The 72089-nt window shown below is 32.4% G+C and overlaps 2 protein-coding genes across 8 annotated transcripts; both read left to right on the forward strand.

Annotated features, from left to right (window-relative positions):
- The first annotated feature begins 23616 nt into the window (after positions 1–23616).
- LOC107921021 (PTI1-like tyrosine-protein kinase 2) lies at positions 23617–27217 on the forward strand. Of its 3 annotated transcripts, none has more exons than XM_016850870.2 (10): positions 23617–24295; positions 24382–24455; positions 24547–24665; positions 24761–24876; positions 24974–25534; positions 25630–25881; positions 25968–26131; positions 26212–26439; positions 26524–26673; positions 26747–27217. In XM_016850870.2, exons 1-10 carry the CDS (start codon positions 24157–24159, stop codon positions 26996–26998), a joined length of 2055 nt encoding a protein of 684 aa, XP_016706359.2. In that variant the 5' UTR covers positions 23617–24156; the 3' UTR covers positions 26999–27217. The 3 variants fall into 3 exon arrangements, with proteins under 3 accessions (XP_016706359.2, XP_016706360.2, XP_040943392.1); XM_016850871.2 differs by having other exon boundaries at positions 25633–25881; XM_041087458.1 differs by lacking the exons at positions 23617–24295; positions 24382–24455 and having other exon boundaries at positions 24748–24876.
- Positions 27218–27545: 328 nt separating this feature from the next.
- On the forward strand, positions 27546–30808 carry LOC107921093 (basic leucine zipper 19). Of its 5 annotated transcripts, XR_005909535.1 has the most exons (5): positions 27556–27660; positions 27882–27905; positions 28087–28915; positions 29633–29721; positions 30053–30808. XR_005909535.1 is itself a non-coding variant. In XM_041087459.1 (4 exons), exons 3-4 carry the CDS (start codon positions 28156–28158, stop codon positions 29644–29646), a joined length of 786 nt encoding a protein of 261 aa, XP_040943393.1. In that variant the 5' UTR covers positions 27552–27660; positions 27882–27905; positions 28087–28155; the 3' UTR covers positions 29647–29861. The 5 variants fall into 5 exon arrangements, 3 of the variants coding, with proteins under 3 accessions (XP_016706450.1, XP_040943393.1, XP_040943394.1); XR_001690930.2 differs by having other exon boundaries at positions 27546–27905; positions 29621–29721; XM_041087459.1 differs by lacking the exon at positions 30053–30808 and having other exon boundaries at positions 27552–27660; positions 29621–29861.
- The last annotated feature ends 41281 nt before the right edge of the window (positions 30809–72089 follow it).

Consider the following 72089-nt stretch of genomic DNA (forward strand, 5'->3'; position numbering starts at 1 on the left):
TACGACACAAACGCTCAATGTGAGTACCACGCAGGAATCACAGGACACTCGATTGAGAACTGCACTGCTTTCAAAAAGATGGTCGAAAGACTCATTAAAATGAGTATTGTGGAATTTGATGATCCATCTAGTGCAGAAAATCTGTTTCCCAACTATTCTGACAAAGGGGTAAACGCGATAATAGAGAAGGGAGGGAGGAGAATCAAGACAAATGTAGCAGAAGTGAAAACCCCACTGAGGGAGATTTGGAAAAAGATGGTAGAAAAAGGATTAATCACACAAGGTTTAGGGGAGAAACTCAGAGAAGCGAGGAGTTACTGTGAGTTCCACGTTGAAGGAGGCCATCAAATCCAAGAGTGCACTGAATTCAAAGTCTTGGTGCAAAACCTAATGGATAATAAAGAGTTGGAATTCTTTGAAGAAGCCAAAGGCCCGGAAGGAATGTTGGGGAATTCGAATGCTAACATCACACCCGAAGAGGGACCCGGGGAAGAAAATTTATAAGGTATCTGCCCTTACATGCTTGGGAATGTTTTGAAAAATGAGACTATGGAAGAGATCCATATACCTTTTAGAGCTAATTAGAGTAATGTCCAAAACACGCTTATTGCTCTAAGCCTAGGAGCAATAAGAATTCTTTTGTGAGATAGGCTTATGTTCAATCTTTATTTCAATAAAATGCATCTTTGTTTCTCACTTCGAGCAAATATTCTTTTATTGTTTCCATTTCATTCATAATCATATTATACAGATAAATATTCTTAGATTCTTTTATTCTTTGGATCTACTTTCGTCCCTATAATAGGTCTCCAGATATCAATAATATGAGTGACACTGCTATTGACTCAGAGTCTTCTTTTGAGCAGGATATGTGTCTAAATTAAACCCTAGGACTTTGGAGATAACTGAGACTGTAGCTTATCTCCTGATTTGTTAAGGACGAGAGAACAAGAATCTATCTTACAAAGAATCAATGGAAGTCATGGCCTTTCTCTATGTGAGGCACAGATGTCATTGGACCGATCTCGCCTAAGGTTTTTGACGGTTACCTCACTAAGTGGGCAGAAGCTGGTTCATATGCCAATGTCGCAAAGTCAACAGTCTGCAAATTCTTGAAAAATCATATGTCAGTATGAAATGCCAAAAAGGAGCATCTCTGACAATGCATTGAATTTGAACAACCACACGACATCAGAAGTTTGCATTTTGTTTAAGATTAACACCATATCACCCCAAGATGAACGATGTAAAAAAAAACTCTACCGGGGCAACGACTTTTTCCTTGGCTTATTGCAATTTTACCCAGTAAAGTCGAGATTCTTTCTTTTCGAGTATTTTGGATTCGATCCCAATTGAAGAGAAATGCTTAAAGTTATTTGTCACAGTCAAATACACCAAAAGCAAATGATGCGAGCTCACAAAAAAAGATTCGCCCTAGAGAATTCCATGAGTGGGACCTAATATCGAAGAAGATCCTTTCCATACAAAAGGACTTCAGAAGAAAGTAGATGCCAAAATGGAAAGGACCTTATGTGGAAGGCTTTATCTGAAAAAGCGTTGATATTGACCAAGATGGATGGCAAGAATATGTCTAATCTTGAGAATTCTGATTCAAACAATAAATACTTCACTTGAAAAAAGAAATGAAAAGAAAAAGAGAAGAAAAGAAGAACGAAAAAAAAAGGAGAGGCTAAGGTGAAAACCCGCAAAGGGCGCTTTGAGACCAAAAGGGTTTTGAATTGAAAACCTAGGAATGGGCAGTTTAAATTTTGATCGAAGGTGGGGCATGCGGTAGTCTTGTCCTCTCCGAATTAATAAGAAGGAGAAATGCTACATCTTGGGGCATCAACAAAGTCTTTTAGGACTTCTAAACACATATCAAGTTCAAAAGGGTTCTCAAGAAGTTTGGGGTAGAGAAGCTCATGCTACGATATCTGGGGCACCTATTTCCATTTTATTCATTTTTTTTAAAATTTTTGACAAAATACGCCATCTTGATTAATTTATTCTCATTTTGTATTCTAGCAAAATTTGCTATCTTAATTGATTTATTCATTTCGAGCTTTGCTCTCGACAAAATTTCATCTTGTCCATTTTGATAATCTTTTCAAGCATTTTTCATTGAAATAAGGATTACTGGACTGATAATATTCAAGCAAAAGAAGTTTTGCATATTACCCTGGAAGCTTCTAAATAGTACGAGGACCTAAAACAAGGCTATTGTTTAGAACTAACCAACTTAAGGGTTAGAAGAATTGGAGAAAGAATAGTCTAAATTGTGACTATTTCTTTGGTTTTTCTGTCAAAGATACCGACTGAACAAGAAGGCATTAGTGATAGAACCTTGATGAACAGCGAGGAATGACAACCCAAACATTAAAAAGGGATCATTCTTGAAAAATGACACTCTACATTCATGCAAATATCATACATACACATCTAGTTAGGAGCATTTGATTCATTGTGATCATGACATCCTAAACACTAGGCATAAATAGGTCTATGCAATGGATTCTACAGGTCATGTTCCCCAGAGAGTAGATCGACGAAACCACAAATCCTATTTCCCTGGCTTTGCAGTGGAACAGATTAAAGCTAAAAGTAGCGAATCTTGTTTCCTTAGCATTGCAGTGGAAAAAATTAAAGCTGAAGTGGAGTGGATTAAAGCTGAAGGCAGCGAATCCTACATCTTTAGCGTTACAGTGAAACAGATTAAAGCTAAAGGTAGCGAATCTTGTTTTCTTGGAGTTGTAGCGGGGCAAATTAAAGCTGAAGGCAGCGAATCTTATCTCCCTAGCGTTAAGACCGAAGATAACGAGTATTCTTTTCCCTAGTGTTGTAGCGGAGCAGATTAAAGTTGAAGGCAGCGAATCTTATCTCCCTAGCATTAAGATCGAAGAGAACGAGTATTCTTTTCCCTAGCGTTGTAGCGGAGCAGATTAAAGCTGAAGACAGCGAATCTTATCTCCCTGGCATTAAGATCGAAGATAACGAGTCTTCTTTTCCCTGATGTTTTAACGGAGTAGATTAAAACTGAAGGCAGTGAATCTTATCTCCTTAGCGTTAAGACCGAAGACAATGAGTCTTCTTTCCCTGGCGTTGTAGTGGAGCAGATTAAAGCTGAAGGCAGTGAATTTTATCTCCCTGGCGTTAAGACTGAAGACAGCGAGTCTTTTTTCCCTAGCGTTGTAGCGGAGCAGATTAAAGCTGAAAGTAGCGAATCTTATCTCCCTAGCGTTAAGACAGAAGACGTGAAATAAGTTAAAGCTGAAGTAGAGTGAGTTAAAGCTGAAGGCAGCAAATCCTATCTCTTTAGTGTTATAGTGGAATAGATTAAAACTACAACGGCGAATCTTACTTCCCTGGCGGTGTAGTGGAACAGATTGAAGCTACAACAGTGAATCTTACTTCCCTAACATTGCAATTAATTAGATTAAAGCTACAACGGCGAATCTTCCTTCCTTGGCGGTGCAGTAGAGCAGATTGAAGCCACAACGGCAAATCTTACTTCCCTGGCGGTGCAGTGGAACAGCTTGAAGCTACAACGATGAATCTTGCTTCCCCAACATTGCAATTAAAAAGATTGAAGCCACAACGACGAATCTTACTTCCCTGGCGGTGCAGTGGAACAAATTGAAGCTACAACGGTGAATCTTGCTTCCCCAACATTGTAATTAAAAAGATTGAAGCCACAACGGTGAATCTTACTTCTCTGGTGGTACAGTGGAACAGATTGAAGCTACAACAGTGAATCTTGCTTCCCCGACATTGTAGTTAAAAAGGTTGAACCTACAACAACGAATCTTACTTCCCTGACGGTGTAATGGAACAAATTGAAGCTACAATAACGAATCTTACTTTCCTGAAGTTGCAGTGGAGCAGATTGAAGCTATAAATTACTGATTTTATCTCTCTGAAGTTGCAGTAGAGTAGATCTTATCAAACCTTATCTCTCTGAAGTTGTAGTAGAGCAGGTTGAAATCACTAACCTTATCCCCCTGAAGTTGCAGTGGGGCAAGTTGAAGATAGCGAGTCTTATCTCCCTGAAGTTGCAGTGGAGCAGACTGAAGCTACTAATCCTATCTCCCTGAAGTTACAGTGGAGCAGACTGAAGATAGCAAACCTTATCTCTCTGAAGTTGCAGTGGAGCAGATTGAGGATACAAGTCATATCTTTTTGAAGCGCGATGGAACGCATCGAAGTAACAAGACTTAGTGAACTGGAAGGAGGCTACCTAAAGAAGAGAAGCATCAAAGGAAGTCAAGATTCAACAACACCGGGCAAAATTGGTCCCTTTTGATGTCTTTGCTCTGTCCTCGTTACACGACAACGAGCAAAGAGGGGTAGCTGTAAGGCCCAATTTTGGCCTGGGCCTAAGACCAAAAAAAATAAACAAAAAGAGTCCATTTACAATCAAATTTAACCCAAAATACCCTAGCCCAATTTTACAAAACCCTAATGGCCCGAGTGGCCTAAAACTTAAAATTTTTCAAAAAACCCTAGCCTTCAGAGTACCCTAGGGTGCCGCAGCCCTTGCTGCTCTCATGTGCTGTCATACGTCTCCTCTGCCACCGCTTGTAAGCCTTGCACCAAAACGGCCAAGGTTATCCCTCCAACGCTCGTTGACTTTGCCAAAACCTGCAAACAAGGCAAAAATGAGACAGACACAGAAGCAAGACAGTAGATGTAACACCCCTTACCCGTATCCAACACCGGAATAGGGTACGATGCATTACTAAAACACATACACTTGTAAACGTATTTAACCGAGTTATAAAATTTCATCTAAATTAAAACTTTCAAAATAATTAACATGCTTCTATAACTTTTCACAATATATCCTCAAAATATTATAATCATAATAATTAGGGCCTGCGAGACCCGATACATACTCATGTAATTCAATGCTTCATCTCCATTTCATTCAATTCGCAATTTCTCATGCTCACAATTTATCATATCACTAGCAATTTCCATTTAATTCATGTACAATTCAATGACATTAAGTTCAACACTAATACGTATTTACCATTTAACTCAACGTTTATCGATTATACCATTCAATAACACATTTATGAAATTCTCAATTTTGCAATGAAAATATCACTTTAAAATAACAACATCATCCTGGTATAAATACACTGCCACTTATCCATTTACTTTAATTCTTTTGGGCCCATTTGTCACTTACCATCCTTAATCAAATTAGGGAACAGTTACGGAAAATTGAGTACTTCACTTCCACTTTGCCATAGTATAACTATGGTCTTACGTATGATCACTTATCACTTGTCCCTGATTAGATAAGTGTAACTAGGCTACCACTTATCATTTTGTCACTTGATCAGATAAGTGTAGCTAAAGCTACCACTTATCACTTTGTCACTTGATCAGATAAGGGTAGCTAAAGCTATCACTTATCACTTTGTCATTTGTCACTGATCAGAAGTACTCAAATCCGGCGTTCCACTCAATTTGATCATTTATTCAGTTTCCCATTTTTATTTTATTCTTATTTCATCAATAAATATATATTTCATCATACATTATATAATTCATGAAATTAACATTTAATCATTAAATTTCAGCCATATGAACTTACTTTTCATTATCTTTCCACACTCGTTTTCTATGCACATCACACAAGATATAAACATATCATTCAACCATAGTCGCAAGCTAGTGTATTTAAACATAACTCTTTTTGGGGCTAACCACATGATAAACCATTTCAATGCATAACTTATAAATTTAACGTGGCATAGTCTAGCCACTACTTGGCCAAAGCCTAAGCATGTATACCAAATATGTTAGCCAAATACACATATAGCATAAGCATTATAAGCATGGATGAGCACAACATTTATTCATGTATCAGGCTTACCAAAATGTGTTAATTCATAAACCATTCATGACATTATTTCATGCCAAATCATATACCGAATATACCATACACACATACTATGAAACTTCACACATGAGCTTAAACCATGACCAATAATGCACAAATATAAGCATCATTTCTATTTCATCGTTTATCAATTATAATCAAGCATATGACCAATTATACACAAATAATTCATATATTTCCCAATTTTCCTCCACCTCCTCTCCATTCCTCATCTTTAATGTGTATAACACATTTAAACAACATTATTCATGCTTTCACTATTTTCTTGTATGTAAAATTCAAGCTACTCGTCTGAGTCTGAGTCACTAAATTATTTTTATCCAGAGATACAGAGCTCCAAATTAATATCTGTAAATTTTCCCTGAAACTAGACTCACATATATTCTTACTATAAAATTTTTAAAATTTTTGGTTTATCCAATTATTACAGTTTATTCTTTAAAGTTTCCCCCGTTTTGCTATCTGACAGCTCCGACCACCCTTCACTAAAAATGAGTTAGCTAATTGTACAGAATCCCGATGATGTTTTAATTTATTTCTTTTGAAAATAAATTCATTAAGGATTCTAAGCATATAAATTATAACTCATAATTATTTTTATTCAATTTTTTATAATTTTCCAAAGTCAGAACAGGGGAACCCAAAATTATTCTGACATTGTCTCACAAAATTTATTATAGCTCATGATTTACAATTCCATTGCTTACAACATTTCTTCTATGAGAAACTAGACTCAATAAGATTTAATTTAATATTTTATTCACTCTCTAATTCAATTTCCACAATTTTTGGTGATTTTTCAAAGTTATACTACTGTTGCTGTCCAAAACTGCTTTAGTGCAAAATATTGATTTCCATTTTGCCCCAAATTTCACAGTTTATACAATTCGATCCTTTCTCAATTAACCCTTCAATTATTCTAATTTTCTCAATTAATAATTTATCTAGACATTATAAGTTGTTTCACAACTATTGAAATTCAGAATTTCCACATATAACTCTATCTTCAAACTCTTTTACTATTAGGTTCCAAACATTCACTTTCTATTCAATTCTTTCAATAAAATCAGCATATGAACAATTTAAAGCTCTAATTCCATGCTAAATCATCATATACTTCCAGCATGTATTCATAGAAACTTTCAACTTCTTTCGTAGAATCAAAAACTAATGAATACAATAAGTGGGCCTAGTTGTAAAAGTCACAAAAACACAAAATTTTCAAGAAATAATCAAGAATTGAACTTACCTGAAGTAAAAATAGGAAGAACCAGCTTAAGAAAACCCTTCTATGGTGTTTTTGCTGATGAGAATGCAGAAAAATAAAGAGAAATCTAGATAATTCACTTTGGTCCTAACTTTATTAAGTAAATTTTACAATATTCCAATTTTGCCCTTAATTCTCCTTACTTTGTTGCTGATTTCATGCCTTTGCCGTCCAACCCAAATAGACCTTTTAAGCCCTCTTCCTTTTATCATTTAAGCTATTTAATCATTTCCCATAATTTTGCATTTGTTACAATTTAGTCCTTTTTGTTCAATTAATTATCAGAACTTTAAAATTTCTTAACGAAACTTTAATACTAACTTTTTAACCCTACATAAATATTTATAAAAATATTTATGGCTCGATTTAAGATCCCTGAGGTCTCGATACCTCATTTTCGATTCTAATTATTGTAATATTTATTTCTAGTGTACTATTCACTATTTCAAAAATTTTCCTAACTTCACATTTAACTTATACTCACTAAATTAATAATATTTTCTACCTATTTGTCGAATTTAGTGATCTCGAATCACCGTTCCGACACCTTTGAAAATTCAGACCCTTACATTTTTCCTCGTCGAATTTGTGGTCCCAAAACCACTGTTCCGACTAGACCCAAAATCGGGCTGTTACAGTAGAAAATAGTAGTAAAATCGGCTATAAGAGCCGAATGAAATGTAATGAAAAGGGAGAGGTTTTTCGAAATAAAAAAGGAAGAAAATAAAAAAACAACGGTTATTTCAAAAAAACGTTTCGGATCTAAGATTCAAAAGGTGATATTTTTCGCCTTGATTTTATGTTTTTTTCTTTCTCCGAGTTCTATCATACACTTATATACGAAACATAAAAAAGGTTTTTTTTTACTTACCTCGGTCGCTAAAAAGGGGAGAAAACCGAAAGGTTTTCTTATGCTTTGGCTTGACTTTCGCCAAGATCTCGTTGTTTTCGAACCAAAAATAAGGTTCTTCGTAAAAAAAGGGAATAAAAGGTGCCATTTTGGTTTTTCCAACCACCGTGGACGGCGGCGGCATCACTAGCGGCAAGCGGCCGTCACGGTGGCCATCGGTCGGATCCTAGGCCGATGTTCGGAGGGGGTTGAGAGCTAGAGAAGATTTCAGTCTTTTTTTTTTAGAAAGAAGAGAAAAAATGAGCATTTTCTAAAAATTTTCAACTTTTATACTACTAACAAAACGACGTCGTTTCACCCCGGGGGTTTCAGCGCCAAAACGACGCCGTTTTAAGGCGACCCGAGATCTGACCCATGGACCCCAAAGATCGGTGCGTTTTTAGACTGAAGGTCTATTTACCCTTTCAGTCCTTCCGCTTTTGGGCTTTCCTTCAATCTGACCCTGTTTTAGGTTTTTCTTATTTTTTAAATTTACCCTTTTAGTTTATTTCAGATTTCAATTTGATCCACCTTGAAGCTGTGCGTTTTGGTGGGACGGGATTATTGCCCATTTGGTCCCTCCTTGTTATTCGCGCATTCAATGTGGTCCTCCCCTTATATTTATTTTCGAATCCGCCCTATTTTTTCATTTTTATTTCAATTTAGTCCATGTTTTTTAGCTATTTTATTGTTTAATTAATTATTTTAATGTTATTATCATTATTATATTATACCATTAATCTTGTGTTATTATTATTTATTCATTTATACCTTTTAAATTTCAAATTTTGTTATATATATATACATGCATACATTTTATAATATATACATATACGTACATATTTCTTAATTTTTATAACTATATATACACATACTTTTATATATTTTCTCTACTTCATAATTTTATATACATACTTATATTTTTTTACAATTTAAAATATGTATATTTATATATATATTTATTTCTTTTATTCACATACATATATTTTTCTTATATGTACATATATATATTTTATATTTTTTTATCTATTCTCTTTGTTGTTATAATTGCTTCACGTGGTGTTTATTTATTTATATGTCCATTATCATTTTAAAAAAGAAACATTTTAATTTATCTATTTACTTGTTATTTTATATGTAATCGATTTGTCCTTTTTTTCTTTATTTATTATTTTTGTTGTGATTGTTTGTGTTATCTATGTTCACATCGTCGTATTCATTATTGTCATTTATTAATGCGGCATTTATTCATATATCAAATTTAACATTACATCAATTTTTACCCAAATTTGTAAAAAAGAAAATTTTGAAAATAAAGGTAATACTTGGTATTTGGGATCTTCGAGAGGATTGAGCCCTAACGTATTGGGTTCCAATTTTCTTCGTTGAACCTAAATAATCGAGAATACTCTTTAATCAAAAAACATAAATAAAAAGTTCATTATCGGGAATTCGATACGTTGTGTCCTAACGCATTGGATATGACATGTTGTTTTTTCGAGATGAGGATTTTTTTAAAAAATAATAAAGGCAATATTCAATGTTTGAAATTATGAGAAATCGTGCCCTAACGTATTGGACTACAATTTCTTCATTTGACTTAAACAATTGAATATCCTTTTGAATTTTATTGCATGAATTTTTTAAGGACAAGCTCATTTTTGAGGATGTGAAATATCATACCCTAACTCATTGGGTATGACATTTTCTCTCTTTGAAATGAGAGGGTCTTAACATGTAATTTGATTTATATAAATTTTTTATACAAGGATCGTATTTCGAATCTCTTCAAAGTTTCCAATTCTCGACACTAAGACATTCATTAATCAACTAGGTACCAATTTTGGGCGTTACGAGGGTGCTAATCCTTCCTCTTATGTAACCGACTCCCGCACCCGTTTTTCTGAATTTCGTGGACCAAAATCGTTGTTTTAATAAAATTAAATTGTTTATTAAAAACAACTACTTTTCAAGGTAGCACGATCACACCTTATCAAAAAGGATTGGTGGCGACTCCCATATTAGTTTTCATTTTCAAATCCAAGTCGACCCCGTTTTATCAAAAAAATAGTGTCAACAATACAATAATAGAGGTAATGGATAGGGTCAAATAAGTATCGAGTTTTAACTATTGCTTCATTCAAGTTAAATTAATTATATATATACATATACACCATTGGACCTTGTTTTGTATCTATATTATTTATAAATTTTTTAATTGAATTGATATCACAAATTAATCAAACACTAATTTAATTAAGAAGATACTAAAAAAAACTAAATTTTATTATAAAAATATTTATATCTCTCAATAATTTTATATTTATTTAAAATTAAATAACTTAGACTAAAATTTTAAAAGAAATCTCAAAATGAAATAGTAATAAAGTTAGAAGATTTCAATATGGATTGGAGTTAATGTTGATTTTATATTTTTTTTCACTCGCAACCCAAATATTACATAATCTAGAATTTCGATATGAGGTGCGGTGCGCTTAGCTTACTTTTTGTCTTACGCTATGGTATCTAATTTCATCGCCGCCGTTAACACACTGTCCATCTAAACCCACATTAATTCTATTTAAATAATTCAAATAAAATATTGGATAAAAATACTTAAACAAACAAATAATAAAACAATGGAACCAACTAATTAATATAATGAAAAATTATTCGCGTTAGATAAGCTTTTATTCACACTAATTCTTTTTATCAATTAACTAAAATAGCTATCACACTTCGCTTTGAGTTAAATATTTATTTTTTGCTAATTACAGAATAAAAATTTAAAGGTTGCAACATGTTTTAAGTTCTTATACTATTCATATATTTGAAACTTAGTCTTAATATTTTTATTTTCAGGAATTTAGTTCCTCTACTTTTATAATGGGCTTAAATTTAATAGGAAAATTTAATAGTGTTAACAATTTTTAAAAATTCACACCAACATTTTAGTCGGAATAAAGTATTTAGATTAAGTAATGACATTATAAGAGTTTTTTTTTGCTCAGCCAAAATAATAATTTAGTAACATTATAAGAGTTGAGGTATCAAATTATTTCAAAATTGAAGTATAGGGGTTAAATCTCAAATTTAAGTGAAGTATAGGGATCAAAACTAAAAATTAAAAATTAGAATTGGAATTTAACTATGTCAATAAGGAAAAGAAAAAGAAAAGAAAAGAATAATTGATAGGTGTTAAGTATAATCTCGAAAAATAATTAGATGAATTAGACTTGAAATTTAGCAAGGGAAAGAAAAGGTAATAGTAATGAAAAATAAAAAAATTCTACCAATTCCTTCTATCACAAGTAGACCTGTTCATGGGTTAAGCTACACGTTCAAGTTCGAAGAGTCGTCTGAAATTCAGGAGGGTTTGAGTAAAAAAATTAGGCTCGTTTAAAATATGGGTCGGGCTCGGGCTTGAACATTCAAGGCCCGAGCCCGAGCCCGGCTTGACTTGTTTTAAATTTATAATACTTTATATTTTGTTACTTTATATATCATGTAATTTAGAACACATTAAAAACTAAACTTATACTAAATATGTAATACTACTCTAATGTAAACATTAAAAAAAATTTCAAGATGACTATATAAAAATTTTCAATAAATAAAAAATGCATAAAACTATTAAAATGAGATTGAGCTAACCTTTTATGTAAAATTTTAAATACAAACTTCAAATCGAATCAAATATAAACAAGTATAAAATATATTAATATTATATTTAAACTTAATTCGATTTGACCCATAAACAAACTGCATATTCAAATGAATTTTAAAGGATGTTAATCCATTCATTACATCTTTTGATAGTGTTAGTGAAGTTTTAAGCCTGTCATAATCATCAGACTTTTCATTTTATGTTTTCCTTTTTTAGTCTAATATGTGGTAGAAGTTGGTCCATCATTCATTAAAAAAATCAATGGTTCAACCTTATTTAATTTTCATCAACTTAATAATAATATGGTGTGGCAACTACCAAATTGAATGTAATTGTTAAATAATCATACATAACATTTTGATGTTTGCTTCTATATTTGTCATCTCTCATTTTAACCACACGGTTTACCATAGAATCTGTAAGCTGTCTTGTTCTACTAAATTTTTGTGGTGGAGAATTATTAATTTTCGAATGAATTAAAATCTAATTTTATTTTATGAATTTAAGAGTCAAAGTTTTAGGTTAGATCATATTCAAATTTATTTAGAGATTTTCTCCATCACATCCAATCAACTTGTTATGTCTTTCACATCATATTTTATATTTAGATATTTTATAAATTTCTTCCTTAGAAATATAATTTTTATTAATTTTTTCTATCATTTCATCAGAAATTTTTTTTTTCCGATTATATTTCCTAATTTTATATCCTGCTGTTCAGATTTAAGAATTTCTTCTAATTGATTATTAGAACTACTTCCTATATTAAACATAAATATATATTCTTCTTCTGTATCAGAATCTGTTTCTGATAATTTCTTCAGGATTTATTTATTCTTCTGAACATATTTTTAAGTCTTGTTCTTCAAGTGTTTTAATCATTTTTCTTGCATTTTTTTTCCTTTATTAGGACAATTTGGTGCTATATGACCTTCTTCATCACATATAAAACACTTACATATTAATTTTTTAGGTTTTTTAGAAATTTTTCTTCTAACAAATCTTTTCTTTTTATTGTAACCGGTATTTTTCCTATTTCATGGTTTCCATCTAACTAGCTTATATCTTCTATTTTTCTTTTTATATTTTTTTATAAGTAGTAGGACGTACCGGTTTACATCCAAATTCCCATTCATTTTCTAAAATTTGTGTACAATGCTTATTACTTAATTTATGCTTAACTTGTTTGGGAGCTTTACTTTGTAAACAATATAAAGTTATTCTTTCTTTTACAAAATTAATTCTATTTCCTATAGAATCTATATTTTTCTGGTTCTACACCAACTATTTTACTATGCTTTTCTAAATAAGTAACATATTTTTTATACAAATTTCATCCCATGGTGGTGGTAATTTATGAAAATATTGGTTTTTCCAAAATTCTATATTTTCATTTTTTAGCTTTTGACATTCATGAAGAAATTTTTTAGAAAATTCTTCTAAATATCTAATATCACATAATTTAATTTTTGACAATATATAACTAGATATGCTATCCATATTTTTTTATCAAAATATCCACAAAATTTTATTTTTAGAATAAAAGTTAATCCTTTTAAAGGATTTTGGGAGTTCCAATCTGGTTGATTAACTGCTCTTTTTGTTCTTTTCTTTATCAGATTCTTCCCATCTTCTTAGAAATTGTAGAACATCTCCTTAAAATGTTCCAACAAAATAGTTTAAAATTTTTTCTTTTGACCACATATTGTTGTTGTTTACAACAACAGTCATAGATTATGCCCAGTCATCTATGGTTTTTTCATAGTTTGTTATAGGAATATTAGTGAGATCTAAATATGTTCCTCCTTGAGCAACATTTTTTTTATTTAAATCACCAATCCTATGTGGTATAGGTTGAGTAGAGGATTCTCCTAAATTTTCAAATTTTATTTCATTTGTAGCAATATTTTCGATTTGATTACCAAAAATCCTAGTTGTATTTTCAACTTTTTCATAATCTTTATTAAAAGATCTCAAATAACCATCTTTTTGAAGATCTGGTTCTATTTTTCTTTTTTTTATAAGAATCTGTTTGATCAATATCCATAGGTTCTGGTATTTCTATATTTTTTTCTTCATCTGTTGAAGTATTTTCTTCATTAGATTTATAACTTGTAACCTTTAGGTCTTCTAAGTTTATAGAATCATCAAAATTACTAGAACTACTACTGTCTATAGTGTTATAGTTTAACATATAATGATAATTAAATAAGGTAAATAAATCTTCATGTTTTTCATAAAGTTGTTCTATTAATTTTAGATATTTTATTATTTCATTTTGATCAGTTGTCTTAGTAAATTTATTCTTCCAATGTTCTATAAGTTGTTTATAGGATTAGAAATCATATTTTTGTTGATGAGTATATTTTCTTTTCTATTTTTCAGATTTTTTATTTCTTTTATTTGTAGAAGATGATTCTTCGAAGAAATTTCTTTCCTAACTTATCTGAAAAAATAGGTAAGTTATATGAAAAACTAAAAAAGGATAAACCTTTTATCTGGTCTAAAACTGACTCAAAAATTATAAAATTTAAAATATGAAATAAATGATATTCCAAAAGTTTATTTGCCTAAACAATGCGATAAATTAATTTTAGAAACAGATGCCTCACAAAATTATTGGGGTTGTATATTAAAAGCTAAAACAATAAAAAATGAAGAATTAATATGTGGATATAGTTCGGGAAAATTTAAACCAAATGAAATTAATTATGTTATATATGAAAAAGAATTATTAGCAATAAAGATAGGAATAACAAACTTTCTCATATATTTAGCACCTTAAAAATTTATTATAAAACTAATAATCAGACAGTTAAACATTTCCTTACTAATAAAAGTTTAGAAACGGTACCTAGAAGAATTAGGTGGTATAATGAATTATGTACTTTTAATTTTGAAGTCTTATATGTAAAAAGAGCTAACAATAATATTACTGATTATCTTAGCAGGCTATATGGATAGAGGTAAAAAACCTCTAGAAAATGTTGGTGAATGGACTACTGTACATAAAAGATATTATATTCCATACCCAACAAAGGGAAAACAACAAATCTTAACCAAGGATTTATGACGATACCTGCACAACCACCCTTTTGTCCTAATCAAGGATATTATATTTCATATCCAATGGTAATACAACCAGTTGGAACTCATTTATCGTTTACACCAAAAACGGTAAGTCAATTCCCTTGGCCCCAAGATCCAAACTCAGTATACCAAGTCAGTTATGCTGAAATAATAAAAGGAGCAGAAAAGTTTTGTTCATCAGAAAATTTATTGAAACAACAACAAATTTAAGAAATAAAAGATTTTTATAATCCAGGTTTACCACTAGAATTATATAATTTTATTAATGAAATATGGAAAACTCATATTTTTGAACAAAGAACTAATTTCAGAAGAGCTCTTACTAAACTTTCACAATTTTTAGTTGAAAAAACAACTAAAGAGAATGAAGCTCATGATTTATTACTAAAATCTATTTTATATAGAGATTAGGAAGAATTAGAAATTGGTTATTTAGATATTAAGGAGATAAATAATTTTCTTGATATATTTCAGTATTTTATTAATAAAGGAACAAATAGTCCTATTATGAATAAAATGTTTTGGCTATGTTTATATAATAAAGCTAGAAAAATTTTACCAGTGAAAATATTTACAAAAATAAATGGAGCTATTTGCAAACAGCAAGCTCAATTCCAAAATATTTTTTCAGCATATTTTTTACAAACATATGTTTTTACAAATGATTTAAATGAAAATTTTCTTACTCTAAAATTTAGACTTGATCATGAACCATTTGATATAAGCAGTGTTGAATGAGATTTTGTTAAAGAAATAATAGTTCAAAATTTTTCTTTCCATTTATTAAAATATTTTCCTGCATCTATTAAATCTATATTATTACGCATGATATATGAAGATGATTATTATTATTATTATTTTCATCTTGAAATTAGTAGTTTTATTGGTATAGCTGAAAAGAAAAATTTTTATCAGCCATATTAAATTTGAATTCTTCAAAAAATGATTGGAGGACCTAAACTTTCTGCAGCCAGAGAAGAAAAAAGACACTTGACAAAAAATATTGACAAGTGTTATAATAATTCCAGTTATTATCAAATCCAAGCAAGAATAGATTTAATGACCAAAGCCCAATATTTGCTTCAACAGAAAACTTATAAAATTTGGACTGATGGAAGAAGAATATTGGCATACGATACTGGAACTGGAACTATTAAAAATGATAGTTGATATGGAGATTGATGATTTTCCATCACATATAATAGAAGAAATCAAGAACACGTGAGAGACTTGGAACTCACCAAGACTGTCAATGGATTCATTACATCTAGATGAAATAGAAGAAATGAATCTAGATAACATTCAAGAAGGATAAAGCCAAACAAAGAAGCCACGTGGGAAAAGAACATCCAAGAAAGAAACTTGAGAAAACAAATACTCAAGTGCTCAGAAAACTGTGTAGGATTCAAAGAAAAATTAAATAGAATTCAATAATTCTCCTATAAAGGAGGAAGGAAGAAACCTAAGAAGAGGCATCGAAAAAAGTTTAGAAATCTTTCTTTATCCATTTCTCACTTACCATCCTTCTTTCTTTGTAAATTTTTTTTCCTTTACTTCTACTTTTGTAATAATATCATCTACTGTCTTCCGCATCCCCATCAATATTTGTAATTGGTATCAAAATTATTTTATATAAATATTTGAAGAACAAGACTTAGAAATATATTCAGAAGAGGAAATAAATCCTAAAGAAATATTATACAAATTAATATCAGAAACAGATTCTGATACAGATGAAGAAGAATATATATTTATGTTTAATATAGGAAGTAGTTCTAATAATCAATTAGAAGAAATTCCTAAATCTGAACAGCAGAATATAAAATTTGGAAATATAATCGAAGAAGAAAAAGACTTTTCTGATGAAATGATAGAAAAAATTAATAAAAATCATATTTTTAAAGAAGAAATTTATAAAATATCTAAATATAAAATATGGTGTCAAAGACATATAGAAAAAGTGGTAATACAGTAGCTAAAGATACTAGAGGAGGATTAACATAAATCTCATTATTTACTAAAGATAAAATTAAGAGGATTAAAAAGAAATATCCTCAAGTTAGATATATACATTTAGGAATAATAATGATAACTATTAGAGCTTTATTTAGAAAATGTCATGATATACCAATAACAGCGGTTTTGTTAGATAAAAAATTTGAAAATCCAATAAAAGCACTTATTATTGGAGGAACTCAATCAAATTTACATACAAGTATAATAAGATTTAAAGTTAAACCAAATTACTTTATATCTATTACAGATCCTCTAATAGAAGAATGTTTAATTATGTCTAAGAATTCAGACAAAAAATTATGAAATTAATGATTTACCAGAAGATCTAGCAATAAGTTGGACTTCTATTAATGAATATACTAATACAGCAGAAGTAGAGATCAAAGAAACTAATAATAAAATTATTGAGCTCTTTGAACCTAATAAATTTACTACTGAAATACAACCAAAATTATTAGATTTAAGAGATCTATCTATACCAAAGATTAGATGATAGAAAAGATAAGTAGTGCAAGTACTTCTAGAATATATGTCGTCCGGGGATAAATTATATTTTAAAAATACGGCTATAACAAATACAAATGATAATTTAGTTTTACCCTCAAATACTCAAATAGAGGAAGATGAGGAAAATACAAGTAGAAATTCTAGAAACACTAGAATGGGAGAAATACAAACTTCAACAATTATTCAACAAATGAAAATTGGAACAAGTGATGTAATTAAATTTTCAAATTTTCAATCCAGGAAATATTACACATATATTGAAATTACATTTCAATTTAGAGAATATAAAACATATTCTTTGCATGCTTTATTAGATACTGGAGCTACGACTAGTAGTTGCAGAAAGAATGCCATCCTTTTAGAAAAATGGGAACCTATGAAACACCCAATAAAAGCCATAGGAATAGATGATAATGAAACCATAATCCAATATAAAGCTAGAAATGTACCAATCTACATAAATAATGTAAGATTTGTGATACCCGAAATATTGGTAATTGGTAAAAATATTATAATGTAAGATTGATTGTTTTTAAAATTAATCTTATTTTAGATTTTTATCATATTTGTTTTTTTATACAATGCCTACAGTTATTTATAGTCTCTCCCCAATCCTTAAATAGGAGAATAATGTATTTTAGTACACTCGAACCCACGTCCTCTATAATCTTAATATTAGCCCTATAAAAAAAAGACATTGATAGCCTCCGGACGTACTAATGTCTAGAGTATGAATACTACAACTAAAGATATGGAATTGAGGCGGTGTCCGCAAGTATACGAGTCAAGTTGTGATATAGTTTTTACAACCAAGTAAGTGAATACTCCGAGGATCGTACCCAAAGGAGGCGAGTACTAAATTAAAGTTAATCTAAACACAAATAGAATTAATTAGTAATTAAATAAATTATATTACGAGTAAATATAAATAAGAGATTTCTTTTTTGTTTTTATAAATAAAGAATTTAAAAGAACTAAAGTCTAAACTCAATCAAATCTAAAAATAGGGGACTAGCTCACTTCGGTGGTCATAACTAATTCCTATTTAGAGTTTTTATTCAATCAACTAGTCGTTACCCTAACAGGATCTCTCGATCTTCCACTAAATTAATGAGTCGACAATAACTACTTATCTCTTAACCTCACAGTCTAAACCGGTTCGAGGCTAAGGTATTCACAGATAGGCCATACCAAATTTGGGTTAATTCCCTAAGGTCTTCAAGCCTAAGGTTTAAGTTCTTCCTTTCCCAAACAGTTGGTCTGCTAAGAAAACCCTACATAGCAATTAGTTAATCACACCTCCACTCACTAATCCCCCATAAGAAGATTAGCTCCTTGTGGAATCCATAAACATGATGAACTTGATAATAAAGATATGTATGAAAAATAAATTATGAATAAGGTTTAGAGAATCTTGATTGTATTCAATTGATGAAGTGCAGAAATCCTCAAACGTTTAATTGTGTTTACGAACCAAGTTCTCTAAAGAACACAAATGAAAAGAACTGAAAAGAAATTTAAAGCCTAAAATAAAAGAAAATTGAAAACTAAATGACAAGTAAAAACTGAGAATAGAAAAATTGTCCCTAAACAAGTGTTTGAAGAGCCTATTTATAGAGTTAGGGTTGGTTGTCATCCTTAATCGTAAGTTAGTTGACATTTTCGTGTTAATATCTATTATGCAGACCAAAATGCCCATCGCTTGTAATTGTTCTCGTACAGGGCCGGTGTCGCGACACTAAAGGCAGTATGCTTGGTTTAGGTTTGGCTTTAGAGGTATGTCGTGACATCCTATGGCTGTGTTGCGACACCAAAGGCAAACTTGAAATTCTTGTATTCTGCTCCTTATGTTGTGACATTGAACTTCTCGAGTTGCAATACAGTGACCAACCTTGAGTTCCTATGCCTTTGAATGGTATCCTGTACACTCACTAAGCACGTTAGCTCACCCTTAGGCCTCATTCGACATCTAAAGTCATAAAAATACTCAAGATACACTTTTTATTTAATTCAAAGCAAAGATAGAAAATTTAACTAAAACAAAATAAAAATGCGTGTATTCAATCTTTTTAAATATGAAAATTAGTTTAATCTGTTATATCATATTATAGTAGGTGAAACACTTATTGTTCAAACTTTAGAGACGATAACATAAACCATAAAACGAACATAAAAAATATAAAAAAGAGTAGGAGACTTATCCAAATAAATTCACCCGATTTCTGACCAACCCGCCGGCTAAACAACTTTCCCAACACTTAAATTTTATTGTACATTGTCTTCACCTTACGACCCTGGATCTTATATCAACAAAAGTAAACATGAATTAAATAAGCATGGATGAATGTTTACTTTCTGATTTTATAGACATATATGTATTCTTATTTTCTACTTCATTCCTTTCGTCTTCTTCTTTCCATGGAGCCACCATGGTTGTCGGCCATGACTTTTCTCTTTTTTGCATATCATTATTATTATTATTATTATTATTATTACAATATCTTATAAAGATTCCTTGAGGACCGATACCTTGTTCGTGGTCTTCGCTTTCCACCATTGTTAACAAAAATGGTTGTAAAGTCACTTTCTCTCTCAAATGCATCTTAATTTCTATATGTTTTGCTATTCAATTTAGTATTAAGAAATTTGATGTGTCTTAAATAAAGTTTTAAGTTCAGATTTTCTGAATGAAGAAAATAATTTAAAAAGTATTATCCAAAACACAATTCAATTTTAAATTTAATTCAGATACGTATAATAATTTTAGATAAAGAAAAGAAAGAGAAGAAAAAGAACACAAAGCATAAAAAAGGAGCATTTTATTGTAGAACGCTAGCATAGCACCGTCATTCTTTTTCTTCTTAATACAACTTTGCAAATAATTGATTAAATTATTAAACCCAAATAAGATAACCATTCATTATTTTAAAAATGGTGTGATCGAAAAATTAAAAATAATTGCGATTGTGAAAAGTATGAACATGTGAGAATCCACATTTAGACAAAATTTAAAAATTTAACGCAACAAAAATAATATATATATATTTCATATTAATTTAATATTTTAGAGAATAATCCATTACTTTGTGTCATTATTTTTTCGATTAATTTCATTGATATGTAAAATTATTATAAAAGAAAGGGAGCAATAAAAATACTAATCATTAAAATAAAGTCAAGGTGTAACCCTTAAAATGAAAATTTTTCTATTTAAGCTCTTTAAAAATTTTAAAATAATAAAGATAAATTTACACTTTAACCCCCTAAAATAATAAAAAATTAATTTAATCCTTTTAAAATTATAAATATATAGGCTATTAAATAACGAAACTACATTTTTACTATCGTAAAAATTACAATTTAACTTCGATTCAAAGCCCGAATAAATATGTAGCGAAGTAAAGGTATGAATACTAGATTAAAAGTTTAGTTAAATCATATGAAGAAAAATCTAACTCGATCAAAATTTTTAATAAAAATATGAATATCACACATCATTAAACACGAGCACAACCTAATGAATTTGATATAACATCAACAATGCTTTTCTTGAAAGTCTATAAACTCATAAAATTTTACTCAATTAGAAAAGAATAATAGAACAAATGACATGAAACCAATAAAGAATAACATCTACGTATATTATAATTCATGAATTTTCAAATTTATGAATAACCACAAATCATGAATCTAAAAATAATATTTTCATGTTTAAATAGTATATAAATAGTAGTATATAGAGTAAAGTCGATCTTATAGAGATTGAGATATCTAAAATTGTCGTTCGGTTTAATCAGGTTATACGCCTAGGCAATTGTGCTCACAAAATGAGACGGTCCGTGTAAAAAGAAGGAGATTTTAAATCCAATAAAAGTAAAAATACTAGAAATAACTTAAATTGAAATAACAGTAAAAATAAATAGAAACATAACTAAATTGAATAAACTAATGGGATGAAATTCTAGCTTTAGGCTTGATTTTTGCTTCAGTTTCAAATTGATCCTTGATAATGAATCTTTTCCTTCAATCGATGAGTCAGCTATAATGATCGAGGACATCTCATACCAACAATCATTCTGTGTATAAATTAATTACGGGAACGTCCAACAGCTAGCACTTACTGAACGAGCAACCATGAAACACGAGTCCATGATTTAGTTTTCCAGTAGCCTTACGAACTAGAAGGACCCAACTCGAACCAATGGGCTTAAATGCACGGGTCGTTTAAATCTGATTGCTATTTTCCTTAATGGATCCAACCAACCACTTAATTGGACACGCCAATGTGTTCCTCGATAGTTTAAATACAACAGAACTCTTTTTAACCAATACAACTTTATGAAATGACGATATCTAACTTCTAAACTAGAGAAATAACAAATACCAAAATAAAAGGTTTTTAAATGAGATTTCGAACGTCGCAGCTCAGATCTCATTCAAAAACATATGAAAAGCAAGAAAAATAAATATGTTAATTAGTCACATTATCGTTAATTTATGCATTGAAAATATTGATCCCTTAAAAACATTATTCACAGTAAAAGCAATATTAGATTGGATGATTTTTTTTTACTAACATTATCAATTTTTTGAATTTGCTTTTGTTTAAAGGACTTGTTTGTTTATTTTTTAAAAAGTTAAGGACTGCCCAAGTGCTTTTTTACCTTTTAAAAAAATGACTTTTATGTTTTTTTTTATCCAAAATATAACTACTCTTTAAAAGAATTTGTTTCACCTTAACACCATGGATATATAAAATCTTGGTAAAATTTTAATAAAGCAGATTTGTAGACGCATGAACTGGTAAGATAATGTAGACGTGGAAATTTGTAGGGGGTTAGCCGGTGGATCCACACGTGTGATTGAAATGACAGCTGAACTAATAAAAGTTTAGAGGGGGAAAAGGCCAAATGGTATTTTCGAAATCAGGCCAATATGAAAGTAATATTCCAACAAAATAAATTAAATGGATTTTGTTTAATATGCTTATGTACAAAGTGGTTGCCATTATATTTCTTCTTCTTTTTAATTTCCAATTTGCATTTTAGCAAATTCAAATTTTAAATTATTTTTTTTAATTTTTGGTATTAATTTTTTTGACAATTTAAAAAAGCATAAGGGCCAAGAAAATGAAGAATTAAATGGAGAAAAGAACATGTGATTTCACTTCATCTCACCATACTTGTATTGATCACGTTTAAGATGTGAGTTGCCTTACCTTAAGTACAAAAATGGTAAGAGTCAAATCAACATGTTTTACCACTATACCTTTTGTATTTTTTATTTACTATTATAACCTTTAAATAATAAATTAAAATTCATAATAAAGGAGAACCAAATCTGTAATTTACTTTTCTATAACATTTTAAATGTCGTACAAATTTCGCTTTTTTCCTAAATATATTTACTTTCATTTATCATATTTTAATAAATTCACACATCACAGGGATCTCAAGCCCCAAGGTCAAAAACCACTTTCACATTAAATATAAATATTATAAATATTATTTTGAAGATCCGATAAAAAGATGATGAATAATCTTCAACGATCTTGAGAAGCAAAAAGAGCGTAGATGATTGCAATTGTCTATAAAATGTTGATAAACCCACGTGTATTTGATGATTAATGTAAGAAACACAAAAATGAAAAAAATAGTTAAATTAATGAAAATTAATGTAAGATGAATAAGTATATCCAAGAGATGATAAGATATATTTTTGACCCAAGCATGATGAGATTTAATCAAACAGATATTAAACTAAAATTCAAATTTGACCCAGAATCTACTATAATTTACAATTAAAGAAATTTAAACTTCCTTCCTTTAAGCTAACAATTACAAAATTAGCCGTTTGGCTTTAAAAATTTAAAAATCTTTAAAAATAAAAAACTAAAAACTTTAATTAATTTTTTTATCTTTATAAAAAAAATAGAAAAACACGAGTCAATAGGATAAACCAGAGCCCAACAGGGGTAGTACTCGTCAACCCGCAATAGCCGGTAAAAGCTTCGCTTCTGTCACTTCATTTCTCCCACAAAACGACCTGAGACCATGGGTTTCGCGCGAAATTTGCCGGTTCTTTAACGAACTTTATTTTTTTAATTAATTAATTATTTTTATATAACAAAAATGGAGTCCCTATTTTTCCTCTTTTAATTCAGCACTGAAATTCGTTGCCCACTCTTCGCGGGAATTCTTTTTTTTTTTTTTTTTGGTACTTTGCCGACACTTTTATCCCAAGGGTTTCTTCACTCATGAGCCATTTCCTAAAAAAAATTTAAAAAAATAAAAATCACAAATTTTTATTTTAAAAATAAAGTAGATTGAATATCTTTATCATCACCCCAACATTTTTAAAAATTTTTTTTATTGCTCAATAATTTATATACACAAAAGTGTATTGAAACCGGTTGTAGCAGGTAGAGGGGGTGATGTTCTTTGGCGGCAATATAATTTTACAAAAAAAAAACCCGTTTTGGATTAAAAAAAAATATACGTACAAAATTGGCGCACTGAATTCAATTGTCTTCTTCTGTTTATCTTTATTCTTTAATTCAAAGATTTTGGTAGATTTGTTTAGTCTATAAACAATCTGGGTTTCTTTTTTTTTTCTTTGAGTTTGGGTTTTCAAATCCAAATATGGTAATGGGGTTTCATCTATGATCACAAAGAGTTAAGTGCCTAGTGTTGTTGGGGTATTTTTAGATTTCTTTTTAACTAGAATGAAGATGGTGATGGTGGTTTCTACATGGAAGGACTAAATTGAATATTTCAGAAAGCTGGTAAGGTTCTAGATTTTCAGAAAACATGCCTTCTGATAAGAAGAAAAATGTATTGGTTGGGATTCGATTAGATAGTGAAAGCAGGGATTTGCTTAGTTGGGCTCTTGGAAAAGTTGCTGAACCTGGTGATTGTGTTGTAGCAATTCATGTTACCCGGAATTCAGGTAAGGCATTTTTGATTTCTTGACAGCGAACTTTGATGTTTTGTACGAGGAATTTTTTGTGTATTCTAATCTGAATTTCAATGTAGATCATGCTTTGGGACAGAAATTGTTATTAGAGGGTTATTTAGAAGCATATGAAGGCCTGTGTTCTATAAAGAAGGTTGCTTTCATTACTAGTAGTTCTGGCATTTATGAATTTTCACATACCATGAATTAAAAAATTGATATTGATCATTATACATGGCTTGCAGGTTGATCTTAAAGGCCAGATTCATAAAGGAAATTCGATACGAAAGGTTTTAATTCGAGAAGCAATAAACTATGGTGCTGTAGCTCTAGTTGTGGGTATAGACAAGAGGAGTCCTCTTGGGTAAGTCAGCAGTTAGCAGACTCAAAATCATTTTGGTTGTTCAAAATTGGTGTGATTCTTTGTCTGATTACTCAAAAAACAGACATCATTTTCAGGGGTTGGACTTCCACGGCTAGATACTGCACGAAGCGGCTGCCAACAACCACCAATGTTGTGGCCATCAACAAGGGAAAAATCGTTTTCGAAAGGTCCAACAAGAATGAACTATCAGGTTTGGTTCTACCTATCCTAGGAATAATAGAGAACTGGTTTCTGTTTTCTACTATGGTCTTTAGAAGTAATAGATGAAGTATATGGGATTATGTCAGGTCTTAAAGGTGATCCAAGACCGAGTCTTTATCTGACCGAAAAGCTTGGTGCCAGAGAATGCCAATCAGAATATGGTGATTCTGAAGTAGGGTCTGAGATATCCAGTTTTGAAGGGATTCAAAGCTCCAAAGACGGATCAAGAACCAGTAGTGAAGATTCGAAGATTGAAATATTGAATGTTATTCATGAAGGGAAGGGAATCCCTTCGCGGTCCATTTCTCTTTTTGCAGGAGATAATATGGACTATAAGCCTGGTTGGCCCCTCCTCCTGAGGGCTAGTTCAGCACCACCACAAGCGAAGCATGCCAGGAGCATGTCGGTCGTGAAATGGGTAATGAACTTACCAAGTCGGTCTCCGCATGATCATTCTCCTCGAGGTTCAACAATCAAGGAAATAGAGCTGAATCAACTTGGAGATGACAATGATGGGAATGAGACCAATTCATCTATGCAATATGAGTTGCAAAAATGCTTGGAGGTGCTCCTGAATACGAATTCATCGGATTGCAGATGGTTTAGTTACGGAATTCTAAAAGCTGCAACTGATCAATTCTCCACAGGTTTTCATCCCAAACGTGCCTTGCAACCAGTGATGTATTCTTTTTTACTTTATGTGTTTTTCTTTTATTTACTTTTCCAAGATTCTGTTTCATAGCAGAGAACTTGATTGGGGAAGGAGGGAGCAACCGCGTCTATAAAGGGATCCTTCCGGATAACAAAGCAGTGGCTGTGAAGATTCTGGAGTCATCAAAAGAGGCATGCAAGGATTTCGCAAATGAAATCGAAATAATCTCCTCACTGAAGCATAAACACATCATGCCTGTAATAGGTATCTGTATTAAAGATCGTGATCTTATATCCGTCTACGATTTCTCGTCCAAGGGAAGCTTAGAAGAAATTCTGCATGGTACAACACTACAGCTTCGACAAGATCTGTGTTTTTTCCCGTAAAAGTTGTCGTAAACCACTGATCCATGCTAACATATATTGTAGGGAAGAACAAAGGAAAACATGCCTTGCCATGGGAGCTCAGATATAACGTTGCTGTCGGGATTGCTGAAGGCCTAGATTACCTACATAATGAGCTTTCTCGACCTGTTATTCATAGGGATATCAAGTCTTCAAATATTCTTCTTTCAGATGGGTTCGAACCAAAGGTAACCCTGATGATACCTTATTCGAAAACAAAACATATCATAAATCAATCACATGATCATCATTTCTTTCGATGTGACAGTTATCTGACTTTGGGTTAGCAATATGGGGACCAACTGATTCGTCATTTCTGATTCAAGCTGATGTTGTTGGAACATTTGGGTATTTAGCTCCTGAATATTTTATGTACGGTAAACTTAGCGACAAGATTGACGTCTACGCTTTCGGTGTTGTTCTACTCGAGTTGCTATCGGGAAAAAGACCGATAAGCTTTGAGAATCTAAAAGGCCAGCAAAGCTTGGTCATGTGGGTAAGTGTCTTCTCCGAAACAAAGAGTTCCTTTCACTTGTACATCAACTATCAAACATACCATTAAGTACTTCAAAATTTGCAGGCAAAGCCTATAATAGAGAGTGGAGATGTGAAAGGCATATTGGACCCCAATTTGAATGGGAACATCAATGAGACTCAAATGCTTAGGATGGTTCGAGCTGCGGCACTTTGCATCACACGTTCAGGTCGACTTCGGCCGACGATGAGACAGGTAATGAAGCCTTTGCATCTAGGTTATCAAATAACATTTACAAGTTGCATTGATCCTTAATAAATATGTGTAGATACTAGAGCTGTTAAGAGGGGAAAAAGAAGTAGAAAAATGGGGAGAGACACCAAATGAGGAAATGGAAAGCCAAGAACAGCATGATGATGATGAAGTTTATCCAAATTCAAGGCCAGAGTTACATTTAAGTGTGGCAATGCTTGATGTTGATGAGGATTGTACATCATTTAGTAGCATGGAGCAAAGCAGTAACTTTTCTACTGATGAATATTTAAAAGAAAGATGGAGCAGATCATCAAGCTTCAATTAGATTCTCTTTTTGTTTGTTTGTTTGTTTGTTTGTATGGTTGGCATCTTTTGAAGTTGTTTAAAATCAAAGTTTGCCTCAAAAACCCAAATTTAGGATTTGTTTGTAATGTACAGTGAAGAGAGAAGAAAGAAAAAAGAAAATAGCAGCAGCACCCTGTGTTTTTAGAGGTGTAATTTGGAGATGTTGATTCTTGTCAAAATAATGATATTGATTGAACCTGCTTAAAGTTGTCAAAAGGTTTTAGGATACTGTTTATGCAAAAATGGGACCCAAATATATTTTTATGCTTTAATGGAATATATTTCTAGTAATTTAAATTAGAATAAAATCTAGATTTTATAGGATTAAATATAAATTTTTAAAACAAATAAATATTAATATCTAAATCAATGTAACAAAATATTTGTAATTTGGGCCCAATAACTTAATGTTGATTCTAGTTAGGGCAAAACCAATTCTTTTTCATGATCTTGACCCATAATTATAAAAAAAAAAAGAATTTTCTTTAGCTCATAAACAACAACAATACACCATAGCATCTGAAAAGACAGCATCTTTAAAAAAATTATTTTACACTGAAGTAGCTTAAGTACCTATAAATTGAAACCCTTTGCAACTAAAGCGGATCTCTACTCTTTTTTTTCTTGTCTACTTTGTTTCTGGTACGTCCATTTTAAGAATCTTCAAAATGCCATAAAGGATGATGAATTTGCCATTTTTAATGACCTTATATTAAAAGTAGAGAATTTCTTCCTTTTTTCTTTTTCATAAAAAAAATAAATTTCACTCTCTTGTAGAATCTTATATGATAACAATGTTCTTTTCCTGATTCTTTGTTCTTTTGGTTTCCTGTTGAACCTTAAATTGTATCGACTCGTTCAAGTTGCTGCGGTTTTCTTTTTCCCGAGTAAGACTTTTCTTCTTTTGTTGTTGGTGATAATTGTTTGCAATTTTCTTTTTACATTCTGCAATGATTGCTTCGGGAAAAAATTGTTTTGGGTTGTTACTGAATTGCTAATTTGGTTTACATAAAATCTTAATTTGCTACTTAGTGTTGCTAATTGAGCACGATTTATTATCTGGGTCAGGTTCAAAATCGTGAATTGATCTCTCCTTCACTAGAGAGTGTTTCCCCTTGGATTCTCGGGGGGATTTCGATGGACGACGGGGAGCTTGATTATTCGAACCAAGAAGTGTTTTCTGTCAATAACATGGGTGACATTCCTAGCAGTTGTTCAATGGACAGTTTTTTCGATGAATTACTCAATGATTCTCATGCATGTACCCATACACATACTTGCAACCCACCCGGACCTGATAACTCTCATACACACACCTGTTTTCATTTTCATACCAAGATTGTGCCTGCCTCTAGTGAAGATAAGGCTGCTATTGATGGCACCGCTGTGTCTGGGGAGAATAAATCGAAGAAACGTCCGTTAGGTAATCGAGAAGCTGTCAGGAAGTATAGGGAGAAGGTTAAGGCACGAGCTGCCTCTTTGGAGGACGAGGTTGTGAGACTGAGGGCATTGAACCAACAGCTTGTGAAAAGATTACAGGGTCAGGCTGCATTGGAGGCTGAGGTTGCAAGGCTAAAGTGTTTGCTTGTAGATATTAGAGGAAGAATCGAAGGGGAAATTGGACCGTTTCCTTATCAGAAACCAGCAACTAATGTTAACATGATGAATGTGCCTGGTGCTTATGTGATGAATCCCTGCAATGTGCCATGCAATGATCAGATGTATTGCCTTCATCCTGGATTCGAAGATAAAACAGGAGAAGCCGCAGCACTGAATGGACAAGGATTTAATGGTTGTGACTTTGACAATATTCAGTGCTTGGCGAATCAGAACTCTACAGGTGGGATTGGAAGTGCAGGGTCGAATGGCAATTATTCTGGCACAAAAAGGAGGAAAGGTAAAAGTTTAGGAGTCTTTCTTTTGATTTTTTCACATAATTTTTGTCATAATTTTTGTCGATATTGGAATGTTAATCTCTGATTTGATTTATCTATTATGACTAGTATGTTGGCTTGGCTGTAGTTATTTACTTCACTAGTTTCTGGCTTGGAACTCTACAAGGTGTAGTTATGTGCTTCTTTTACCTTGTTAGGACTGCTAATAACTAGTTTTTTCTCGTGTGTGTGTGTGTGTGTCTATTATGAAGTTATTCCATTTACTGCTTTGCTGCTACAACAATAAGGGTTCTTGATTGTTCTAAGTATACCAACCATCTGTAATTCTAGTTAGTAATCCATATTAACTATCGGAGTTTACGATGATTAGTAGAAGAGTGACAGAGGATTTATGTGAAAAATAAGGACCAACATGAGTGGTGCAACATTATTTGAATATTTAGGTGCTGTTTTATAATCTCATGAATTGTTAGAAAGTTAGAAAGTGGTGGTGACTTAGCTATGTTTAAAGTACTGAACATTTCCAAGTCCTTATGGTGTATGAACCATGCTTAGAGAGAGCCCTTTACACTGATGCTGGAACTTGTTCTTGCAATTGTCTGAATATTATGAGCTATTTCTGACTGCTTTGAACTGAATATAGCTGTATAATGCGTAAACTCTGCTTTTGAATGTGGCTGTGGTACTGATTTTTATTTTCCTGCGAGGTGTTCATTCAGCTACAGCAGGCTGAAAACTGTATGGAAGAGGGGTACATGTTTATGTTCCAACAAGCAATTTTCTTGGGATGCGTAGCCTCTTCCCCCAGGTTGCATTGCTTTTTTTTTTTTTTTCCCATCTTTTGTTCTCTTTTTGGTTTTTTAGCATTTCTTAGTTTATGCCAACATGCTTGGGAAGCTGAAACTTTTGGATTTATAATATGTAGCATTTATGAGTAGCGGTTTCTTACCAAGTATAGTGCCATATCCCATCTTCTTGCCCACAATGTATGATATTCATCAGTAATATACTGTCACTGATGCTAAGCTTTGCAGACTTCATTACAAATTTATTAGTAATTGTGTGTAGTAGTGTTTTTCTTTCTTTATAAGTTCTAGTTCTTTCTAAGGTACATGAACTCTCTTATTGCTGAATGACAGAATTAGGGGAGATGGAATAACTTTGATGTTTTGGATAGTGTGAGCCCTTACCAGGTGAGTTACAAAGTTTCACTCCTTGCACTCAGGTTGTGGTTCACATTGGAAGCTACAAATTAGCTTGCAATGCTTTCAGCCATTCCTATTCCGGTTTTGCATGGCATCGACAAAAGCACATGAAGTTTGCTTTTGTCATTCCTATTGTTTAGGAAGGCCAGAGATGCAAAGTGGCCGTCTTTTGACCGAGATTTCTATCATCAGATGTCTGATGAAAACTCGTAAGTTGTATAAGACAGGGTCGATAAACTTTTCTATGATATTCTCTTAAACTGATAATTAACCCCTGAGATTAACTGATTGCCTGCAATTGAAACAAAAAAGGAAAGGGAAATGTGGGTATATATGATAAGTTCAGAACATATGATGGCGTGAAAAAGTAAATAGCTAATGCTTACTAATAAGAAGAAAAATGATATGAATGTGTGACCTTTTTATCTTAATGCTGGTTTTCATCATTATCAAAGATTGTTATAGAAATATAGATGTCATTATCTTTGTGAAAACATTATTGTTTATCATGATTAAAAAAACCAGTTACGGTGTGAACGCTATAAGGACTGTTGACCCCTTTCGTGTGTGTGTGCATGTTTTTGGCAAGTTGGTGGATGGATGAAGTTTGGAAAGACGGGAAAAGGTAATGCAATCAGTTACAAGTTTACTTAATTTTGAAGAATGTGAAATGAAAAGTGATTTTGACAATTTTTAGTGTTCTTAAAACTAAATTACAATTCATGTATATTTGGATTGTTTTTGTTCATTTCGGAAAATATTTTATTCTGTTAAATAAATTGACTAGCTTATTTTAAAAAAAAACTGATGTGATTATATATATCTGGGCATCTTTTGTATAATATTATATTTTTCCCTTTTCATTTATTTTTCTTAAAATATGCAAAAAGTTTGTCTAACTACACACAAAAAAAAAAGTCAATGTGTATATGTTAAGTCTTTACAAAGTTATATAAGACATGCTAATTTATTTGACAAAATTAACCTAAAAGTAGGGCATTTTTACGTTAATATTATTAAAAAAAATTTAATACTAAAATGGTATATCAATATAATTATATATGAATTTCATGGTATGTTTAGGGGTAGTGTCTTTCTCATAGGCGGCATCACAAATTTTTTTAATAAATTTTATTTTTTATTTTTTATTTTTTATTAAAATAATATTATTTTATTAGTGGTGTCATGTACATATGCGGCACCACTTGTAGAAATTGTTCGGGTCTAGTACACGACCCGTGTACAAATACAAAAATGGTATAAAAGGGGGTGGTACTTATTTGGTAGGCGGCACTGGTGACCCATATCTAGTAGGCAGCACTAGTGGTCCAATTTTAGGGCTATGTAATGGTCCCAGTGAAGATGAGATGAGAATAAGAGTTTTAAAAAAATAACAGAAGAGAAGGAAAGAGAAAGGGAGAAGAAAGAAAGGAGAAGAAAGAAAGAAAAAGAAAAAAAATGATAAGATATTTTTATTTTTATTTTTAAAATAGAATGGATTAGGATGAGGATAAATTATTTTGTTAGTATTGTGTAGTTTGTTTATTGTTATTTTTATGTTGTTTTTAATTTATTTTAAAGTTATTTTGTTAGTTACTATTATAAATTATTTGTTTAGTTTAATGTTTATTGTGATTTGTTAGGTTATGAATATAAATTTTTATTAATTTTGTTAATAATTCTTGTGATTAGGTTAATTGTTTGTTTAGGGATTATTGTGATTTGTTAGGTTATGAATGTAATATTTAATATTTTTTAATTTATATGAAATTTATTTTGTTAGTAACTATTATAAATTAATTATTAGTTAGTGATGACATTAGAGGAAACAAGATAAAAGATGAAAATCGAGAAAAAAATTATTTTCTGTTATATATATTGGAAGAAATGACAATAAACTTGATATTGTTTCATGAGATAACAACTTCAGCACAAAAGGGAGAAAGTTGATAAGATGATGAGAGAATTACAAGATTACAGAATGAAACCAGGAGAAGACATCGTTCAACACTTTATTACCGTAAATCAAAAGATGCAAGAAGTGTTATGGAAGGGACATTAATAGAACGGGAGTATCAAATCATTTTAGACAAACTTTGGAAGACATTGGTACCACAAACTTATTGGAATATACTTATATACTTTGTGAAGTTTATAATCTCTTATGGAGTAAGGAAAATAGCGAAACAAAGTGTAGGTTCTTTAAAGTTGACTGGGAAGCAAAATGTATTTGACATGCCATGGATGGATAAATTAGTTGTTAGGAAATTACCAAGAGAATTTATAAATTCAATACTCGTTATAAAGGTTAAAGAGAAGAAGATCCTAAGGAATTTTCAAATTGGATTGTAGAAGATGAATTTGAAGAGAATTCATAATTTAATATAGAGAATTTCTTGAATGAAGATACAGAATCGGAGATGGAAGAAAACGTAGAAATGAGTTTAAGTGGTTAAATGTAAAGATAAATGTTAGAGAGTAGAGAAAGTGAAAAAAATGAGTAAATATGGTTGTACATGTACGAAATGAGAACTGAAAAAGTCTGAGCTTATGAATGAAAAATTTTGTATATTGTTATAATTTTGGTATCTTTTTACTCATTAAATTTTTTATGTAAGTATTTTTTTGCTGTTCGAAATTGTTTTGAAAATTTTTATTTGTTTTTTTAATAGATTTAGTATTGGAGATGGATAATCAGTTTTTCGTATGTGTTTATTTCGATGGAGTAATTTTGACAACAACCGTGGGATGTATATTTGAATGTCACTAATAAATAGTAATGAGATTTAATAGAAATGTCTCGTTTGATGATATAAAAGAAATGATTAGTGCAAAAATTGTTAGATGTTGTCAGAAAAGGATCTCGAAACTTCTCTACAAGTTTTCAGTTTCGACAGATCTCATAAAATCCACTGAAATGAAACTTGTAGACGTGGAGACAATGGTCTCTCTTTATTGTGGGAATCGGAGCAACCAAAATGCACCGATTCAGTTATTTGCTAAGTTAGCTGGTGTGGAGCCAACTAAAGATCCCACTCTATTAGGTGAAGAACATGGAGCTCAAGAGCCATGTATGGTGATTCCGATATTGTACGTTGATAGTCAATCGACTGTACGCGGTATCGACATTGATCTTAATGTTGCACCCAAGACTAATGTGGTTGGTGATGATGAATACAATAATAGTGGTCCTTCTGATCACGAGGTCGATAGTGATAGTGATTCCGATGTGGATAAGGTCCAGAATGATATTGACGATAAATGTGTGAATGACGATGGAAACGTTAACACGCTTTCAGTTGGGAACCAGATTCGTCGTATTGTGATACACAATAATCCTAGAGCACATATGTCGCAAATAGACCTCGATGCGGTGCAAGCAGCCGAGTTCCCGGAGTACCTTGAAATACTACCTACTCACCGGCTGGCCATAGATTCCGATCCTGAGGAGTTGTTCATGGGCCAGAGGTTCGAAAGTAAGAAAAAATACGTATTTGTCATTAAGCGGTGTAGCATAAATATATCAATAGACTATAAAGTTACTGTGTCTAAGCTGACATTATATATTGGGGAATGTTGAAGGTCGGAAAAAGGCTGCAATTGGCTGGTATGAGCTGTATTTATCCAGAAGTCGTAGATGTGAGAAATACGAAAAATTGTTGGGCATTACACATGCACTTCAACACGTATAACAGAAGATCATCAAAAACTTGATTCCAAACTATCCGTACGTGCATCATGCCAATGGTGAATAACATGCCGACTATTAAAGTTTCAGTACTGATTGTCGAAATGCAGACACGATTCTAGTATCGAGTATCATATTAGAAGGCATGAATAGCTAAACAGATGGAATTGGAGCAATTGTACCGAGATTTCGATGCGTCGTACAATAAGGTACACAGATGGATAGCTGCTATGCGAGAGTAAGTACCGGGAACTGTCATTAAGTTGCAGACACAACTTTATTATAGCCCAGATGACCAACTACAACTGGGAAAAAAAATTTTCTAACAGATGTTCTGGATGTTTGGTCCATGCGTGCGCGCATTTCCCCACTGCAAGTTGTTTGTACAAGTAGATGGAACCTGACTATACAAAAAATATACACAGATCCTACTTCTTGTGGTTGCTCAAGACGGGAACAAGAACGTGCTCCCGATAGCGTTTGCCATCGTAGATAAGGAGAACATGAAATAGTGGAAATTCTTCCTTACGGACCTACGGAGGTATGTTATTAGTAATGATAATATTTGCATCATCTTCGATAGAGGGAAATGATTAATTGTCGTCATTAGGCGTTCCGATGTACCATGGAGATCTATTTACTACATCCGGCACATCGCGGCTAACTTCCACCGAGATTATAAGAATGCAAACTAGCGGAGACAAGTTGTGAGAATGGGTAAAGGACAATAGGCTCAAAGTTTCAACGAGGGCTTTCGCTATGATCATATGACCACTAACTTGGTAGAGGGGGTTAACTCTGTGTTGATGAAAACACGACATCTTTCGATTTCATCTATCTTCTCGACTACGTTCTACAAGTTGGTTACCTTGATGCCAAGAATGAGGCAGTAAACCGTCAGATAGAGAGGTCGATGGATGTAGAAGTATATTCATGATGTAATGAAATGCTTCAAGTTATAGAGACCATTGATCGTCGACCTAGTATACCACCTAGGTCCTACGGAGTTGATCTCCGAAACAAACGGTGCAATTGCAAGAGGTTCCAGACACTTCATTATCCCTGTGCACATATCGTGGCAGCTTGTGCTAAAGTCTCCCTTAATGTTGAACAATTTATCGATGATGTGTACACCCTTGAGTGCACGTTGCGTGTTTGGAAGAATGAGTTGCCCGTCCTGCCTGACCTGTCTACATGGGAGGTGCCTTCGACGACTTTCGAGCTTGTCCCAGACAGAGGGTTGCGTAGAAATCTGAAAGGTCGTCTGCAATCATTCAGAATCCATAATGAAATGGACATTAGGGAGAAATTCGACAAGAAGCTGTGTGGTGTATGCATATTAGTTGGTCATAATTGGAATAAATGCCTACACCAAAACTGCTATATTGGACAATTGTCACGATCAGGTAGGAATTGAGATGTTCACCAATCCCTATTAATCGGAGTAAATGACCGCATTAATTACATTCACTATATGTAGAGAAGATTGGATCTAAAATTTGTTTAAAATTTATTGCAATTAATCCAATTTGAATTACAAAGTTAGTCTAAAGTTTGTTGCGTTTTTATTTTTACAGAATTAAATAAGCCCTTCAACTCACTATATTGTGTTTAAATAAGCCCTTAACCTATTTTTGTAGTTAAATAAGCCTTTAACTTATGATTTTTACTCATAAAATCTCTTTATTTTAATATTAAAGTAAATATATTTTACCTAAATTAAAGCTATTTAAAAAATATAAATTAATTAGCATTTTATGTTGATGTAAATTTGATGAGAATAGTTTATTAAATAAATAAAATAAAATTTGATGAAAAATCATATGCCTCAAACGCCATCAATGAACTTGAGCTCGAATGAGTGAAGTACTGCAGTGGATATGGGTCAGGAGGAGTGGAGTACTAAGGTGGATACGAGCTGAGAGGAGTGGAGTACTGTGATGGTAGTGGGCTGAAGATATCAAACTCTAAATGATATCCGTGGCCTGACGAGCCCAGGAAATAGTCATCGCCCTCAAGTCTAGATGATAAAAACTATCCTCAAAGTGTAGCTTCGGCTCTGGCTCGGGTGCAGGAGGCGGATGTAGAAGAGGGTGAGAGGGTTGCCCAAGTCATGTCATGTGCGGGGGGACTACAATCGACCGCCCACCAAACAAAAATTATTTTCTCATCTCAGAGTACCACTGTTTGTATTCTAACGAGGGCTACAGATTTAAAGCATGATACATCTGAGGTACCCGCCCCAACCGATTGTTCCACATTACAATATATTCTTCATGCACTTTCGTCTAACCATTTCCATGTTTCCCTCTTGTTAATCCCGTAGATGTCCCCAATCGTACTGGCAGTGCCGGGATATATTGTATGCAACTGAACTGCCGGAGTACTCGATCACTATGATACCACTCCATTGTCTGGAAATTGATAACGAGTGCGGTAATACACAATAGGTTTGAGTGAATGTGGGCAAACGAGGGAATAACCACTATAATTTTTGGGACAGAATATGACATCCAAATGAACTGCACAATTAATAGCATGGTTATATCATGAATATTAGAAAAACTAACCCCCTCTCCAGCATGGTTCCTAATCATCAGACGATATATCAGAACCGTGTATAACCTCTAGATACTTAGATTAGTGCTCCATCAACGAAAACAAATTTTTAGAATAATATCATCTAAAAAGAAAGTAAACTAATTGTTATAATGAGTAAAAATTCATCTCTTATTCACGAGTGGAAATACATATGTTTGGTGACTAATCAATGCCAAGAATGACATCCAGTAAAGCGCCCAAGACTGCAGCAATATGAGGCATCCGCCTATGTCTACTGCAGAAGGATTTGTCGTCTGACAAAGTTCATGATACAACATAGCTAACACTGCGGACCCCCAACTATACGAATGGATGTTATGCAAATCAGATAATAGGGGCAAGTACATCAAGTAGACCTTGTTGTCGTTTGCATCCGACATGAGTACACCCCCTATAATGTGGATAATGTAATCTCAAACAACGTGCATCACCTCTCATTCACTGGCAGTACTCGGTAAATGCTCGAAATTTGCCTTTAGCCATGAAAACCTCAAACTTGTAAATTTTTCCTCACTGGGCGAGCGTCCAAGTAAGTTATAGCAAAAGACGATCAGCCTAGAGATCAAACTTACGCCCGTGACTGCATTCCTGTCGATGGGGAGATCGAGCTACAGTGCAAAGGTCCAGATCAATGCCGCTGATCCAAATCTGGCTAACTCCAAGTATGACATTAGGCGCTCATCTGACAGAAAACCTACACTATTAACATGACCCCTCAATGCGCGGTATAGACCCTGACATTATTAAATTGGTAAAATAGTTAATATAATATAATTTAATTCCGTAAATGACGTGAGTAATAAATAACAATTTTATTACCATATCATTAATAGTACTTGATATGTGATCATCATTATTAATTAAAGAACCCATTTGTTGCAAATCTGCAATTAAAAAAAATGAATTCATTTAGTTAGTTGCAAAAAACACAGTAAATAATTTGAAATTTGATAAACAAAAAATCACAGTAAAAACATAGTAAATACGTGAGTAACAAAGAACACAGCAAAAAACACAACAAAAAATATCTCATAAAAAACATACGAATCGACAAAATATAAAATAGAAACACACATGTTTAGTTTCTTTCAAACAACCTATAAAATTATATAAAAACAAATTTAATCATAAATAAAATTTACATTATAACGAATCACAATACACATTAAACTGAACAAATAATTTATAACCTAATCATAAATTACTAACAAAATAACTTTAAAATAATTTAAAAAAACAAAAAAAATATTCATAAAAAATCACAATAAATACTAAACTAAACACAAGCAATTTATAATCTAATCATAAATTACTAACAAAATAAATTTAAAATCATTTAAAAAACACAAAAATTTTCATTTATAACAAGTCACAATAAACAATAAACTAAATACAAAAAAATTATAATCTAATCATAAATTGCTAACAAAATAACTTTAAAATAATTTTAAAAAACAAAAAAAAATACATTCGTAAAAGATCACAATAAACACTAAACTAAATACAAACAATTTATAACCTAATCATAAATTACTAACAAAACAACATTCAAATAATTAAAAAAACAAAAAAAAAAATTACATTAATAAAAAATCACAATAAACATTAAACTAAAGACAAACAATTTATAACCTAACCATAAATTACTAACAAAATGACTATAAAATAATTTAAAAAATATAAAAAAATTACATTCATAAAAAATCACAGAGCACTAAACTAAACACAAACAATTTATAACCTAACCATAAATTACTAACAAAATAACTATAAAATAATTAAAAAAAACAAAAAAATTACATTAATAAAAATTCACAAAACGCTAAACTAAACACAAACAATTTAGAATCTAATCATAAATTACTAACAAAATAACTTTAAAATAATTTTAAAATATAAAAAAATTTACATTCATAACAAATCACAAATCACTAAACTAAATACAAAAAAAAAAAAAACTAATCCCTTTAAATTAAAAAAAAAACATTAATTACTAAAATGATACATACATACATTCTTTCTTTCTTTCTTTCTTTCTTCTCCTTCCTCTCTTTTCTTTCCCTCTTTTTTTTTAAAAAAAACATTAATTACTAAAATGATACATACATACATTCTTTCTTTCTTCTCCTTCCTCTCTTTTCTTTCCCTCTTTTTTTTTTTCACTACCGACCCTTCTTTTAAGGGGGACCATGCTTATAAGGTCCCCAATCCTTTTTTTTCCCACTGCAAAATGCAGTGCCTAGGCGTGCGGCGGAGGGGACTGGTGACTGGCACCAATACCGCCTGTTAGGGCACTGGTGCCGCCAGTCCAATAGGCGTCACCTGGGCGGGCTGGTCACGAGTAAACTTTGACCCTTATTTTGACCGTATAAAAGGGGTATAAAGTGGTGCCGTCTATGTACATGGCACCATTATTAAAATATTAATTTAAAAAAATAAAAAATAAAAAATATTTAAAAAAATGGTGGTGCCACCTATGAGAAAGACACCACCCCTAAACATACCATTTTCGTATATAATTATACTGACATACTATTTTGATATTAATTTTTTTTATAATATTAAGGTAGAAAAGCCTAAATGTAAACTAGAATTGATGAAATTATAGTAAAAGAGAATGAGTTCCAAACACACAGCTTAACTACTTTTAAAAAGTGCTAATGTGCTTATAGAGTTTGAAAAGTAAAAATATTTAAATGCCCTTATTCAATCTTCCATCGACCCCAACTAATAATTTCTTCAGGAATCAAAAGTACTCTTTAAATTATAAACATTATGTTATATATTTTTGTATGCATTGTTATTATATTACTAAGAGTAATTGTTATCATATTATAATAATATTTAAAATTAAATATTGCAAATAATTTATGTTAATTATTTAAAAGATATTTAAAACCCATATTTCATTATATTAAATCATTTAAATTAATCATTTATTTACTTTCCAACGTAACACCTTAATTTTTTTCAACAATATCAAACACTTAACAAATTATATATTTTCATAACAATAATACTAAACTCACCCTGATCCACAAAACGCATGCTACAAGAACCATAGAATTTGGCCTAAAACTTATGTTTCACCTCAGCTCAAATCTCAGTTTCAATATATTCGGATCCACTTAGTTTAACTTTTACATTTTTAACTAGTTTTTAGTATTTTTATTTTTTTAACAATTACATTGAAAATAAAATCTAATTTTGTTATTTAACTTAATTAATAACTTAAAAATTTATACTTGCATATAAATATGAGGTGGGATCTACTTCCATAACTTTAAATTTATATTCTTATGTCATCTTTTATATGATTAATATTTTAAGAATTTAATTGTCATATTTTATGCTCCATTCATGCAAATCATATAAAATTTTTATGAACTTGATCTTATGTATAAGCAATAATTTTAAGATCTTTAGAATAATATGATTTTCACAAATTTAAGAATTATGAAATTGGAGTTGATCATTGGGTTTGTTGAAAAAGAATATTAGATAAATTGCTTTCCCCCTCTTAACCATTTCCCTTATATTACACAAACCTAAGCCAGAGAGGCTATATTTTTTAGAGTGAGTTTTTATGTGTAACCTTAATAGATGAAGGGAGAATCAATTTATAATGATCAACCTTTAACCTCGTACGTATATCAAGTAACCGAATAAACGGGTAGAATTTTAACTTCTATTAAACTAAAGCTTTTATTCTCCTTAAATTAGGCTACACTATTTTAGACTTAATTGGGTCTACAAATCAAGCTAAAAAAAACTCTTACTAACCATAATGCATGTAAAGTTTATAAAAAAATTAATTTTTTTTAACTATTTATTTTAAGAAAAAAAATTTAACCCTATAAATATAATATTGTGTAATTGAGATATATCTACATATATAAAATAAATTTTTTTTGATACACTGACAATATATAATTCTATACATGTGAATTGTCATTGAAAATGAAGTGTTATATATATATAATTGAGGTGACATTTTCTAGTTCACTAACAGTGAATAAAATTGTACAGCATACAATATAAAGTTAATCTAATCTAATATTATTTGTATTAAAGAGCTAGAAATTAATCTATAAATATATACACAAAATACTTTAAAATGTTGATAAATTCAAAAATTATACATCAAAATATATTAGTATTAATACAAGTAAGAAAATAAAAACATAGTAAGAACATTTGTGGTATGGCATTATAATTTAGATGGAATCCCACCTCAACCCTCAATTATCATAATAAAAAACAATATGTCCAATCAGTACAATAATGATATCTTTTGACAAATGAAACTATATAAAAAGTCCGTTATGCTTTTAAATTAATGGTAAATTTACTACTGAATTTTGTGTTTAAATTTTTTTATTAATTTTCATATCCAAATTTATTTTGGAAATAAAATAATATTTGAAATTAATAAACACAAATATTTTATAAAAAAATGAAATTCAAAATTTCACATCTTTCTTCCCTTAAATAAAAATTTTAAGTTAATTTATTAATTTTTAATATTATAGATCAACTTATTATTACCCATTAAAATAAAATATTTTTCTTGTTAATTTTTTTCAAATAAATTCAAAATAAATTATAACAACAAATTTCAACATTCAACTATAACATAGTGTTAAATTAGTTTTATATTTATTAATAAAAATAAATTAAATAATTTTGTAGTAAAAATTATTTATTTTTATATTTAATACATATACTAAGATAGAGAAGTACAATTTAGAAAATACTTAACCTTAAATATATTTAAAAATAATGTAATTAGAGTACAAATAACTTAATCAAATAAAAAATTTAACAAAAAAAAACACCATACATATAGTGAATAATTATATTGTTTGAATATATTATATTACAAAAAACTAACATAATTATGTTAAAAAAATGATTTTTAGGATTTGTCAAAGTTATTATTTTTAGTAGAAAATATAAAGATGAAAAAACTACATAAATTAAAAATCGTTTTTATTTTTAAAATGTAAAAATAATCGAAATAGTTTATAAAATGCAAGTTTAAAAATTATGGTTACTTAGAAATGAATCAAATTTTATTATTTTATTTTATTTATAATTAATTTTAATTTTTTACGATATAAAATAAAAAATTATATTTAAAATAGTGAAAATAATTTAAAAGTTATGGAAAACTTTTTATTATTTAGAAATGTTTATGAAAAAGCTTTAAAATATTGTCAAATAATATTTAAAATTCATAAACCAAAGCTCATTTTGTCAAAACAAGTCTAAAAATTCAAAATCAAAATTAATATAAAAAGAATCGAGAAATGAATCAAGCGGAATTGAATTATGATGGACAATTCAAAAATCCAAAATCCGATTGAACCGAATCATTCTCACCCCTAGCCTATATAGGGTATAGTAAATAAATTTTAAAAAAAAAATGTATAAAAGGAATGTGACATGTTGTTGGATTAAAATCCTCAATTATGGGCACATATGTATAATGTATAGTGCTATTATGAAGTGTCATACAAAATTATGTGACCAATTATGTTATATAAGTGTCATAGGTATTAAAGTGTCATGGAAATAAAGTGTAGATACCATAAGTTGTATTTATAATTTGATGAGGGGCCAAATTATAAATACCCAAAATTGGTTTAATAATCAGTTATTTTAAAAAGAGGTAGTGGTCCCCAAGAAATAGATATAAATTTCGTATTTCTTTTCATCCCCATTAGAGAGAAATATACAAAAGAGAAAACCTATTTTCTTGGAAGATAAAAAAAAAACCTTTTGGGCAATCTCCAATAATGGATTCAGGTACGCTTCTGCATATAGTTTTGTTCTTAATGATTTGACATGATAGTTCTTGGTTTATATCAGATTCTTTTGGTTCTATCAAGTGGTATCCGAACCTCGTCATGTTGAATCATTGAGAATGAATTGATTTTCTATTATTTTTAGATTAATCCATTCTCAAGAGTTTATGGATTTGATATATGGATTTAGTGTTTTGGTTGTACACATATTAAATCTTTAGAATTTAGGTTAAAATTTTAGGGTTGGATTTTCTATTTTTAATTAGTTGATTTGGAATTAATTGATACGTGTATATATGATGGTTCTATTTTTTTGATAATTCGTGATTGAAAAAATAAGATTATTGATAGATGGTTTGTAATGCTCTCAATCCAAACCAATTTGTAAAATTCGGATCTCGAGTGTTACATTTTCCATTATAGGCTTTTACTAACTTATAAAATTTTACAACTCAATTGAATAATCTTCTAACTGAATTTGCATCTGGGGCACAATATATAATTACATTGACCATGATGGGCTTTCCTTGATGATAGTATGACTTAGTTACATATAGAGGTGCTCATGGGTCGGGCTGGGCCCAACCAAAATTTTAGGTGAAATGGTAGCAAAAAAGTGAAAAAAAACAACAAGAAAATAGCAACAAAACAGTAAAAAAACAACTTTTTTTTTGCATATTCGGGCCAGACTCGAGCCAAAAAAGCCTTACCTGAGGCTTGGCCTGTTTTCTAAATGGTCATTTTTTCCAAACCCATTTTTCGAGCCTATATTTTAACCCAAACCCTCCTATTTTTCGGGTAGGCCTTCAAGCTGGGTGGCCCGACCCATTAACAGTCTAGCTACATAGTTCTAATCATTTACTTCTAGGTGCTATCACAGGCTCGATCATACTACTGACATGGTCTGTATACAACAGTAAGCCTTATAAATGAATCTTTTAGTTGTTTACATTATTCCCATCAGGTTTGATTACGCCAACCCAAGCACGTTTTGTATGCAAATGGCCCAACTTGCCACACCCTTGGTGTAGCCCTAGCGTTGTCCCTCCTGGTGTGGCTTTAAATCAGTTGACCTATGACATAAAAAACACAAAGGTAAGTTCATGAGAACTTAGTGAGTAAACCCTCTTTTACTTGTGTCTTGTTCGAGAATTCCATTTTCTATCTCCTTGTTCCCCTTTTTCAATATGACTCAGGCGGATACCTCTAAGGTTTCATTTGTTATGCCATAGGTGTCACGCCTCACTCTGAGATAATAACTTGCTTTTCATAACTTCGATATCTCATTTACGTTCTTCATTTTGTCCTTTTATGATTCCTTAACCGTTCATATTACAGAGGGCCTTATAAATATAATACCTTTGGTTTGCCACTCATGCTAGCGCACTGTTCTTACTTTAATACTATAAGGGGTTCGCCTTAACACCTCATACATAACTTTTCTTTCAGAGTTCTCAGTACACATGGTTTCCTACAAGGGTGTGCCGTAACCATTGTCTCTCAGAATGCCTTATAAGTCGTTTTATCAGAATCCGCCATGAGTTCTTTTCTTTCATTTAGGATTTGCCACACATACATTCCCTTATATGATCACCACAAGGGTCGTTCTTTAGACTACACCACGTAGGCATTCCTTTTCAGAGATAGCCACAAAGGCTTCTGTGTCTAGAGATTTTCCACAAAGGCATTTCCTTCCAGAGGTTCGTCGCATAAGCTTACCTTTCCTAAGCTTTGCCACAAAGACGTTCCTTAACATTCAGTACTCATCACAAAGGCTTTCTTGTCTAAAGCTTTGCCACAAAAGCTTTCATTCTCTTGGTAATTTAGGCGATAGAGATTTGCTAAGACTCACACTTAGTGAGGTTTGCCCTTCATCGTCCTAGAACACATAGAAAATCACATTAAGTAATAACTTTCATTAAGTTTTTCCATATAATGTCATAACCCACCAACTACGGCCTTACACGAAATGGTCTTCTTTCAGTGCCATGGCCATGGATTTGTCCTTTCAGAGATTCATGTTTTTAGTCCCAATGGACCTCTTTGATGACTTCGAAGACAAACACAAACTCATCATACATTTACCCATCTATAACACCCCAAAACCCGGCCTAGAAGTTTCGACCGAATCCCGTAGGTCACATTGGCCACCGAAATGACTCAAAATGAAACACAATTTTAAGTACAAAAAATTTCTATCAAAAATCTTTTTCCTTTTCATGTGTAACGAAAATCTGATATAAACTTAACTTACATGATAAAAAAATGATTTTAATTATCGTTAAAATTTAAAATGGATATTTTCTAAATCGTTTTGAATATGTTTCAGATATAACGAATCATCTCTCAAAATTTAAAGAAAACATCATTGTAGCTAAAGACCGGTCGTTTGAATGTGATTCAAAATTTGTAGATTTGGCATTTCAAAATTGGAGCGTTTAAAACATCAGTCTCAAAAGTTCATATTATTTCCATTTCCGTAAAAACCATGCATGAACTTCCAAAATTTAGGTTTAGAATAAAACCCGTAGTTTCTAAAGTCCAGTTTAAATAATACTTTACGTGAGTCCAAAATAAAATTTATACCACAGTTTATATAAAATATTTGCAGTCCAAAACAATTAAATTATTAAGAATTAAAGTGTAACGACCCGAAAGTCAATGAAGTCGGAAACGGTGGTTTCAAAATATTGTTTTCTATGATAGGATCAGTGAATATTATTTATTAATATTTGCGAGGAGATTATAGTATTATATTGAAGTTTGGTCTAATAATTTTAATTATTGGAAAGTTAGGTAAGATACAAGTGTATCAGTTCTAAAGTCGATGGTTTTGGAAATTGAGGTATCGGGACCTCGTTTCCCTAAACTGGACTCAGAAATATTTAATGAAAATATTTGCAGAGTTATATTAGAAGTGAATTAAATTTTTGGTTATGTAATTTTGAAGAGTGTTTAATTAAAATAAAGGGACTAAATCAAATAAGTGATTAAAGTAAGAATTAATACTAAATTATAAGGTGAATCTATATTGAAAGACTTATTAAATAAATAGACATTTTTTTTATAGATTTTGATAGTGGAAAAGTACGAGTACCATCATGTATAAGATGATAGTTATATTATATTTATTATTTTATTAATAAAATAAAGGAAAAATGTTAATAAAGGGATATTAAATAAAATAAAGAAAAGAAGGTTAGTGGGGGAGATGAGGGCTTTTCTTTTTTCTTGTTGTTGCCAAAAACCATGGAAAGCTTTGGAAAAAGCTTTGCTATTTTGTTACTAACTTTGAATGCATATCAAGAAAATAGTAGATCGAGTATCAACCTTGGAAAAGAAAAAATCGTCAAGTAGTCATCTCCGAACCTTAGCTCTGTCATAATTTGGTAAGTTCGTAGTCTTTGAACTCAAACTCTATTTATTTAATTTAAATACTTAATTATTACTATGATATCTTAATTATATTTACATATATGCAAATGAATAAATTATGAGATAAGAAATTGTGTATTATATATATATGAAATGTGACATTATGAAATGAATCAATAAGTAATTAGAATTTAAGTCGATAGTATGGGAATGTTATATATGGAGATGTAATGTCGAATGATGAGATTGAAGTTGAATAATGTTGGTTAATTTATAGAGTTAAATAAAATCTCGTGTTTACATGCTAGGTAAGTTCGTAGTCTTGAAACTCGAACGTCATTTACTTAATTTAATTAGTTAATTGTTAATTATTATTTAAGTATGTTTTTATTTGTGTTTGGTTAAGCTTTATTGAATGGATATTGACAAAATCATAAATAGATAGAAAGTGACTTTATGGAATAAATTAATGAATGATTAATAGATAATTGAAGTGAATATGATATTGAGTTGATTAATAGATAATTGAAGTGAATGTGATATTGAGTTATGAAATGCAATATTAAGATTATGAAATGTGATTTTATAGACTTACGAATGAGTAATTGATATTGTCGGTTCATCCGACTAGCGCTGGGCGCAATCATCGTTGTTCATCCAACTAGAGCTGGGCTCACAATTATAATCGTTGGTATACTCGACTAGCACTAGGTGCAAATATCGGTGGTTTATCCAACTAGAGCTGGGCTCACTTTTTATATCGTCGGTTTATCCGACTAGCGCTGGGCGCAAATATCGTTGGTTTATCCAACTAGAGCTGGGCTCACTATTTATATTGTCGGTTTATCCAACTAGCGCTGGGCGCAAATATCATTGGTTTATCCAACCAGAGTTGGGCTCACTGATTATTCGTTGGTATATCTCACTAGCGCTGGGCGTAACTTCCGTCAGTTTATCTGACTAGTGGTGGGCACACATTTTTCGATTTATCCGACTAGCGCTGGGCGCAAACTCTTTTGCGGATTATCCGTTAGGCACCGGGTGTCATGTACCAAATGGACTATACAACAAGGTGTTATGAATTATCTAAGAAGGATGGTTATAGGTATTACAAAAGATGATTATATTTATTTATGTATATACATTTATTCATTTGAAGATATGATATATTCTTGAGTTAGATTATTAAAGTTGTGAAATAAATTCAAATGCTTTAAATATACTTGTGTTTATTCAAATAAGTGACGTTGCTTAATGTGGATTACTTTGTGCCTTAATATAAGTAAATTGTTGATTGATCTCTGCAATGCTATTCATATAGCAAGTGATGTGAATTGAGATATATGTTCAAACCAACTAAAGGTGAATACTTGTGAAAATTGAGTATAGTATGTGTTAGAATTAAGTGACCCAAATCCTTATTTAAATTAAATACTGTGGTAAAATAAAATAAAAGTAAAATCCCTATAGAATTATACTTCTTTTATTTTATTTTAGAATAAGGTTTTTTAAACCTTATTAAACTCTATCTATTTGATATTATTAGAATAAGGAGTTTCACTCCTATTAGAATAAGGTTTTCAAGCCTATAAATAGGTATAGTCTACTCCTCTTGTAATTAATTCGAATTCGACATAGTGAATTTTATTCTCCTCTACTCGTGGTTTTTTCCCGAAAGGGTTTCCACGTAAAATCTGTGTGTACTTTATTTTTCTATTTCTTTTTCTTTGCGGTATATTGTCATTACCGACATTATAGTTTTCTCAAATTGGTATCAGAGCTTCGGGTTGTTCATCTCAAATCACGGTAATGACGTCTTTGAAGTACGAAATTTCGCTGTTGGATCGCAACACCAGATTTGCGTTGTGGCAGATAAAGATGCAGGCAGTTCTTGCACAGATGGACTTAGAGGAAGCCCTGCTAGGGATATATAAGATGCCTTTCAACATTGACGGAGGAAGAGAAGAAGCGCAAGGATCGAAAGGCGTTAACACAGTTACATCTGTATTTGTCTAACAAAATTTTGCAGGATGTGATGAAGGAGAAGACCGCCGCTGGATTATAAAAGAGGTTGGAACAAATATGTATGTCGAAAACTCTAACTAGCAAGCTGCATATGAAGCAGCGTCTTTATGCTCATCGTTTGGAGGAAGGTGCATCTGTGCACGAACACTTAACAGTGTTTAAAGAAATTCTCTCAAACTTGGAGGCCATGGAGGTTCAGTATGATAAGGAAGACCTAGGGTTGATTCTACTTTGTTCGTTGCCCCCGTCTTATTCAACCTTTAGAGATACGATTTTATATAGCAGCGAGTCTCTCACAGTTGATGAGGTTTATGATTCTTTAACCTTGTATGATAAGATGAAACATCTTGTGGTTAAAATCGACTCTCAGGGAGAGGGTCTTATTGTTCGTGGGAGACAAGATCGGAATGCTGATGATGATCGTGGAAGGACACATGAGCAAAATCCTCGCAGCAAATCTAAAGGTAGATCGAAGTTTTCAAACAGAGGTAAAACTTGTAACTTTTTCAAGAAGAAAGGGCACATTAAATCTGAGTGATATAAGCTACAAAATAAGATCAAAAGGGAGGTTGCGAATCAAAATGGAAAACAACTAGAAAATTCTGGTAAAGCTGATGTTGTAGAAGATTACAACGATGGTGAACTTCTAGTCGCTTCTATCAACAATTCTAAAGCGAGCCAGGAGTGGATCTTGATTCGGGTTGCACCTTCCACATGAGTCCCAATCGGGATTGGTTTACAACTTACGAAATAGTGTCTGAAGGTATTGTGTTGATGGGAAATAATGTTTCATGTAGAGTTGCAGGTGTTGGAACAATTAGAGTTAAGATGTTTGATGGAGTTGTGAGAACACTCAGTGACGTACGACATGTTCCAGAATTAAAGAGAAATTTAATTTCATTGAGTACTCTTGATTCAAAAAGGTACAAATACACAGCTAAAAGCGGGGTTTTGAAGATTTCCAAAGGTTCTCTCATTGTGATGAAAGGGCAAAGAAAGACTGCCAAGTTATATGTTTTGCAGGGTTCTACTGTTACTGGTGATGCAGCTGTCTCATCCTCTTCCTTGTCAGATGATGATATTACTAAACTTTGGCATATGCGCCTAGGGCATATGAGTGAGAATGTCATGGCAGAATTAAGCAAAAGAGGACTTCTTGATGGGCAAGGAATTTGCAAACTGAAGTTCTGTGAGCACTGCATTTTTGGGAAGCAAAAGACAGTTTGATTCACCAGAGGAATCCATAACACGAAGGGAACATTGGAGTATATTCATTCTGATCTCTGGGGGCCATCCAGAGTGCCTTCGAGAGGTGGAGCTAATTATATGCTAACTTTTATTGATGATTTTTCCAGAAAAGTGTCGCCGTTCTTCCTGAAGCAGAAAAGCGATGTGTTTTTCACATTTAAGTCTTGGAAAACCATGATTGAAAAACAGACGGAAAAGTAAATAAAATACCTTCGCACAGATAATGGCTTAGAGTTCTATTATGATGAGTTTAATAAATTGTGCAAGTTAGAAAGAATCGTGAGACACTTGATAGTTCGTCATACTGCACAGCAAAACGGTGTTGCAGAACAAATGAACAGAACGATCATGGAGAAGGTTCGATGTATGTTGTCAAATGCCAACTTACCAAAGTCATTTTGGGCCGAAGCAGTCTCTAAAACATGATTTTTGATCAACAGATCTCCATCTGTTGCCATTGAGAAAAAAACTCCACAAGAGGTATGGTCTGGTAATTCTGCTGACTATTCTGATTTAAAGATTTTTGGTTGTCCTGCGTATGCTCATGTTGATAATGGAAAATTAAAACCAAGATCTATTAAATGTGTTTTTCTTGGTTATAAAGCTGGTGTAAAAGGGTATAAGTTATGGTGTCATGAAAATAGAACAGTTATGATTAGCAGAGATGTTGTTTTTGATGAAACTGCTATGCTACCTAACTTATCTCTTAAAGACTCTTCCAATAAAGAAAATCAAAAGCAGGTGGAGCATCAGATTAATCTAGAATCTACAACAGAATCGACTACTAAAGCTAGTACAAAAATTCAAAATAGAGTTACTTCTTCGCCACAATACTCTATTGCCATAAATAGAACTAGAAGAGAAATTAAACCTCTAAAGAAGTATGTAGAGGCTGATCTAGTTGCTTATTCTTTAAACGTGATTGAAGATATAGATGCAAACCAAGAGCCATCTAATTATTCTGAGGTGGTTAGTTGTGAAAACTCAGAAAAGTTGATGTTTGCTATGCAAGAGGAGATGGAATCACTACACAAAAATAAAACATGGGATCTTTTGAAACTTCCTAAAGGTAAAAAGGTTGTTTGTTGTAAATGGGTGTTTAAGAAGAAAGAAGGGACTCTAAGAGTTGAAGAACCCGGATATAAAGCAAGGCTTGTTGCAAAGGGTTACAGTCAAATTCCAGGAGTGGACTTCACAGATGTGTTCTCTCCAGTTGTGAAGCATAGTTCAATTCGAGCTTTGCTTGGTATTGTGGCCATGAATGATTTGGAGCTTGAGCAGTTAGATGTAAAAACTGCATTTTTGCATGGAGAACTTGAGGAGGATATTTACATGCAACAACTTGAGGGTTTTACAGTCTCAGAAAAAGAGGACTATGTTTGCTTGCTGAAAAAGTCCCTTTACGGTTTGAAACAGTCACCAAGACAGTGGTATAAGAGGTTTGATTCCTTTATGACTTCTCATGATTTTAATTAAAAGTAGCTTTGACAGTTGTGTTTACTTTAAGAAAAACAGTGATGGTTCTTTTGTGTATCTACTCCTTTATGTTGATGACATGTTGATAGCAGCGAAAGATAAATAAGAGATAAGAAAGGTCTAAGCCCAACTAAATAAAGAATTTGAGATGAAAGACTTGGGATTAGCAAAGAAGATACTTGGTATGAAGATTCTCAGAGATAGAAAAACAAGTAAATTGTACCTAAGTCAAAAGGGGTACATTGAGAAAGTTCTTTGCAGATTCAATATGCAGAATGCTAAGCCTGCTAATACTCCTTTAGCAGCCCATTTCAGACTTTCATCGGCTTTGTCCCCACAATCAGATGATGAGATTGAGTACATGTCACATGTTCCATACTCTAGTGCAGTAGGATCTCTCATGTATGCCATAGTTTGTTCACGTCCAGGTTTATCATATGCAGTTAGTGCACTTAGCAGATACATGGCGAATCCTTGTAAAGAGCATTGGAAAGCAGTTCAGTGGGTTTTAAGATACTTACGAGGTACTACCAATGTTTGCTTATAGTTTGGAAGAACTAGAGATGGAGTCATTGGGTATGTTGATGCTGATTTTGCTAGAGACCTCGATAGAAGAAGATCTCTCACAGGTTATGTCTTTACAATCAGAGGTTGTGCAATCAGTTGGAAAGCCACTTTGCAAACTACAGTCGCTTTGTCTACCACTGAAGCTGAGTACATGGCGATTACTGAGGCTTGTAAAGAAGCTATTTGGTTGAAAGGACTCTTTAGTGAACTCAATGAAGACCTTCAAATCAATACAGTATTTTGTGATAATCAGAGTGCCATCTTCCTTACAAAAGATCAAATGTTTCATGAGAGAACAAAACACATTGATGTTCGGTATCATTTTGTTTGTGATATTATTGGTCGTGGTGATATTTTTGTGAGCAAAACTAGTACTCATGAAAATCCTGCAGATATGATGTCTAAGTCACGTCCTATAACCAAGTTTGAGCACTGCTTAGACTTGGTTGGTGTTCATTGTTGAAAATAAACCCTTAAGGGGTTTTATGGAAGAGGTGGAGAAACTTGTTCATTTAGAGTTCGTAATGAAGAACTTGTTCATTAAGAATTTGTGCCAAGGTGGAGATTGTTAGAATTAAGTGACCCAAATCCTTATTTAAATTAAATACTGTGGTAAAATATTATAAAAGTAAAATCCCTATAGAATTATACTTCTTTTATTTTATTTTAGAATAAGGTTTTTTAAACCTTATTAAACTCCATCTATTTGATATTATTAGAATAAAAAGTTTCACTCCTATTAGAATAAGGTTTACAAGCCTATAAATAGGCATAGTCTACTCCTCTTGTAATTAATTCGAATTCGACATAGTGAATTTTCTTCTCCTCTGCCCGTGGTTTTTTTCCGAAAGAGTTTCCACGTAAAATCTGTGTGTACTTTATTTTTCTATTTCATTTTCTTTGCGATATATTGTCATTACCGACATTATATTTTTCTCAGTATGAAATAAAGTGATGAAATGCATGAAATTGAAATTGTGATATCTTGTAATTGTATGTTTAGATAGTAGTATGATGATATAATTCAATTTGAGCATTCGTGTATCATATCATGTCTTAAAATGTTTGGATTATAGATATATCACTGAATTTTACTCAGCGTGCGATTTTTTTTTCATTTGCAGGTTAGTTACTCTCTTTTGATCGCCAACTCAGCATCCAACAACAACAATCCCGATCTCAATTGTGGTGATATTTAATTTTGTAATGACATGTACCTAGGATGTCTTTGGTTGTTAGTTGTTTTGTGAATGTGATGTAAATTGAGTTTTTAGTATATGTTTATGTTTGAAGCTAAATGTTAGTATGCATTTTGACCAAAGGCTTGATATGTGTATGAAACTTAAAGCTTGATGTTTTAAGTAGCTTTATGTTAGGCTAAATTGAGTGATTTTGGCACATTTTAGATCCTCATGGCCAGACACACGGGCGTGTGACTTGGCCGTGTGAGACACACGGCTAGCACACGGGCGTGCGAGGCGATTTCGAAGGGTACATGGTCTGGCACATAGGAGTGTGGCATGGCCATTTGACCTAAGTTAGTGAGTTACACTAGCACGAACACGGACTGGGACACGACTGTATGTCTCTACTTCGAATGCCCACACGACCTTAGACACGGGCGTGTGTCTTGATCATGTAATTTACACGGCCTAGCCACACTACCGTGTGAACCCTGTAGTCAAAAATTTTGCAAATTCTTCTTTAACTTTTCAAATGATTTCTATTAGTCCCCGTGTGAACCTTGTAGTCAAAAATTTTGCAAATTCTTCTTTAACTTTTCAAATGATTTCTTTTAGTCCCAAAGTGTTTTTAAGCGATCTTTAAAGCTCAATTTAGGGATAATTCGCATAATTATGATTGAATTAGAATATGCTTATGATTACTTATGAATTGATTGTTAAATGCTTTGATTGGTTGGTAATATTCCGTAACCTACTCCAACGTCGGATACGAGTTTGAGGTGTTATATTAAGTGGTATCAGAGCTACAGGTTTAGCCGATTATCAGACCAAATCAAACTATGAATTGAGTCTAGAGGTACATGCCATTGTCAAGTTAGAGTCGGGATTTAGATGCTGATCGTTAATTATTGTCTTATATTCGAAAATGTCTGATAAGTTGAGCTATGTTGTAGAGCAGAAATTAACAAAATAATTGTTTTGTAATAAGCGAATGTTGAAAGAAAGTAGCAGCATGATACCAATGTGGATCCCTAAAATATTTAGCTCGAGGTTACTCAAAAAATAATATGAATGTTCCTGCTATTATTCAAAAATATATCCCTGTAGCTAGAGGTCGAGGAATTATTATTGATGAATTAGTAGTACGGGAACCCGGTACGTATATTTTTATGATTTAAGATCAATTTATGACGTCCATGTGATTGTGGGGTAAGATGAGTTATTATTATCGTATAAAATGAATTGTGATTATGGGTGTTGAATATTGAGAAATAGACTGAAAAGAATAAAATAGAAATTTCTTGATTCAATTAATAGTTGAGGATTAATTGGAAATTGCAATGTCGCATATGTGTTATTTGATAAATTAGTAACTTGATGATAAAGGAAGAATAAAATAATGTGAATTGATCTAGGCATAATGAATCGAAAAATGGTTACCTTATTAACTTTTTTGGTATAGTTGAATATAGCATATGCCTTAGGACCTAAATGCTACATGAAAGTCATCGTTGGTTCATCCAACTAGAGCTAGGCTCACAATTATAACCGTCGGTATACCTGACTAGAACTGAGTGCAAATACCATTGGTTTATCCAACTAGAGCTGAGCTCACTATTTATATTGTCGGTTTATCCGGCTAGCACTGGGCTCAAATATCGCTGGTTTATCCAACCAGAGCTGGGCTCATTGATTATTAGTCGGTATATCTGACTAGCGTTGGGCACAACTTCCGCTAGTTTATTTGACGAGTGCTGGGCACACATTTTTCAGTTTATCCGACTAGTGTTGGGCGCAAACTCTTTTGCGGATTATCTGCTAGGCACCGAGTGTCATATACCAAATGGACTACACAACAAGATGTTATGAATCATCTAAGAAGGATGGTTACAGGTATTACTAAAGATGATTATATTTACTTATGTATATAATCAACTAAAGGTGAATACTTGTGAAAGTTTAGTATAGTATGAAATAAAGTGATGAAAGGCATGAAATTGAAATTGTGATATCTTGTAATTGTATGTTTAGGTAGTAGTATGATGATATAATTCAATCTGAGCATTCATGTATCATATCATGTCTTAAAATGTTTGTATTATAGAAATATCACTGAGTTTTACTCAGCGTGTGATTTTGTTTTCCGTGCGCAGGTTAGGTACTCTCTTTTGATCGCTGACTCAGCATCCAACAACAATAATCCCGATCTTAAGTGTGGTGATGTTTAATTTTGTAATGGCCTGTACCTAAGATGTCTTGGTTGTTAGTTGTTTTGTGAATGTGATGTAAATTGAGTTATAAGTATATGTTTACGTTTAAAGCTAAATGTTAGTATGCGTTTTGACCAAAGGCTTGATATGTGTATGAAACTTAAAGCTTGGTGTCTCAAGTAGCTTTATGTTAGGCCAAATTGAGTGATTTTGGCACATTTTAGATCCACACGGCCAGACACATGGACTTGTGACTTGGTTGTATGAGACACATGGCTAGCACACGGTCGTGTGAGGTTATTTTGAAAGGTACACGGCCTGGCACACGGGCATGTGGCATGGCCGTATAACCCAAGTTAGTGAGTTACATGGGCACGGACATAGGCTGGGACACGGCCGTGTGTCCCTACTTTGAATGCCTACACGGCCTTAGACACGAGCGTGTGTCTTGGCCGTGTGATTTACACGGCCTAGCCACACGGCCGTGTGAACCTTGTAGTAAAAAATTTTGCAAATTCTTTTTTATGTTTTCAAATGATTTCTATTAGTCCCAAAGTGTTTTTAAGGGAACTTGAAAGCTCAATTTAAGGACAATTTGCATAATTATGATTGAATTAGAATACTTATGATTACTTATGAATTGGTTGTTAAATGCTTTGATTGGTTGGTAATATTTCGTAACCCTACTCCGGCGTCGGATACGGGTTTGGGGTGTTACATGAAGAAAAACTTTATTAGATTAATTTAAAACTTATCAATCCGTGACCTCCGGCTTCGAAGTCTAGCTTCAAAACATAAAAATTACCTAAAAGGAAGAAAAACTAAGGGGATTAGCTATACAAGGTCAGTGTAAGTCCAAAACATAAGCAAATAGAAAAAGATGGAGTAACGCAACGAATATTCCAAAAAAGAATATGTATAGAAATAACATACGAAAATCTCAAATCAGTAATCCAATATACAATTTTTTTACACTAACAACAGAACACAATTATATTATTCTCACATTCCCTTAGAGAAACATATACTTAGTTATGTAATGAATGCAACAAGCCAAAATCCCACCCAACCAACCAAACACCACTCCAACCACCTTGCACACTACAATTGGGCTATGATATACCCATCCACCCTGCACACCACAAATGCTTTGGTAAGCCCATCCACCTTACACAGCACGATATGGAACTAAGCCATTCAAATGATAATATGCAGCTGAGCTGACATATGTATATACATTGTGGTATTACCGCTATAACAAAATTTTACAGTTAAACTGTCGGATCAAACTTCCTTCTCTCCATAACCAAATCCCAAAATTTTCATGCAAATGCAAAAATGCACACTGCATGCAGACAAACATACAGAAACAGAAATACACAAATTTAGGCGATCAAATTCAGAATCCGTTATACTTGTATTCAATTACTAGGTAACATCTCAAATTCATTTATCACATCACATTAACACTTAAACAAATAGATAAATTTAATCATATAATTACAAATACACACACAAGTCCAAGCTAAAACAGAGTCCTCAACACAGTTACAGAGGCCTCAACTAGCGTTGGATTACACAGGAACTAAAACGAGTTAATTTATAAACAAATAATAAAAACTGCAAAAATAAGGCCACACAGACGTGTGGCTCCAAAACCACACCAAAAATGGCTATAAATGGTGAAATCTAGCATAAATTCAATCTCTAAATAATTTAGTTTCAGAAACACATCTTAGAACGCGATTCCAACACTAGAAACCAATCGATTCGACTAAACTCAACCAATCTGAAACTCAATTTTGAAAACGCACAATAAATTTAATAATTCCAATCGAAAACCAACAAAGAAACCAAAGCAAACAATTTAAATCACAAAAGAGACTATACTTACTCTAATTTGTTCCAACACTACGATAAGAGAATAAATCGAAGAACTACCACTAGGGTGAGTAAAGCAACAGAGAAAATAAAAGCAGAAAACCAAAAACACATTTACAAATGGGATAAATAAATGGATGCATAAACAAGAAAAAATCCCAAAAATCCAAATTGACAGAATAACACTAAAATTATCGTGAGAATGAGAGAAAGAATGTGAGAGAAAGAAAGTAAGTGGGGAAAAACATGGAAACAAATTTTGGGATATATATTTATATTTCTTTTTAATTTAAAACTTAACTAACAAATGAATAAAAATAAGGAATTAATAATTTATTTAATATCTCACAAAACCAATCAAATTTATTTATTATTACTATTAAAGTAGATTTCAAAACAAAATAATCAATATCCAACTTGTCAAAACGCCTTTCAAAATTTAACTACCAAAAATACAAAAAAAAACCTCATTGCATACACATGGACTCGAACCCAAGACAAAGGTAAGCTACCAAAGAGTTAGGCATTAAACCAACAAACTTATTTTTCTCCTAAAGCGTGAAAACAAACTTAACAGTCCCACTGAACCACTGATCCAACTGACTAACCTGAATAACTTTAACCCCAAATCCAACCGACTAACCTGAATAATTTTAACCCCAATTTTGGGGCGTTACAACTGACTCCTCCTTAAAAAATTTCGTCAAACAGTCAACGTCAACTATTTCTACAGAACATGAAGACTCATCAAGGTCACTCACAAGCCCCTATTTCCGTCATTTTTTACACTTAAAATCCCCTAGATAGAGCCTTATGTCCTTATCGTTACCCGAACCTACTATTTTACAACATAGCGTAGAGGTCATGGACCTTATTTTGGCATGAAGCCCTCATAGGTGGAGATCTAGATTAGCACCTCAACTTTCGTGAAGGAAGGAAGCACTCCAGATTGCTTTAGATCTAGACCAATAAAATACTTCCTGAAGAAGGAGGAAAAACTCCCCTTCTTTCCATTCCTAATTACCTAATATACAACCTTTATCCCTATAAGAACATGACAAGTGTCAAAGTCCTATTCTATCTGCCATATGGGTGGTTTACAATTGTAAGAAAATGTGTACAACAATCCACAGTTATGTGTATAAATAAATGTTTCTAGGTTAAGCCCATCGTTCGTTCCTAACCATCTTATTAGAATATAACCAACACCTTAACTAGCCAAACTTGGCTTATAACACCTTTCGAAGATATTGTAACACCCTAAACCCGTATCCATCACCAGAGTAGGGTTATGGAGTATTACCAACTAATAGAAATATTTAACATACATATCATCAATGCATCATTGAAATCAAAGTTTCAAACATACCAAAATTACTCTATTTAACCTAGTTTATAACCACTTATACATCAATAGAAAATTTCACATACACCTAACCATCTTAGGTTCAAATCAACATGCCCAATTATAGCTCCAACACAACATATGATCATATGCATACCAAATCAACATTATACTCAAACTTAACTTAGGTAAATCATCAAAATGATCAAATCATTTAAGAAAACATTACTTTTTAGTAATGCATAAAACTTCAAACATGTATTTACAATAATTTAATCTTATAAATTCATATTCCCTAGGACTTACTAACAAAAGGGACATTATCACTAAATTTGTTTCCTAGGTACATGCTAAAAAGAAACACAAAAGACAACATCACCAACATTGAGTACTGGATACTTGAAGGATGCTGAGTTTGGTTCTACTATTTATCTAACCTACAAACATACAAATCAACTTACATTCAATAGATTTCATTTATTTAGCTAATCACAAGAACAATCGACAATAATATAAAATTTTAACTTAACCAAATGAAACTTCAATTATTTCGATAACTCAAGTAACCTTGTTGTATGATCTATTAGCTATGTGGCATCCGGTGCCTAGTGGATAAATGACAGAGGAGTTTGCGCCTAGCGCTAGTCGGGTTAACTGACAATATTGAAAGTGAGCCCAGCTCTAGTTGGATAAACCGGCAATGTTTGCGCCTAGCGCTAGTCGGATGAACCAACGGTGTTTGCACCCAGCGTTAATCGAATAAACCGATAGTTGTGTGCCCAGCACTAGTCAGACAAGCTGACAAAGATTGCGCCTAGCGCTAGTCGAATATATCGACAAAAATCCATAGTGAGCCTAGCTCTAGTCGAATATATCAACGATTGTACAATTATTTATTTCCACAATTTTCTCATTCATTTTCCTTAACATTAAATTGATAATATACATACATTTTTTTATCAAGAGCTAATTTAGCATTAATTAATTAAATAGTAGTTAGAAAAATTAAGTTCGAGTCCACGAACTTACTAGAATTATGCTTGTGAACAATTATTCAGTAGCTTTCTCTTTTTCACGATTGGCAACGGAAGCTCTCATATCTCGTATCTCGATCTAGAAATATTAATTTAATTAAATCAATTACTCAACAATTGTAGTTACACATTTAACCTTTAACAATTGTTATTCAATCAACTTAACCCTTGCCACAAATATAACTAGACATCCGATTTCTACAATAATGTCCTCATACAACCAAGTATATTTATATACTTATGTATATATATATCTAATTCTCAACAATCCTTATACTCTTGGAATTTATCACTCATTACCATGCCATCTAATAATTTAACAGCAGCTACATGCTTAACCATTAATCCCAATCAAATCATCATACAATCACATTAAAATGACAATTGAAATTAACATCTCTACTTCATTTAATTTTCTTTTTCCAGCTCATAAACATTCAAAGCAAAATAGCTTTTGCATGCCAAATTTCTCCCAACAACATTAAACTCAATCTCATTATTCAATATATTACCAATGTGCAAATTATAAGATTATCCTTAACAAGTTTTTTTTTCCCTAAAACATCCATGCATTTAAGCTCACCATTAAATCCAAAAGCAAATTTAAACTACATCTATGGCATTATCCACTACTTCCAAAAATTCTCCATTCTAGCATAAAGATTAGCTAAATTAATCTCTTCCCAACTCAAAAATATAACAAAAATGAAAATCCCTTTGAGAAATACTTACATGCATTCAAAGATAACAAAATAACCAAGCTTTTCCCTTTTTCCTTCTATGGTTTTTCGGCAGTGACGAGGAAGAAGAAAAACAGTTCCCCCCACTCAATTACTTTTCTTTATTATTTTCTTTTTCCTATTGTAATACTCAATTTTAGCCCGGACTCACATATGGAAACATAATCTTCGAGGATATGCAATCTTAGATATGATATGTAATCTTAGAAGATATGATTTTGTAATCTTAGAGATTTAATTTGTAGATACCCTTTAATCTTCGCCGTTGATATAATTGATCTGTACCGTTGGATTTGGGGAGGCTCAGCTATAAATAGAGGCCTCTCCCTTTATTGTAAAAAAAAAGAATAAAAAAGGGAGAACGATTGGCAGTTTTTTAAAGGTGGCTTACTGTTTTCTTTTTTTTTTTCTTTTTCGATTATTTTTTACTTATTTACGATTTTAAAAAAGGGAGAAGGTGATACCACTACGAATTTTATTTATTTATTTTATTTAGCCCTAATAAAGTGACGAGTTTCAAAGGATGGAGATATTTTCCCATTCGTGCCCTATGAGTTATTCGCGCCTTTCAATTGGGCCCTTCATTTTTTTAATTTTGTTGATTTTCAATTTAATCCTTAATCTTTCATTTTAGGTTTTTAGCCTATTTTATTAATTTTGTTATTATTATTTTTATTATTATATTATATATTATTATACCTACATATATGTACGCATATGCATGTTAATATATATACATATATATTTTAAACGTTTTAATATATATACATATTATATACATACTTTATTATTATTTTATTTTCATAGTTTTTTTATACATATATATATACACATTTATATTTCATAATATTTATACGTTTGCCCATATTCTATGATTTTTATATGTTTATACATTTTTGTAATATATACACATATATTTATACTCCATTCAAAGCTTATTATAAATATTTTCCACGTTTTTATATTATACTTATATGTTTTATTTTTTTGTAAATGCATGAATATATTTTATATGTATATATTTATATTTTCCTTGTTTTCATGAATGCATTATGTATTATATATATATATATAAGTTTTATAACACAAAATTTTATGAGTAAATTATCTTTATGTCTTTTATTCTTCATAGTTTCAAATGTGTATATATTTTGTACCTTTTTCTCTTTATATTTTTTTTGTTTATTTCCTTCATTTGCTTATTGATTTATGTTTTCATTTATATTCATTTGGTATTTTACATGTCGTTGTTTATGTGTAATTTTGTTTATTTCTATGCCATTGTTGTATTTATTATTACATTTTATATTTAATGTAGCATCACATCATTTTTTTCGATTTTAAAATTTTCAAAATTGAGATAACACTCGTATTTAGGATTTTCAAGGAAATTGAGCCCTAACGTATTGGGTTCTGATTTTCTTCGTTAAATCCAACGATCGAGGGTTGCTCATTAATAAAAAATATATAAAATAAAAAGCTTGTAGTTGGGGAGTTAAATATCTTGTATCCTAACGTATTGGACGTGATGTATTGATTTCTCGAGACAAAGATTTTTTGAAAAAGAAAATAATAAAGGAAATATTTCAAGTTTGGGATTTTGAGGAATTGTGCCCTAACGTATTAGGCCGCGATTTCTTAAATATTAAACAAATGAATATTCTTTTAAGTTTTTATTACACGAGTTTTAGACTAATTCATTTTTGAGGAAATTAGAATGTTGTGCCCTAACGCATTGGGTGTGACATTTTCTTTCTCCGAAATGATAATGTTCTTAATAAGTAACGTTTTTAAGTTTTTGCTAAGGATTATATTTTTCAAATTTTCGACATTAAGACACTAATTAATTAACTAGGTACCAATTTTGGGCGTTACGAGGGTGCTAATCTTTCCTCGTACGTAACCGACTCCCGGATCCGTTTTTCTAAAACTCGTAGACCAAAGTCGTTTTTTAGGTGATCCAACCACACCTCAATAAAAGATTGGTGGAAACTCCTAATTTTCAATTTTTTAAAGTCGACAACCTAAAATTTTTATTTTTCAAAAAAATAGTTTCGATAGCTTGGCAACTCCACTGGGGACACATACGAGAGTCGAGCCACAAAGTTGATTAATTTCTGTCTTATTGTCGAGAAAATAATTTTTTTTTAAAAATCATGAGATCGTTGTGCATTCATTCGTTTTCTTGCTTAATTGATCGTGCATTATTCATTACATGAGTTGAATGATTTTACCCTTCTAAGTGGGAGTGAGAAACTATTCCTTTGTGAGGTTTTCACCTCCGTATAGGATAGTGGATTGCTTTCGGAATACATCGGTACCTAAGCCTTTGTGAGATTATCATCTCCGTATAGTCATAGGGAAAATGTGTTCCCCTGAACCGAACTTGATCTATATGAGCCTATAATGGGTGAAGATCGAGGAATCTGCTGGTTCGGGTACCCTTACTTTAGAACTGAACCGCATATAATGAGCCTTAGGAGCCTACCCTAGGTAGAATCACACCGAATGCCTAGAGGTCACTCGAAAACTTGGTTTAAATTTACGATCATTTCGTTGTATTTTGTCCATTTTTGTTACGATTATAATTACTTCGGTTTGTAATTACTTTATTGGTCTAAATTTTGATGCTTTTGCATATTGCATTACATGACCACTCGATTATATCCTTCTAAGTGGGAGTGAGAAGTTATTTCCTTCGTGAGGTCTTCACCTCCGTGCAGGATAACGGATTGCTTTCGAGATACATCCGTACCTATGTCTTCGTGAGATTTTCATCTCCGTGCAGCCATAGGGAAATGTATTCCCCTGAACTAAACTTGGTCCGTATGAGCCTATAATGGGTAAGGATCGAGGAATCTGCTAGTTCAGGTACCCTTACCTTAGAGCCAAACTACATATAGTGAACCCTAGTTGCCCACCTTAGGAATAATTACACCAAACCCTAGTGGTTTCCCGAGTAGGTACTTTATTCATTTGCTTTTACTTTGTACTAACTTGTTTTTTTATTATGATTGCATTACATTTGCATATTAAAAAAGAGGTGTTGATTCACGTTCGGTTGCTAAATAGAGAGCTTGTCATAAGGAAATGGGTTTCTTGATAGAGGGGATGACAACATGGTTGTCCGAATATGGCCCAAGAACATGTGATAAGAGAAAGATGATAATTTAATGGAGGACTACACGACTATGGCTCCGTTGCCCAAGGATTCAAGATGACAAAGATTATTCAAGAGCTACTGAACCTTCTTAAAGAGAAGCCAACGAGCATCACGAGGATGAGTGAGCAACAAGTTACGGCTCAGATCGAGCAAAAATGAGATAGAAGAGACTTTTTTGAAGAGTTTGTGAGATTTATCTTAACACTCAAATGAAGAAGAGGATCGAATATCTTCGCCTATGAGGGCAAGGCCGTATAAATATTCACTTTATGTAAAGAGATTTGTTTTCTAGTAAAGTTTTCTAAATGGAATTGAATCAGAATCAACATCTCTTTATGCATTTATTGCATGCATTCACGTTACATGACATCATACGCATTAAAATCCATTAAAAGAGCCTAATCGATTAAAATAATTCTTCAGGTAATTTGGAAACCAACCAACCTACCAAACACCGTTATAGTACCCGAGCAAAGTTAGGAGGCATGGACCAAAGATTGGAAAGAATAGAGCAAATGCAAATACAGATGCAAGAGCAATTGACCAAATTTCAACAAAATATGAAGGATCAGATGCTAGAATTCCAAAACAATGTGATAAACCAGTTAACCCAGTTATTGGCTAGAGGGTTAGAAAGAGAGGAAAGCCCAGTGGTCCACTTTGGGGAGGATAAAGAATACCCTAATTATCCCTCAAATTTTATCCCGATAAGTGTCCAGCCAGATATGCACCCACAAGGGGCACCCCTTACTATCAAATCCCAACAATATCAGACCAATACCTTAACACCAATGAATCGCCCGACAGGCTCAAGATCCAATCTGAGGAACAATTTAGTCAATCCTATTGCTCTTGATAATCCAGCAGAAATAAACAGGCGAGGGTAGAATACTCAGATACTATAAAGGCCCCAAAGAGAAAGGGGAATAAGGGGGATAATGCAGGCCGATAAAACAAGGGCCACTCAAAACCAATCGCTGTGGGCCGGCCAAAGACAGAAACCACCAGCATCAGAGTCCTTTAAAGCGAGAATCTTACACGAAGGAAAATACAGAAAAGCCTCAGTTCACACCTATACTGATGTCATATAGCGGGCTATATCAAAGCCTATTTAATGCGCATGTGGTGTCCCCTTTCTACCAGAAACCAATGTTGCCTCCATTTCCTAAATGGTATAACGCAAATGCTCAGTGTGAATACCACGCAGGAATTACGGGGCACTCAATAGAGAATTGCACCGCCTTCAATGAACTAGTTGAAAGACTCATTAACATGGGTGTTGTCAGATTTGATGACTCGTCTAGCGTAGAAAATCCACTACCCAATCATATTGATAATGGGGTAGACGTGAGGGCAGGAATGGGATTAGTTATTTCTAATTCAGGAGAAAACCATGGAAAGACAAGGAACCATTGTGAGTTCCATTACGAGAAGGGGCACGAGACCCAAGAGAGTGTGAAATTCAAGGCCTTAATTCAAGGCGTGATGGACGACAAGGAGATGAAACTTTGTGAGGAAATTAAAGAGGAGAAAAACATACACATAATGATGGGAAGTGTTCACATCAATGACATATATGAGGACACAAATGAAAAGGGACCTTATTAGATATCCGCCCTTATGAATTTGGAGTGTTCTAAGCAATTGGACTGCGAAAGAAATTCCTGTAGTTTTTAGAGCTTATTTAGAGTAATGTTCAGAACATTTTTGTTGTTTTTAGCCTAAAAATGATAGGAATTCTTTTGTGAAATAGGCTCATGTCTGAACGTCATTATTCTAATAAAATATATCTTTGCATTTATTTTTAAGCCAATATTTTTCATTCTTTTCGAATAATTATTCTTTCATTCTTTTGGATTTTCTTCCACAATCATTCTTTTATAATCATATTGTATAAATAATTATTCATAAATTCATATATTCTTTTGTAAAGTCTTTGGAATTTTCTATGGGTCCCTAGATATCAATGACATGAGTGACATTACTATAGATTTCGAACCTCATTTTGAGCGAGACATGTGTTTAGAGGGATCTCATGACTTTGAAGATGACATAGATTGTAGCCTATTTCCGGACTTGTTAAGGATGGTAGAATAAGTCGAGAAATGGATCTTACCTTACAAAGAATCATTGGGATACATGACTTCTCCTTATGTAGGGCATGAAGGTCATTTGGTCGATCTCGCCAAAAGAATCTGACGGTCACCGATTCATCTTTGTGGTCGTCAATTACATTACTAAATGGGTGGAAGCTGCTTCATATGCCAATGTCACAAAGTCGACAGTTAGCAAATTCGTGAAGAATCATATGTCAGTATGAAACGCCAAAAGGATCATATCTGGTAATGTACTAAATTTAAACAACAGCACAATATCAAAAGTTTGCAGTCTGTTCACGATTAATGCCATATCGCCCAAAAAAAAAACTCTACTGGGGCAATGCCTTTCTCTTAGGCCCATCGCGGTTCTGCCTAATGAAGACAAGATTCTTTCTCTCTAAGTTTTTGGATCCAGTTCCGACTGAAGAGGAATGTTCAAAGTTAACCATCATGGTCAAATGCACCAAAAGCAAATGATGTGAGCTCACAAAAAAAGGTCCATCCTAGAGAACTCCTTGAGAGGGACCTGGTATTGAAGAAGATCCTTCCCATACAAAAAGAATTATCCCAAGTTGGGAAGGACCTTATGTTGAAGGCCTTATCTGGAAAAGCATCGATCAGAAGGGATAACAAGGACATGCCTAATCCTATGAGTTCAGATTCAAAAAAAAAGGTCAAAATCAAAATAAAAAATAAAAATGATAAAAAGAAAAAAGAAAGAAAATGGAGAGGCCAAAGTGAAAACCCGCAAAGGACACCTTAAGACCAAAGGGGATTTGAGTTGAAACCCCGAAAAGGGCGGCTCAAATATTGATCAAAATGGGGCATGAGGTGATCAGAACAACTCAAATCTTGATCAGATTGGGGCATATGATGATCTTGCTATACTTGAATCAACAGGAAAGGATAGGCAACATCTTGGGGCATTGGCAGAGTACTGTAGATTTCCTAAACACATGTCAAACTCAGAAGGGTCTTTAGAAAGTTTGTACAGAGAAGTTCAAGCTGCGATATTTGGGGCACCCAATATTCATACTATTTATACTGAGTTTGTTATTTTTGGAACATTTCATTCGTTTCCAAGATACGCATTTCCAATTAATTTATACTTCTTTACTATCTTTGATAATTTATTCATTTCGAGCTATGCTCAGAACTAGCTCTATTTTATCCATCGTTTTGTTCTTTTTGCAAGTATGTTGCATTAGAAGAATGATTAATAGACTAATAAAACTTTCGCAAGGGAAGTTTTGCATATTACTCTAAAAGTTTCTAAATAATACAAGAGCTTGAAAACATGACAATTATTTAGAACGCACCAGGTTTAAATGTTGGAAATCTAAAAAGGAAGAGTCTAAACTAGGACTTTCTCTTTGGATTTTGTTGTCAAAAACATTGGTTGAACAAAATAATAAGATGTCGTGTTGATGACAAAGCTTAAATCAACAAGCAAGTAATGATCATCAGGCAATAAAAAGAGGTTACCTCAGGGAAGAGAGCCTTCATTTGCGCATGAGCCTTTGGTATGACCCTCTGGGAATGGTGTAAGAGACCAGAAAGATTTAGATCGTGTATCCTTGAATTGTGATAGGAGAGGATTGAAGAAAAGCCATATACCCTTGGGTTACAGTGGGAGAACGATGGTATGAATTTTTGCGCCACTATAGATTAAACTTTGAGGTTTACAATAGGGGCAACCTGACTAAATGTTTCTTCAGAAAAATCCAGCCAAGCAAGAAGGCGTTGTAGCACGTCAGTGTTAAAGCCATAATAATCTTCGAACAATGACAACCTAGGTGGGATCATTCTCGAAAAAAAAACTATGCATTCATGCAAACACCATTCATACATGTCTAGTTAGGAGCATTTGATTCATTTTATGTCATCCTAATCATTAGGCATAAATAGGTTCATTATACAGGTCATGTTCCCTAGAGAGCAGATCGGTAAAAATAGCAGATCTTGCCTTACTGCACCGACAGCGAAGCAGATCGAAGACACCAGCTTTGCCTCCCTAGGTTGCAGTGGAGCAGGTTAAAAATAGCAGATCTTGCCTTCTTGCACTGACAGCGAAGTAGATCAAAGACACCAGCCTTGCCTCCCTGGGTTGCAGCGGCGCACGTTAAAAATAGCAGATCTTGCCTTCCTACACCGATAGCGAAGCAGATCGATGACCTCAGTCCTATCTCCCTGGTCAATAGTGGAATAGTTTGAAGATTGAGAATCCTATCTCCCTGGACAGCAGTGGAATAGGTTAAAGATTGTGAATCCTATCTCCTTGGACAGCAGTGGAATAGGTTAAAGATTGTGAATCCTATCTCCCTAGTCAGCAGTGGAATAGGTTAAAGATTGAGAATTCTATCTCCCTGGGCAGCAGTGGAATAGATTAAAGAATCCTATCTCCCTGGACAGCAGTGGAATAGGTTAAAGATTGTGAATCCTATCTCCCTGGTCAGCAGTGGAATAGGTTGAAGATTGAGAATCCCATCTCCCTTGACAGCAGTGGAATAGGTTGAAGATTGAGAATTCTATCTCCCTAGGTAGCAGTGGAATAGATTAAAGATTGTAGGTCCTATCTCCCTGGTCAGTAGTGGAATAGGTTGAAGATCGTGAACCCTATCTCCCTGAGCAGCAGTGGAGTAGGTGGAAAATAGCAGATCTTGCCTTCCTGCACCGACAGTGAAGTAGATCGAAGACATCAGTCCTATCGCCTTGATGTTGCAATGGAAAATATTGAAGTCATGATGGCGAATCTTATCTCCCTCGTGTTAAGGCTTGGATTAGCTGAAGTGGGACGGATTGAAGCTGTGGGCAGCGAATCTTATCTCTTTGGCATTATAGTGGAGCAGATTGAAGCCGCAACGACAAATCTTACTTCCCTGGCGGTGTAATGGAACAAATTGAAACTACGACGGCGAATCTTATTTCCCTAACATTGAAGATGGCAAATTTTATCTCCCTGAAGTTGCAGTGGAGCAGATTAAAGCCGATAATCCTATCTCCCTGAAATTGCAGTGAAGCGAATTAAAACCTTGGATCTTATCTCTCTGAAGTTGCAGAGAGCAGAATGCATCTAGTCTTATCTCCCTGAAGTTGTAGTGGAGCAGGCTAAATAAACAAATCCTATCTCCCTAAAGTTGTAGCGGAGTGGATTAGAATGATGGATCTTATCTCTCTAAAATTACAGTAGAGCAGATCGCATCAAATTCATCTTTAAGTTGCAACAGATCAAGTCGAAGCTGCCAATCCTATCTCTCTGACATTGCGGTGGAGTAGATCGAAACACCAATTCCTATACCTCTGAAGATGCAGTAGGATGGATGTGGCTGCTTGAAGAAGAAGAGCACCAAGATCCAGCGTGACCGGGCAAAAATTGGTCATTTCTAAAGTCTTTGCTCCGTTCCTGTTACACGACAACGAGTAAAGAGGGGCAGTTGTAATACCCAATTTTAGCCCGGACTCACATATGGAAACATAATCTTCGAGGATATGCAATCTTAGATATGATATGTAATCTTAGAAGATATGATTTTGTAATCTTAGAGATTTAATTTGTAGATACCCTTTAATCTTTGCCGTTGATGTAATTAATCTGTATCGTTGGATTTGGGGAGGCTCAACTATAAATAGAGGCCTCTCCCTTCATTGTAAAAAAAAAGAATAAAAAAGGGAGAACGATTGGCAGTTTTTTAAAGGTGGCTTACAGTTTTCTTTTTTTTCTTTTTTGATTATTTTTTACCAATTTTCGGCATTACGAGGGTGCTAATCCTTCCTCGTACGTAACCGACTCCCGGATCCATTTTTCTAAAACTCGTAGACCAAAGTCATTTTTTAGGTGATCCAATCACACCTCAATAAAAGATTGGTGGCGACTCCTAATTTTCAATTTTTTAAAGTCGACAACCTAAAATTTTTGTTTTTAAAAAAAATGGTTTCGACACCTATAATCATTAATATTTTCTTTTGCTTTTATTTATTTCTCTTACATATAATAATTATCCTATTATAATTATTAATGATATCACCTATATATATATTATTCTCATACTCATCCACTAACCCCATATGACTAAAAAAATGGACTATTTCATTAAATAGTCCTTGCAACTATTTCTTTTTCTTATTAAACCATCTCTTTTAATTTTTTAATAATTTATTATATATTCTAATTACCAATTGTTTCAATAATTTATATATATTTAGTATATATATACCATCATAAAATTCCATTATGAAAACTTATATAACTAATGGCCTATTTATTGAATAAGTCCTTTAATCAAGTCCTACTTTGCCATTTAATAATAACTATTATTTCTTTCTCATAATTAATTTAGTCCCTAACAATTACACTTATCAATTTAATATTCAATTAACTTCTAAAGTAACTCCTGAAATTATAATATTAATATTTTAAACTTGATACACGAAGGCAGGGTCCCGAAAGTATATTTTCCGACACCTCTAACTTACGGGACGTTACAGATATCCCGATTTTCTTGTAATTTCTTAACACTTTACTTAGTTCCACTTCTAGAAATGTCTCAATTTTTGAGACATTTTCACTCGTTACCCCAATGTTAACGGTTCACCTAATATATCTGCCAAAGTATCATTGGGCGGATAGGACTACACTATTACTTACCTCTGATTCGCTCGCCTAACCAAGACTTCGCCTAATGGCGCACCCGTAGACTTCAACCTTTTGGTTAGGTCCAATACTTAACTTACTCAAAACCTATTCTGGAAATTCTTACTCCTAAAAGAACATTCAAGCACTATGGCTTCGCCGGGCAGGATGCTACATGGTTTATAACTTTAATCGTTTTGTTGGATTAAAAGAAAATCAAAATTGCCAAAGCCACTTGTTGATCTTGATTGTCTTAGGGTTAACGTTCTTATTTCACATAAAAGAAGATACGCATAGAATTATTATTTTGATAATGGATGAGTATTATCCTTATATTAATATCTATAGGATTATTACTCTGCTAACTTTTCATGGCTGGATTTCGAATGAATTCGTTGATATTAGTAAATTTAATTGTGTTGTTTTGGTATTTGTTTATTAAAATATATATTATTTTGTATTTTGGTATGTAAATTTAGACAAGCTTGCAAATTATTTTTTTCAAAAGGTTAATTGAAATTTCAAATTCCTATGTTTTTTTAGTTGAATCCACGTTATACTCTTGGGTAAAGCATTAATACGATTTTTTTTCTTTTTAATTCTTTATATTTGATTAAATTATGATGATATGATTTATGGTATGAGTGGTGGGATATTCAACTATGATTTTGAATTTTGAGATATTTGGTTTAATGGTTTTAGTTTTTGGTGAAAAAGAGTTTTAGTTGTATAGGGTTTTAGTTTTATTAAATAAAATTAGTTAAAGATTAAGGTTTTTTTTATTTTTTTTATTACAACAATAAGACAACATTATTTTGGGTTATTTTGGAAATTGTAGCACGATAAAAAGAATCTTAGTTTTGACTTTTGACAGTTATGGAATATTAAATATTTTTAAATAAATAAATTTAGATTATGACTTTGGGTTATAATTAAGGATGTCTAATATTTTAAATAGACTAGTTGAAACAAAATGCTACCAAAGTGACCTTTTTTGGCGTAGATTTGTTTATTCAAAATATCAAGATAATTATATGTATTTGTGATTCGTACGTTTATTAATTGACCCAAAGATAAGTTAATATTTAGCAGAATTTCAATGACATTTGTGGTGATAAATGTGTGACAATCTATGAAGTATGGGCACATACACACAATACAGGTACGACACAATGCGGACACAGCGACACGGTAAATTGAGGGCACGAATACTGCAGGATACGACAATAAAAAAATATTTTAAATATTTTTATTTTTTTAATGTTAAAATACTTAATGTAAATGAAAATATTGATATTTTTCATTAATATATCATCAATTCTTTTTCATTAAGCTCTCTTGCAATTACATAAAGTATGACAAAACATAGTAAGACATTTTCCAAGTTCATTACACAAAACATGTAATATCAAATTTAAATTTGAAGTTCAACCTATATCCCTAAAAAGGCTTGTACAAAAAGAAGAAAAAAGAAAGCAATTTTCTAGTTCAATTCATAGCATTAGCATTTTCCATATCTTCTTCTTCATTAGCAAAAATTATCATCTCCATATCTGATTCATCAAGAGATAAGCTAGCAACTTCAAGAACTCCAACTCCTTCAAATGAGTCAAATACATCACCTCCAATATCCCACATATTGTTCTCTCCTTCTTTATAATGAATAATATTTCTTGAAAGTGATCGAAGATTAGTATGCACAAATACTAAATCTTCGACACGTTGAGGATTAATCTTGTTTCTCCTTAAGGAATGGATAAACGAATATGTATTTCAATTCCTCTCACACCAAGAAGATGAAGAAGGTTTTCCAAGAAGTTTCAAAGCTAAGTTTTGGAGTAAAGGTATTGAAGCCTCATGAACTAACCCCCAAGACTTGGGATCCAAAAACCATCTATCTTATAGTGAATCAAATGAACCAAAAGCATCTAGTGCTCCTGAAAATCTTACAAACTCTTGGAAAGCCATCTTCCTTTCTTCAGTAGAAGGAAAATATCTTCTTAAGCATTTATTCCTTTCATTTGATACTTCTGCATTTTTTAATTGATAATAAATAAAACAAGCATAAAAGAATAAAACAAGGAATATATGTTATCTAAGTTTACCTTGGATTTAAAGAATGAGCCATACAATGAAGTGGTGTACTACTTTTAGTCCATCGATCAATAATAATATCATATACCATTTCATAAAAGATTGATCTCTCGTCCCCTTTCTTCCCTTCAGGCCTACAAATGCTTGTCTTCACTTTTTCAATCATTTTATCCCACATCTCATAAACCAAGAGAGGAGTAGGCCTAACCATGTCGATAATTTAAAGCATATCATATATAGGTCCCGTAAAAGAAAGGATATAATCAACCTTATCCCACCAAAAGTCATCCAATTTTTTTTCCTTCACTAAAGAGGCTTTGGAAATGTCACCTTCTCTATAAGTAGGTTATTCATTACTAATAACCATATTTTGGAGACCTCATTTAATGAGCTTGAGTCTTTTTAACATCACAATCATAGAAGCAAATAGAGTATCCGCAAGGACAAGTAATTTCAAAGGTACAAAAGAATTAAATATTACCAACCTCATAAAGTGATTCATTATGAAATTTCTTATAAAGATGCATCATCACCAACATTATTTATCCAACACAAAATATCATATGTAACCTCATTATTTTCGGTGTTTTTTGTAGCGCATATATTTTTTAGAGCAAGATTAAGAGTATGTGCCACACAAGGTGTCCAAAAGATATGAGAATGTTGTCTCTACTAATGGTCTCGCGGCTTTACAGACCAGTGCATTGTCGGTTATCACTTGAACAACATTTTGTGCCCCAACCTCACTTATGGCATATTTAATTAAAGTTGCCACATAAACTTATCCTTGTACTCCTTTTC

This window comes from Gossypium hirsutum, chromosome D01 (assembly GCF_007990345.1).
Source record: "Gossypium hirsutum isolate 1008001.06 chromosome D01, Gossypium_hirsutum_v2.1, whole genome shotgun sequence".
Taxonomy (NCBI): domain Eukaryota; kingdom Viridiplantae; phylum Streptophyta; class Magnoliopsida; order Malvales; family Malvaceae; genus Gossypium; species Gossypium hirsutum.

Excerpts from the sequence above, each read along its gene's own strand:
- LOC107921021 (XM_016850870.2), top strand. The coding sequence starts at position 24,157 with ATGCCTTCTGATAAGAAGAAAAATGTATTGGTTGGGATTCGATTAGAT. Across the intron at positions 24,296-24,381 it reads TCATGTTACCCGGAATTCAG|ATCATGCTTTGGGACAGAAA; the intron begins GTAAGGCATTTT and ends ATTTCAATGTAG. Across the intron at positions 26,132-26,211 it reads CAGATGGGTTCGAACCAAAG|TTATCTGACTTTGGGTTAGC; the intron begins GTAACCCTGATG and ends TCGATGTGACAG.
- LOC107921093 (XM_016850961.2), top strand. The coding sequence starts at position 28,156 with ATGGACGACGGGGAGCTTGATTATTCGAACCAAGAAGTGTTTTCTGTC. Across the intron at positions 28,916-29,620 it reads TGGCACAAAAAGGAGGAAAG|GTGTTCATTCAGCTACAGCA; the intron begins GTAAAAGTTTAG and ends TTTTCCTGCGAG.